Raw genomic sequence first — 72,089 nt, forward strand, 5'->3', positions numbered from 1 at the left:
ATCGCAGGCTGGACAGCGGCATTCTGGGCTGGCTGGGCGACAGACAGCAACATGTGCATTGGCGGAGTGGCGGTGGTGGGATCAGGCATTCTGTCATCCTGAGATAGGACAGTGGGCTCCTGCTCCACTGACCTAGTGCCACTCCCCCAGGGTAGCACCTCAGCATCCCCACCAATCTGCTGCAGCACACTGGGCCCCAGCCAAGTGGCTGCAGAGTTGGCAGCAGCCGTTCCCTTTAAAAAAAGGGGAGGGAAGTTGTGGCGAATCAGCGGTGCTTCCACCCTGCAAATGCCGGGCTACCACCCCGCGAAAGTTAATCGTGCCTCCCATACCACCCCTCACATTTTTTTCAGACAAAGACCCCAATTCAGTGACATTTATTGGCCCATCTCGCTGGGCGCTAAATATTCATTTCATTTAAATTGTGCGCCCCAAACGGGGCATGGGGAAATTTTGCCCCCTAAGCCTATATTCCCTGGAGTTTAGAAGAATGAGAGGAGATCTAATTGAAACATATAAAATTCTTAAGGGGCTTGACTGGATCAATGCTGAGAAAATGTTTCTCCTGGCTGGGGAATCGAGAACACACAGTCACAGACTCAGCAAAAGGGGTCGGCCATTCAGGACTGAGATGAGGAACAATTTCTTCACTCAAAGAGTTGTGAATCTTTTGAATTCTCTACCCCAGAGAGCTGTGGATGCTCAGTCATGAGTATATTCAAGACAAGGGGCGATACATTTTTGGGAACTAATGGAATTAGGGGATATTGGAATGGTGCAGGAAGGTAGAGTTGAGGTAGAAGATCGATCTTGTTAAATGGTGGAGCAGACTCGAAGGGCCAAATGACCGACAACAGCTTCTATTTCTTAAATGGAAATTTTTCAATGAAAGTTATATCTCAAGGATATTATGTCATGGGCTGAACAACACAACCCTTAAAAAGTGAAAAATTACAGAAATCAACAATATAGCCAAAGATCTACACACTATTGTCAACTTTGGAGTCCCACAAGAACACAAGAACATAAAAAATAGGAGCAGGTGTAGGCCATTTGACCCCTCGGGCCTGCTCCACCATTTAATAAGATCATGGCTGATCTGATCATTGATTCAGTTCCACTTTCCTGCCCGCTCTCTATAACCCTTTATTCCCTTATCACTTAAAAATCTGTATATCTCCGCCTTAAATATATTCAATGACCCAGCCTGCACAGCTCTCTGGGGCAGAGAATGCCACAGATTTACAACCCTCTGAGAGAAGAAATTCCTCCTCATCTCAGTTTTATTCTGAGACTAGGCCCCCTAGTTTTAGTTTCCCCTATGAGTGGAAATATCCTCTCTGCATCCAACTTGTCGAGCCCTCTCATTATCTTATACATTTTGAAAGGATCACCTCGCATTCTTCTGAATTCCAATGAGTATAGTCCCAACCTACTTAACCTATCTTCATAAGACAACCCCCTCATCTTCGGAATCAACCTAGTGAACCTTCTCTGAACAGCCTCCAATGAAAGTATATCCTTCCTTAAATACGGAGACCAAAACTTCACACAGTACTCCAGGTGTGGCCTCACCAATACCCTGTACAGATGTAGCAGGACTTCTCTGCTTTTATACTCTATCCCCTTTGCAATAAAGGCCAATATTCCATTTGCCTTCCTGATTACTTGCTTTACCTGCATACTAACTTTTTGTGTTTCATGCACAAGGACTCCCAGCTCCCACTTTACTGAAGCACTTTGCAATTTTTTTCCATTTAAATTATAATTTGCTTTTCTATTTTTTCTGCCAAAGTGGATAACCTCACATTTTTCTACATTATACTCCATCTGCCAAATTTTTGCCCACTTACTCAGCCTGTCTATATCCCTTTCCAGATTTTTTGTGTCCTCCTCACTATTTGCTTTCCCACCCATCTTTGTATCATCAGCAAACTTTGCTACATTACACTCAGTCCCTTCATCCAAGTCATTAATATAGATTGTAAATAGTTGAGGCCCCAGCAACGATCCCTACGGCACCCCACTAGTTACCCTTTGCCAACCGGAAAATGACCCGTTTATCCCGACTCTCTGTGTTCTGTCAGTTAGCCAATCCTCTATCCATGCTAATATATTACTCCAACCCCTTGAACATTTATCTTGTGCAGTAACCTTTTATGTGGCACTTTATTGAATGCCTTCTGAAAATCCAAATACACCACATCCACTAGTTCCCCCTTATCCACCCTGCTTGTTACATCCTCAAAGAACTCCAGCAAATTTGTCAAACATGATTTCCCTTTCATAAAACCATGCTGACTCTGCTTGATTGAATTATGCTTTTCCAAATGTCCTGCTACTGCTTCCTTAATAATAGACTCCAGCATTTTCCCAACGACAGATGTTCACTAACCGGGCTATAGTTTCCTGCTTTCTATCTGCCTCCTTTTTTAAATAGGGGCGATACATTTGCGGTTTTCCAATCCGCTGGGTTCTCCCCAGAATCCAGGGAATGTTGGTAGATTATAACCAATGCATCCACTATCTCTGCAGCCACTTCTTTTAGAACCCTAGAATTCATGCCATCGGATCCGACTTTAATCCCAAAGGATATTGCAAACTTGCTTATCAGTGTTGGCAATGGAAATAAAAATCAGGAGAGATGTAAAATAGGCTGCCAATTTTGCTATCATTTTTTTAAAACATACCAAAATAGTGGGGAGCAAAGGGCCTAATGAGGAACTTAAAGTAATTAAAATCAGTAGAGAAAAAGTACTTGAGAAACTAATGGAACTAAAAGCTGACAAAATCCTCTGGACCTGATGGCCAACATCCTAGGGTTCTAAAATAAGTGGCTTCAGAGATAGTGGATGCAATGGTTGTGATCTTCCAAATGTCCCTAGATTGTAGAACGGCTCCAGCAGATTGGAAGGTAGCAACTGTAACCCTGCTAGTTAAGAAAGGAGGAAGAGAGAAAACAGGGAACTACAGACCAATTAACCTGACATCAGTCATTAAGAAAAGGACAGAATCCATTATTAAGGTAGTGGTAAAAGGGCGCTAAGAAAATCATGATATGATTAGGCAGAGTCAACATGGGTTAGATGGAATGGGAGGAGATTTGTGTGGAATATAAACACCAGTACAGATTAGTTGGCCTGAATGGTTCATTTCTATGCGGTACATTCTATGTAATACTTTCTGTCATGTTCGTAACTACAATGTAACACCACTGTATTACTGGATACACTCAATCTAGATGCACACCTTCACAGGGGGTGAACTTGTGAGAGACACTCCTTACCTGATCACACAGGTATATAAAGGGAGGTCCCACGCAAGGTCATCACTTCTGGAGTCCTGTAATAAAGAGTTAAGGTCACAGAGTGGCCTTGTCCCTGGAATGTGCCTCATGTGGTTTCATGCTGTAGAGTAAGGACTTTACATTGGCGACAAGAAACGGGAATTCACGACCCACGAGAATGGCCACCGGCAGCACAGTGGAACGGTAGTGTGTTGGGGAAGACTGGGACGATTTTGTCGAGAGGCTTCAGCAAAGCTTTGTCATGAAAGACTGGCTGGGGGATGCAGCGGCCGACAAGCGACGGGCTCATCTCCTGACCAGCTGCGGGCCAAAGACTTATGCGCTCATGAAGGACTTACTGGCACCCGAAAAGCCGTCGGACAAAACCTTTGAAGAGCTTAGCAAATTAATCGGGGAGCACCTCAAACCATCGAGCAGCATCCACATGGCTCGACACAGATTCTACACCCACCGACGTCGTGAAGGACAGAGCATACCGGACTTTGTAGCAGACCTCCGGCGTTTGGCCAGCCTCTGTATGTTCACAGGCGCCTGCAGGGGGGAGATGCTAAGGGACTTCTTTATCGAGGGTATCGGTCATGCGGGAATTTTTTGCAAGTTAATTGAGACCAATGACTTGACCTTGGAAGCGGCGGCGTTGTTAGCTCAAACTTTCATGGCGGAGGAGGAAGAGATGAAAATTATTTACGCACGCAATTCTGCCGCTAACGCAGCGATGGATCAGGGAGTCAACATCATCAATGCTGCTCAGAGCACTGCAGGCAGGCAGGGACAGTCCAACATTTACCAGGCAGCAATAGACCACAGAGCAGGACCTCAGCAGGGACAATGGCAGGCTGAACAGACGTTCACGCCATCACAGTGGACAATGCAGCCCGGGATGGGGCCACTGACACCCACTAATAGGGTACTTAAGAGCAGTCAAAGGGACAGTCAGCACGGAATTCCTGGCCATAGTCCCTTTGTCCACAACCATGGAAACTTTAACTCATGCTGGAGGTGTGGGGGAAAACACTCAGTCAGATCCTGCAGATTCCAAAAGTTTGTCTGCAGAAACTGCAATCTCAGTGGCCATTTAGCTCGAATGTGCAGAAAACCTGCAACCAGACTAATCTATGAGGCAGATGGACCAGAAGAGGGTTCTTTGAGGCAGGATGACTTTTGGGGCAAATCGATGGATGCCGAGGTTCAGCAGGTCCATGTGGCGAATATTCACAGTTCATACACAAAAACGCCACCAATGATGATGAGGGTTTTGTTGAACGGCATCCCAGTACGCATGGAGCTGGGCAGTGGGGCCAGCCAGTCACTCATGGGCGTTCAGCAATTTGAAAAGCTATGGCCACTCAAAGCCAGTGGACCCAAATTAGAAAGTATTGAGACCACGGACTTACATCAAATAAATCATTCCGGTGTTAGGCAGTGCAATGATGGCTGTCACACACAATGGATTAGTGAACCGGCTGCCACTCTGGATTTTCCCGGGCAATGGTCCCGCACTGTTGGGGAGGAGCTGGTTAGCCGAGATGGGGGGATGTTCACGCAATGTCCTCGGTGGAGCGAAGATCGTGCTCAGAAGTCCTACAACAATTCGAGTCACTATTCCAACCAGATGTCGGGACTTTCAAAGGCACTAAAGTAGTGATACGCATCACCCCGGAAGCCAGGCCAGTGCACCACAAAGCCAGAGCGGTGCCGTATGTGATGAAGGAAAAACTCAAAAGCGAATTGGACCGGCTGTTGCAAGAGGGCATCATCTCGCTTGTTGAATTCAGCGACTGGGCGAGCCCCATCGTTTCCGTTCTAAAAGCGGATGGACCTGTCAGGATCTGTGGCGACTACAAGGCCACCATCAATCGGGTGTCCCTACAAGACCAATACCCGCTCCCAAGAGCAGAGGACCTCTTCGCCACGCTGGCAGGTGGCAAGCTGTTCATCAAGTTGCACCTCACTTCAGCCTATATGACCCAGGAACTTGCCGACAAATTTAAAATACTGACCACCATCACCACGCACAAGGGACTGTTTGCGTATAACAGGTGCCCGTTTGGCATTCGACCAACGTAACATGGAAAGCCTGCTTAAATCCATTCCGGGAACGATCGTATTCCAGGATGACATCCTCATCACGGGTCGAGACACCGACGAACACCTCCACAACCTGGAGGAGGTGCTACGCTGACTGGACCGGGTAGGCCTGTGACTCAAGAAGTCTAAATGCATGTTTTTAACTCCTGAGGTTGAGTTTCTGGGCAGGAGGGTTGCTGCAGATGGGATTCGGCCCACCGAATCCAAAACAGAGACGATTCGACGAGCACCCAGGCCCTGCAACACATCGGAGCTGCGTTCATTCCTGGGACTGTTGAACTATTTCGGGAACTTTCTGCCAAACTTGAGCACGTTGTTGGAGCTGCTACACGTGCTGCTGCGTAAGGGTTGTGATTGGTTTTGGGGGGATTGTCAGGAACGGGCTTTTGATCGGGTTCAAACAACTTGTTGACCCTGTACGACCCCTGTAAATGTTTAGTTCTGACATGTGATGCATCGCCCTATGGGGTTGGGTGTGTGTTGCAGCAGGGTAATGCTGAGGGTCAGCTACAACCTGTGACTTATGCCTCCAGGTCGCTCTCTCAAGCAGAACGGGGATATGGGATGGTCGAGAAGGAAGCGCTTGCATGTGTCTATGATGTAAAAAGAATGCATCAGTACCTCTTTGGTAGGAAGTTTGAATTAGAGACGGACCACAAGCCACTCACATACAGCGGTGGGCTCTCACGCTAGCTGCTTATGACTTCTCCATTCGGCACCGGCCCGACACTGAAAACTGTGCTGACGCGCTCAGCAGGCTTCCACTGGCCACCACCGAGGGGGCAGCTGAGCAAAGCGCTGAGATGGTCATGGCTGTCGATGCCTTTGACAGTGCAGGCTCCTCCATCACTGCCCGCCAGATCAAAATCTGGACAAACAGAGATCCCCTCCTATCCCTGATTAAGAAATGTGTCCTGACTGGGGATTGGGCGCCCACAGACGGAGCATGCCCTGAGGAGGTCAGACCGTTCCACAGGTGGATGGATGAGCTCTCCATCCAAGCCGACTGCCTACTATGGGGCAGCCGGGTAGTCATGCCCCAGAAGGGCAGGGAGGCATTCATCAGGGAACTCCACAGCAAGCACCAAGACATTGCGATGATGAAGGCCATTGCCCGGTCACACGTTTGGTGGCCTGGAATTGACTCAGACCTGGAACACTGTGTTCGCAGGTGCACGACCTGTGCCCAGCTGGGTAATGCCCCCAGGGAGGCCCCGCTCAGCCCATGGCCCTGGCCCACCAAGCCATGGTCACACATTCATGTCGACTATGCGGGCCCGTTCATGGGGAAGATGTTCCTCATTGTAGAAGATGCTTACTCGAAATGGATCGAGTGCATCATCCTAAATTCGTGCACGTCATCCACCACCGTGGAAAGCCTACATGCGATCTTTGCAACCCATGGCTTGTCAGACATCCTGGTTAGTGATAATGGCCCGTGTTTCACGAGCTATGAATTCCGGGAGTTTATGTCAGGCAATGGCATCAACCACGGCAGGACTGCGCCGTTCAAACCGACTTCCTATGACCAGGCGGAACGGGCAGTCCAAATCATTAAGCAAGGTATGCTCAGAATTCAAGGACCCTCCCTACAATGCCGCCTATCGCGCCTCCTGCTGGCTTATAGATCCCACCCGCACTTGCTCACGGGAGTTCCGCCCGCAGAGCTACTAGTGAAACGGACACTCAAAACTCGGTTGTCCCTCATCCACTCAGTCCTGACGGACATAGTTGAGGGCAAGTGCAAGTCACAAAACGAGTACCATGACCGTAACTCAAAGGGGAGATGTATAGAAATAAATGATCCTGTATTCGTCCTCAATCACGCCATGGGGCCCAAATGGCTTGAGGGTACTGTAATTGACAAAGAGGGGAATAGGGTCATCGTGGTAAAACTCAACAATGGCCAGATATGCCGTAAGCCTCTGGACCAAGTAAAAAAAAGGTTCAGCATGGACACGGAGGAACCTGGAGAAGACCATGAGATGGAGCTCACACTACTGCCAGCGAATGTGCAATAAGAGCAATCAAAAGAATGCACAGTCCCTGAGGTCAGCCCAGGCAGGCCGGAATCACCACAGGTGACAGACACTCACGTCAGTGTCCAACACCAGAGCCCCAACTGCGGTGCTCCACGAGGGAGCGTAGACCACCTGAAAGACTAAACCTATGATCCCAGTAAGACTTTGGGGGGGGGGGGGGAAGGTGATGTCATGTATGTAACTACAATGTAACACCACTGTATTACTGTATACACTTAACTTAGATGCACACCTTGACCACAGGGGGTGAACTTGTGGGAGACACTCCTTACCTGACCACACAGGTATATAAAGGGAGGTCCCATGCAGGGTCATCACTTCTGGAGTCCTGTAATAAAGAGTTAAGGTCACAGAGTGGCCTTGTTACTGGAATGTGCCTCGTGTGGTTTCATGCTGGAGAGTAAGGACTTTACACTTTCTGCTCAAAGTTACACCTCAGTTTTTGAAATTTTGGCAGCTAAAGGGAAATACTGAAAGGGAATTCCTGTTTAACAATGTTATTAGAGTTTTTTAAGTATGTAACAAGCAGGTTAGATAAAAGGGAAATAGTGGATATAGTATATTTGGATTTCCAAAAGGCCTTTGATAAGGTACCACACATAAAAGGTTGTTACTCAAGATAAGGTCTCATGGGATTGGGGATAATATATTAGCTGGATAGAGGATTGGTTAACAGAAGAAAACAGAGAGTAGGGATAAACGGATCATTTTCAGTTTGGCAGACTGTGAGTAGTGGGGTGCCACATGGACCAATACTTGGGCCTCAGCTATTTACAACCTATATTAATGACTTAGATGAAGGGACTGTGTGTAATGCATTCAAGTTTGTTGACGATACAAAGGTAAATGGAAAAGTAAGCTGCGAGGAAAACACAAAGGGGGCGAAATTGGGTAGTGCCCCATTTAGGGCATTAACATTTAGGGACAGAAATTCCCTTAATAACACCATCTGTTAACACCGGCGATGGGCGGCTAACAGGCAGCAAAGGCCTATCGGCGGCGGTGAGCGGTGACCACGCCTCCCTGGATATTGAGTTTGTCGTTGGTGGAGGCACCAAAATGTAACGTTGCGCCCTCTAACACCACCCACGTGGTGACATCATCCAGCATACAACGCCCCCTTGGTGCCGCTCCCACAATATTTAGTTTGTACGGAGGCCTAATGGCCATGCGTCCGTACAGCCAAGAATAAGTGGTGTCGAAATAGCGGATGCCGGGTGAAATCAGCCAGAGATCAAGGTAAGTTTTTTTCCTTATTTATTTAGGCTTTTATTTACCAGTTGTATCAGTGGGAAGTGTATGTGTGGGTTGGAGAAGTTTTAGTTATTTTTTTTCTCCCCCTTTTTCCAGCTCGTATGCCAGCAGCCTCCCGTCACGAAATTCATTCGGCCTCCTGAGCTCCCGGCCTATTGGAGCCCGAGGATGAGTGTGCAATGTCACTCTGAGTGCTGCTCTCTCACCTTTGGCCGTAAAAGCTGAATTTGGCCTTTTGATGCTGCACCTAACGCCCGGCGCTAAAATCAACACTCAGGTGGTGACAACGCCTCAAAAACGACAATACCGAATTTCGGCCCTTTAAAATTTTCAAAAGTTAGCGGCAGGCGCAAATGAATCCTAACTTCTTCTAACTTTGGGCTTTCGTGCCTGAGGAAGGAAGGGGGTGGTAAATCAAGTGTTAATGACCTCAGTGGGGTGCTGCAGGAGGGCTAACAGCAGAGCGCTACCCAATTTCAGGTGATTTGTATTCAGCAATCATCCTTCAATCCTTCACACTGACTCACTCCAGCTCTTAAAGGGAAGGTTATATCAAGCAGCAGCTGCTCATTTTCATCAGTATTGCATTCGAAGGAGAGCTGAGAGTAAGTGGAAGACGTTTCTGGGATGGCTGCTGCAAATCCAGCTGGAAGGGTGAGGCTGGCATTGGAGGCATCGGTGGGGGCAGATGAGAGAAGGAGGGATGACCTCTTCCTGACAACTGGAAGGAGGCCATTGCCATAGTTCTTCAGGGCCATGTTGAGGGAAGTGACAGAGGAGATATATGTCAGCACTGTAGTGGATCTAACACTCACACAGTGCCGGAAGAAGTTTAATTACCTCAACCAGGTGGTGAAGATGAGTACATGCTTTCACACCTCCTACAGACCAGCCTCTGAACCTCTGTCTGTGCACACTGTGCAAGCCATCACTTCCCCATCACTCACAGACTAAACATGTGCAGCTACTCAAACTCACATCTTCATCTCATGCCTTGCCTACATTTCCAACAACTTGTATTTATATAACGTCTTTAATGTAACAAAATATCCCAAGGTGCTTCACAGAAGTATTATGGGTCAAAATATTTGACACCGAGCCACATAAGGAGAAATTAGGGAAATTGACCAAAAGCTTAGTCAAAGAGGTATGTTTTAAGAAGCATCTTGAAGGAGCAAAGAGAGGTAGGGAAACAGAGAGTTTTAGACAGTGAATTCCAGAGCTTAAGGTCTAGGCAACAGAAGGCACGGCCACCAATGGTTGAGCAATTATAGTCGTGGATGCTCAAGAGGGCAAAATTAGAGGAGCACAGACATCTCAGGGGGTTGTGGGACTTAAGGAGATTACAGAGATAGGGAGGGGTGAGGCCATGGAGGCATTTGAAAACAAGGATGAGAATTTTGAAATTGAGGCGTTACTTACCAGGAGCCAATGTAGGTCAGTGAGCATAGGAGTGATGGATGAGCGGGACTTGGTGCAAGTTAGGAAATGGGCAGCTGAGTTTTGGACTATCTCTAGTTATTTATTATTCGTTCACGGGATGTGGGCATCACTTTCAAGTCCAGCATTTATTGCCCATCCCTAATTGCCCTTGAGAAGATGGTGGTGAGCCGCCTTCTTGAACCGTTGCAGTCTGTGTGGTGAAGGTGCTCCTACAGTGCTGTTAAGGAGGAGTTGCAGGATTTTGACCCAGCGACGATGAAGGAACGGTGATATACTTCCAAGTCAGGATGATGTGTGACTTGGAGGGGAAAGTGAAGGTGGTGGTGTTCCCATGCGCCTGCTGCCCTTGTCCTTCTAGGTGGTAGAGGTTGCAGGTTTGTGGGGTGCTGCCGAAGAAGACTTAGCAAGTTGCTGTAGTGCATCTTGTAGATGGTATACATTGCAGCCACGGTGCGCTAGTGGTGGAGAGAGTGAATGTTTAAGCTGGTGGATGGGGTGCCAATCAAATAGGCACCTTTGTCCTGGATGGTGCCGAGCTTCTTGAGTGTTGTTGGAGCTGCACTCATCCAATGGAGAGTATTCCATCACATTCCTGACTTATGCCTTGTAGATGGTGTAAAGGCTTTGGGGAGTCAGGAAGTGAGACACTCACTGCAGAATACCCAGCCTCTGACCAGCTCTTCTTGCAACACTTTTTATGTGGCTGGTCCAGTTAAGTTTCTGGTCAATGGTGACCCCAGGATGTTGATGTTGGGGGATTCGGCTTTGGTAATACCGTTGAATGTCAAGGGATGGTGGTTAGAAGCTTGCTTGTTGGAGATAGTCATTGCCTGACATTTGTGAGGTGCGAATGTTACTTGCCACTTATCAGCCCAAGCCTGAATATCGTCCAGATCTTGCTGCTTGTGGGCATGGACTGCACCATTATCTGAGGAGTTGCAAATGGCACTGAACACTGTGCAGTCATCAGTGAACATCCCCACTTCTGACCTTATGATGGAGGGAAGGTCATTGATGAAGCAGCTGAAGATGGTTTAACCTAGCACACTGCCCTGAGGAACTCCTGCAGCAATGTCCTGGGGCTGTGATGATTGATCTCCAACCACCACAAACATCTTCCTTTGTGCTAGGTATGATTCCAACCAGTGGAGAGTTTTCCACCTGATTCCCATTGACTTCAGTTTTACTAAGGCTCCTTGATGCCAACTCGGTCTAATGCTGTCTTGACGTCAAGGGCAGTCACACTCAACTCACCTCTGGAATTCAGTTCTTTTGTCCATGTTTGGACCAATGCTGTAATAAGGTCTGGGTCCTGGCGGAACCCAAACTGGGCATCGGTGAGCAGGTTATTGGTGTGTAAGTGTCGTTTGATAGCACTGATGACGACACCTTCCATCGCTTTACTGATGATTGAGAATAGACTGATGGGATGGTAATTGGTCGGATTGGACTTGTCCTGCTTGTTGTGGAAAGGACCTACCTGGGCAGTTCTCCACATTGTCAGATAGATGCTAGTGTTGCAGTTGTACTGGAACAGCTTGGCTAGAGGTGTGACTAGTTCTGGAACACAAGTCTTCAGCGTGACAGCCAGGATGTTGTCGGGGCCTATAGCCTTTGCTGTATCCAGTGCGCTCAGCCATTTCTTAATATCACGTGGAGTGAATCGAATGGCTGAAGACTGGCTTCTGTGATGATGGGAACCTCAGGAGGAGGGTAGAATGTAGGGTAGAATGTGGGAGATCAGCCATGAGAGTGTTGGAACAATCAAGTCGACAGGTAACAAAGACATGGATGAGAGCTTCAGCAACAGATGAGCTGAGGCAAGGGCGGAGATAGGGGATGTTACGGAGGTGGAAATAGGCTGTCTTAGTTATGCTGCGGTTATCCAGCAGGCACCCGGTGAGAGACCGGCACTAAGCGGTCATTAGAGGTTAGCTTAGTAGAGAGGTCTGCACTGGGGCCTAGTGGGCTGCAGCAATGCCAAGGGGAAAGGGTAGCTCGGGAATCAGCTCTCCAGATGGAGAGTTCGTGTGCGAGTTCAGCTGCAAAGGACTCAGATGAAGACCTCGATGGGGAGGCATTCACAAGGAGGGCGATGGCCATGCACTCTGATATGGTAGGTGCAATGGCATGGGTGCCCGAGAGCCTCTCGGCAGTGGTAAGGAGTGTGGAGAAGTCCACCTCAAGCATTGCACAGAGCTCTGCGCACACCACAGAGCCTATCATTTCCAGTCTGTAGACGACGCTGAACTCCCAGATAGACCGTGTGAATCCAGACCTCATGACATGTGTCCTGGGCGAAATGGCAGCTTCCTTTGCAGCACAGATGGGAGCAACACAATGTCTTGGTGCTGTAATGCAGACAATGTTTAGTGGCATGGAAGCTCAGACTGCTCTCATGCAGTCTCAGCTGGATGCCACTTGAGCTCTGACTGCTGCCATCGCCGTTGGGTCCAGCACAGACGACCGGGGATCTCACGGAGTCGCATCAGGCCACCAATCTGTGCTTAAGCAGATTGGTGGGGATGCTGAGATGCTGCTCCAGAGGAGTGGCAGTGGGTCAGTGGAACAAGAACCTGCAGGATTGCAGCATTCCTGAGCCCACCACTGCCAATCTGTCATTGCACTTGTCACTGCCTGTCATCCAGCCAGCACTGCCACTGGCCAACCTGAGGTGGTGCAGTCTACAGCTGGGACTTCCAGGCCCAAAGCTGGTCGAGGGTGTCCTGCAAGGCCATCTGTAGTCTCTGGCCTTGGCACTCAGCAGTCTTCCACCAGGTGTGCTGCAGCCACAGGTGACATACTACAAAGGAGCGTTAGAATAGATGCACCGAGTCTTAAAAGGGGATATAAGGTATTGCACAAGGGTGATTCTTAAATATAACTGTGGTTTACGACAGTGCTAAACTTTAATTGGATTGTTGCATATTTGGTGGTGTCTCTCATTTCAGTTTTGGGGCTGTGGAATGGAAGGTGAAGTTGATGTGCTGATGGGGACGTGCAGAACAACCGGGAAGTAGGCTGAAATTTACTGGAATTGAAGTCTAATGAGGTGGTCGCAGACCGCCCTTGCAGAATGGCAATTGCATGGCTGCCTCCTCCGTCACTAGTGTTGCTGCTCCTTGTCCTCCTCCTCATCCTGCTCCTGCTCCTCCTCCTCTTTTTCCTGTCATGGTGGAGCTATGCCTGGTGGCAATGGCTGTGCCCTCATGATGGCCAAGTTGTGCAGCATGCAGCAGACGATAACGAAAATGGACACCTGCTCAACCGAGAGCTGGAGGACTCCTCCCGAGTGGTCAAGGCAGCGCAACGGGTGCTTGAGCACTCCGATGATCTGCTCAATGATGTTCCTGCTAGCAGCAGGCTCTCATTGTATGAGGCATGTTGAGGTTGTGGAGGGGAGTCATGAGCCAGGTGGAGAATGGATGGCCCTCGTCTCCAACCAACCAGCTGCGAGCTTGATGTGGTGGCTGGAAGAGAGCTGGCACACCGGTCTGACGCAGGATGAATGCATCGCAGTTGCTACCAGGATAGCGGGCATTAACGGTGAGGATTTGGCATGTGTGGTCGCACACCAACTGCACATTCAGTGAGTGGTAGCCTTTGCGGTTAGACAAACCTTAGGGTTGTTATGCGGTGCCCGCAAAGCAATGTAGCTGCAGTCAATGGCACCCTGCACCATGGGGAAGCCCACTCTCCTGGCAAAGCCACATGCACACTCATGCTGATTCTCTCTGGTGATGGGGAAGGAAATGTATTCCCTTCTCCTGCTGTATAGAGGATCTATGACCTGGCGGATGCAGCAATGGATGGCAAAGTGGGGGATGTTAGATATGTCTCCTGTTGCACATTGGAAGGATCCATTGGTGTAGAAATTAAGCACGATGGTGACCCTCGTCTGAGGCTGAGGTCTGGTTGCAGTAGGTGACAGAGCTCTGTGAGCACCTCGTTGCTGAAGCACACCCTTCGAACACACTATTCCTCAGTGAAATTGATGTAGAAGAACTGCCGGCGGAAAACCCTGCCTGTTGGGCCTGTTGAGGTCTCCTGTTGTTCCTCTGGCCACATTTTGCTAACTTTCTGTGTTTCCTGTACGAGGATACCTAAACCTCTCTCAACAACAGCATTTAATAGTTTCTCGCCATTTAAAAATATTCTGTTTTTCTATTTTTCCTTCCAAATTGAAAAACCTCACATTTCCCCACATTATACTCCATCTGCTGCTTTATTGCCCACTCACTTAACCTGTCTAAATCCCTTTGCAATCACGTTGTGTCCTCCTCACAGCTTATGTTGCCATCTAGCTTTGTATTATCAGCAAATTTGGATACATTACACTCAGTCCCTTCATCTAAGTCATTAATATAGATTGTAAGTAACTGAGCCCCAAGCACCGATCCTTGCGCACTCCACTAGTTACAATCTGTTTTCTGTCCTTTCACCAATCTTCTATCCATGCTATTATATTACGACCAACCCCTTGAGGCCTTAACCTGAGTAACAACCTTTTATGTGGCACCATATCCAATGCCTTTTGGAAATCCAAATATACTATATCCACTGTTTCCCGTTTATCTACCATACTCATTACATGCTCAATAAACACTAATAACATTGTTAAACATGATTTCCCTTTCATAAAACCATGTTGACTCTGCCTTATCATATTTTGATTTTCTAAGTGCCCTGATACCACTTCCTTAATAATGGATTCCAGCATTTTCCCGATGGCTGATGTCAGGCTAATTGGCCTGTCGTTCCCTGTTTTCTCTTTCTCTCCTTTCTTTAATAGCGGGGATACATTTGCTAGCCTCCAATCCGATGGGACCGTTCTACAATCTAAGAAATTTTGAAAGATCACAATCAATGCATCCACTGTCTCTGTATCCACCTAGTTTAGTACCGTAGGATGTAGGCATCAGGTCCAGGTGATTTGTCGACTTTTAGTTCCATTAGTTTCTCAAATATTTTTTTTCTACTGATCTTAATTGCTTTAAGTTCCTCATTGTCATTAGCCCCTTGGTTTCCCGCTATTTTTGGTATGCTTTATATGTCTTCTACTGTGAAAATATATGTTTATATAGTCTGCCATTTCCTTGTTCCCCATTATAATTTCTCCTCTATCAGCCTTAAAGTGACCAACACATTCATTTGATACTCTATTCTTTTGTACATACTTGTAAAAGCTCTCACAATCTGTTTTTATATTTCTTGCAAGTTTAATCTCATATTCTATTGTCTCCCTTTTTATCAATTTTTTGCTCTTACTTTGCTGGTTTCTAAGGCTCTCCAAATCCTTAGGCTTACTACTATTCTTCACAACATCATAAATCTCTTCTTTTAATCTAATACTATCCTTAAGCTCTTTAGTTAGCCACAGATGAATTACTTTTCCCATGGAGTTTATATTTCCCAATGGAATGTATATTTGTTGAGAATTTGGGACTATTTCTTTAAATGTTTGCCACTGCTTATCTACCCTCATACCTTTTAGTCTAATTTCCCAACTCACCCCTCAAAATTGAGTTTATTTATGTGTAAAACTTTAGTTTCAGACAAGTATTTCACTCTCAAAATAAATGTGAAATTCTACCATATTATGATCACTCTTCCCCAGAGGATTCTTTACTTTGAGATTACAAATTAACTTTGTCTCATTACACAATACAAGTTCTAAAATAGCCTGTTCCCTGGTTGGTTCCACAATATATTGTTCTAGGAAATTGTTTGAAATACATTTCATGAACTCATCCTCCAGACTACCTTTACCAATTTGATTTGCCCAGTCTATATGAAGATTAAAATCCCCACAGTTATTGCATTATCTTTGTTATAAATTCCTATTATTTACTAATTAATATTCTGTCCAATGGTATAACTACTGTTTGGCAGTCTATAAACTAATCCCACCAGTGTTTCCTGGCCTTGTTATTTCTTATCTCCACCCACACTGATTCTACTTCCTGATCTCTGAACAAATATCCTTTCTCACTACTGTCCTTATACCATCCTTTATTATCAGGGGTATCCCCCTCCTTTTCCATTCTTCGTGGCTTTTCAAAACATCAAGCACCCTGGAATATTTAGTTCCCAACCTTGGTCACCTTGCCACTCTCTGTAATGGCTGTTAGATCAAAGCCATTTATCTCTTTTCCCTCATCCACACAGGCAGCAAGAACTTCATACCTGTTGGATAAGGGCAAATAACAAAGCTCCTCCAGCACTTCACCTGGATCCCCTTTACCTGCCTGATTTGCTGTCACACTCCTGTCCCTGACAACTTACCAGAACTGTACCACTACCTAAATTAAGGGGTGTGACAGCAAATCAGGCAGGAGGGGGAGAGTTACCTGGATCAAAGTATCCAGGTAACTCTCCCCCTCCCTAATGCCTCACAATGTCTGCACCTCAGACCCCAGCTCAACAACTCTAAGCTGAAGTTTCTCCAGATACAGACACTTAGTACTGATGTGGTTGTCTAGGATCACGATGCTCTCTACAAACTTTCACATGCTGCAGTTGTGGTACGCCAACTGCACTGCCATCCCTGTATAACCTTGTTTTAATTATTTAATTAGTTAAAGTTTAGGTACATAATTAACTTCGTTTATATTTTAGTTTTTAAATAATTACTAGATCTAATTTAAGTTTTAGGTAGATGGGATTAAATATTTGCCTGTAACACAAAGCACTCAAAGTATTGGAGGCAAAAAGCAGCACCTTCTTCCCCTCAGCTCTAAATTCCCACTCTCTCCAAATTCCCACTCTCTCCAAATTCACAACTTCAACAATCTGTTTAAAACCACTATGTGCATCAGCAGATAGTATTTACTTTTATACCCTTGGAGCCACACCAAGTTACAAGTACTGACTCAGCTCCCTGCTCACAGTAATTAGCACCTATTCAAGACAAACACTTACAGCTAACTAACAGTTAACTGCCACTGACAAGCAGGTTCTGTTAACTACAGGTTTTAAATTTCTAAGTTCAATTCAAAATGTTAAACTAAATTTCACTTTTTACAGCTAGTACTCACCCAAACTCACCCAGTACTTACCGGAGACTTCCACTCTCTCCAAGTTCCCAACTTTAGCCCTCTGTTTAAAAGCGCTCCATTTAAGACCACTCTGTGCAGACCACCACAATTTATCCTTCAAGAAGATCGAGTGAATGAGGGTAAAGCCAGCAGTTGAGATGAGTGTGCCAAGTGGGAAAGAGAGAAACCGATGTGAAGTTATGAGACTGTTAAAATGGAGCAAGGGGTATCAGTGTTTTTTATGTCAGTAATTGCTGTGAGGGGAACTGGGTAGCTACAGTGAAAGTAGCAGAGTTAAAGCCCCTCAAGAAACATTGTGAAGGGCTAATTGTACAAGTTTTGTTTCATGAGGGTGAAGACTGTGCTGACATCAAAGGTGGGCAAGGCTGCAACGGAAGCGTTGTGTAATGTGTTACCTTGCCTGCCCTGTTGAGGATGTGGAAATCTTAAGCCACCTTGTCCTGCAGGCCTGGGCTGACAGAGTTGGCACTCAGTGAGTTGCATCTTCCTCCAGGTAACACGAGTAATATTTATGTGTGACTTGGTGGCTTTCACACCCAAATAGCTGTTTGTCCGGCCTTCAGTGCCCTCCAGAAGGGCTTGGAAGTCCAAATGAATGAAGTTGAACATTCTTCTTCCTTGATTTGGTGCCATGTCTTGCTGTCCCCGGGTCCAGATGGGCATTGAGTAGTAATAATTCTGTGTAAGTATAATTAAATTATTATTAAGGCATGCAGTGATGTTAATAAAGAGTGAAGTGGAAGAGCCAAGCCATGTTCTTCTCTTTGTCCCCCACTCTGCTGCGTAAAGGATACAGGCTGAACTGCCTTTTTAAAGGTGGGCGGCTAAGCAGAGCGAGGACGGCAACAATCAGGGGTCGGAGGATCAGATTGGCAACCAGAGGACCAGGGGCGGGTGGTGTGGTTATGGAATTATTGGCAGTCGATCGGAGAAGCAGATCGGGGCCCAAAGGACCAGGGGTGGGGCAAGGGCTCGCGGGCGGGAACTGGTGACCTGGGGTGAGGAACGGCAGTTTAGGGGAGGGATTGTAGGCCTCATGGGGGTCTTCGATCGTGGGAGGTGGGTTAGGCAGGAACGCTGCGTTTAGGAGGTAAGTGTAAATGCACTTAATTTCTTGATCCAGCAGTCCTCGCCTTGCATTAGCTGGCGGTTTTCACAAGGCTTGCAAAATCCACCCAGCTAAAGTTAAATTCAAAATGGAGGTTAAAGCAGAGGTTTTCAGCCTCATTATAATATTTGAATAATCGACCAGCCTCCTGGGAGTTGGTTGGCAGCCCTTCCCCTCTTCCCGCCTCCTTTAAAACCGGAAGTGGGCGGGTTGGAAGCAGATTCAGGTCGGGATTCAGATTTTTAACACTTTAACTTCCCACACAACTCCAATCAACCCGTTATTGTAGGTTAAAATCCCCCCTCACCCTCCCCCTCGTGTGTAAAATGAAGAACTTTTGGATACGAATATTGGCTATTGTGTTCAGGCCTGTGTGATCAGGAAAGGTGAGTTATGTGATCACACAAAGGAAATAGCTCGGTGTGATGCAAGACGGCAAATGCATTTCTAACTACTGTATTTGGTTTCATGGTGTCAATTGTGCTATAAAAATATGGATTGGTAAAGTGGAACAAGGAGATTGTAATTAGTAAGCAACAAAAGCAGGCTTACTTTGCCTCAGGAGACCATGCACATCTATTTTATGCCACTAATGCACTTGTTAATGACTACAAAGCCACTAATGTAATTGTTGTAAGTCAACTGATTTCATGCATTTTCAACCGGACAAATTAATTCTTTACAAGAATCAAACTCACAGACCTTTACCTCAACATCATTCTATCTCCCTATCAGTTTACACTTCTTTACAAAAATGTTCAAAGAAATAGATCTGTAATTTTGTGTCAAATTCCAATAACTCATAGATAATTATCTTGATAGATAGATTAAAAGTTATATCTGTGGGGAAGATTTTCCCTGTTCGCTATTTGTAGCAAAATCGGAGATAACAAATAGCAAACATGGAAAGTGCTCTATATTACTACTGTATAACAAAGTTAATTTGTTGGTTAATGACAGCCAGTTCATTAGAAATCTTCATTTATTACATGGAATGCCTCACTACTGTTAATTTAAATTTAGTTTGAGAATACCATCAGAAAGAAATTGTGGTCTATGTGAAACATCTCTCAGGCTTCTTGCACTGATCTGTGTTACTAGGAAAGCTACAACACGAAACTTGAAAGTAATTATTATTCATTTAAAAAACTTCTTTACCCAGCGAGTGATTAGAATGTGGAACTTGTTACCAGAAGGAGTAGTTGAGGCGAATAGCATAGACGCATTTAAGGGGGAGCTGGATAAGTACATGAGGGAGAAAGGAATAGAAGATTATGCTGATAGAGTTAGATGAAGAAGAATAAGAAGAGGCTTATGTGGATCATAAACACTGGCATGGACCAGTTTGGCAGAATGGCCTGTTTCTTTGCTGTACACTCTGTGTAATTCTATGTAAAAACTGTCTATATATATCCTATATGAACTTTTGCTATCATTGTAATATTACGCCTATAGTACAAAATTAACGGGGCAAAATTGCATACCGCCCCAACTTATAATGCACAAGGGTATGCATTTGGATGTTTTATCCAATGTTCATGTAAAGTTTCTGTTAATGTGCCTTCAAACATTGAAACCTTTATTTTCAACACTTTTCATTCTTGGACAGATTTGTGTGCACCTTTGGAAGCAGCTTAGTGAGTTGCAGTGAATGGTGAGACATAATGGTACCTCCTGCAATGGTGGTGAGTGTGAACGGAATGGCTTGGACATTGTGGGATGCTTTATGGTGTTGGCGTGAGGTGGTGCCAACCTGGCACATCATGTGGCAGCCAGGATGTACAGCTTCAAGTGAAGTAAATCTGGCCTTGCAGAGGCCATCCCTGGCCTCCCAGGCAACAATGTCCTCTGTCCTGTGCAGCATCAAGTGATTGTAGAGAAAGTTGGGGTTGTTGTTGGTGCTGCTGGTTTGCCTGGTGCTGCTGGTGTTGGGGCTGATCGTGGTCGGATACTGAGGACCAAGGTGAGACAGTATAAAGGGCAACCGTGTTGATGGAATAGATGGCAGCTGAAGTAGAGATGACAGAAGCATTATGTCAATGGTGAGAGAGTTCTTCCAATGAGGTGGTACTGGATGGAGAGTGGAAAGTGGAAAGCCTGTAGAATCTTTGCTGGAAATGGACTGAGAAACAGCTTGTGGCTGAGGAAAGTGATGATCTGTCAGGTGAGAGCTTTGACCGTACATTTAAAGCTGTCAAGGAATCGGCTGGAGCAATGGCCACTGAACACCCACCTCAGGTTGACAGACGTGGTTCCCGAACAGCATGGTTCCCATGGCCATGAAGTTCAAGTGAAAAAGTAATTTTAAAAAGCCTGTTAACAATCTGTCCACTAGATGTTAATGAGATTAATTGGGTCCCCTGCTCAGCACTGACAGACCCTTCATTGGGAAAGGTGCATGGCGGTGGGTTGACAGCGGGGTCCCGACCCACTGTCTAAAGAAGACACTTTCGCACTCGACCCACCACCGATCCCCCCTGCTGAACCCCCAGAAAATTCCGGCCAGAGAGTAGAGAAACCATATTCTTCAATTTATTATGTGCAATGCCATGGCAGTTGACTAGTATTAAAATAACATTCATATTGAAGTGAGTTACAAGGCATAACATAATGCAAGTAAACACATATTAACATAATGTAAGGCAATTGAAAGCCAACATCTTATAAAATAGAACAACCACTTTATCATACAAACCAGAAGTTTATTAAAAAGACATGAAAGCAAATTGAGTGAGCATTTTTTTTTGGAAACCTCAGCTTTCATCAAACTGGTAATAAAAGCTCAGATCAAGATTGCCGAAGGATGGTTGATATTTCTTGCTTTGTGATTATTAATACCTTCCCAATATTTGTAATAAATCTGAAGTTTCAAAAGATGAGGAAGATTCAGATTCCTTAGGCAGTCTGTCTCCTTGCACTTGGGTTGTTTTGCAGCAGTAAGACATGCTGCAGCAATGGAAATAAAAAAAATTTTTTCAGGTATCCCCTCGACATGAGGATTTCAGGGTCATTAAAAATGACAGATTCAAGAAGGAATTCCCAGAAATCTGACAGTCTGATCAAGTTTGAGCGAGCCAAACTTTATCCTGAAAATATCAGTACCTCAAATCCAAAATCACCAAAAATGACAATAACAATTGTTAAATTAAAAGTAACAACAAAAACTCTTTAATGTGCTTCCTATGTAGTATGTCACAGAGCATCTGCAGTTGCATATGGCAGCAGGTGGCTGTGGTTGTGAGTGGTACCTCAGTCAATCCAAGGACCCCCTTACTGTGTTGGAAGAAATTTAATAATTGCAAAGGCAAGAGTGTTTTCAAGTGAATAATGGGACAGATAACTGCATCATAGAGAAGCACATGGATATTCCCCAGAACAATAATGAATTATTGGGCTTTAGGGTATCACATGGCACCATGTCTCTCAACCCAAAAGAAAAGTCACCTGGCAGAGCTCATGTTCAACGTTTCACGTCCTGTATTGCCAGCTCACCAAATTCTCACACATTAAGTCCTTGCTCCTTGACACCTAACATTACTACCATTCTGATTGGTTGTGACTGTAGGACTACAGCCTCCTGCTGCTCCTCTTCTTCCTCCAGCATATACATGTAAAGTGGGATTCCCATCAGGAAGCTCGTTGTAAATCCCTTATATCTTAGCTCAGAAACTCTCTTGATAAATTGGATAAGGCCCGAAAATGGATGCGGGTATGGCGATGCCGGATCTGCCCACGCCCACTGAAAGTAGTGCAGGCAAAAATTTGTGCTGCCTGCTCATTAACATGATTGCAGTGCTGAGTCCCACACCAAATGTGCTGCTGGTTGCCTCAGTATTTGCACTTCCACCACTGCCACTCCACCAGTGCATTGCAGTTTCCTGTCAGCCAGTCAGCCCAGCCTGCTGTCACCCATGCCAAGGTGGTGCAGTCTACAGACAGGCCTTCTAGGGCCAGAGCTGCTCAAGGTCATCCTGCAAGGGCATCTGAAGTGTTGCCCACTGAAGGTCTGCCACCATCCTTGCTGCAACCACTGGGGTAGCACTTCGTAGGAGCACTAAAATAGGCAAAGGCACACGAAAGACAGACACTAAGGGAATGCACAAGAGTGGTTAGTTGACTTTGCCATGCAATATTGGAATTAATCATTTATAAAATAAGTTTGGAATATGTGTTTTGTTGTGCCTTTCATTTCAGCATTAACATAAAGACATAGAAACATAGAAAATAGGTGCAGGAGTAGGCCATTCGGCCCTTCGAGTCTGCACCGCCATTCAATGAGTTCATGGCTGAACATGCAACTTCAGTACCCCATTCCTGCTTTTTTGCCATACCCATTGTTCCCCCTAGCAGTAAGGACTACATCTAACTCCTTTTTGAATATATTTAGTGAATTGGCCTCAACAACTTTCTGTGGTAGAGAATTCCACAGGTTCACCACTCTCTGGGTGAAGAAGTTTCTCCTCATCTCAATCCTAAATGGCTTACACCTTATCCTTAAACTGTGTCCCCTGGTTCTGGACTTCCCCAACATTGGGAACATTCTTCCTGCATCTAACCTGTCTAAACCCATCAGAATTTTAAACGTTTCTATGAGATCCCCTCTCATTTTTCTGAACTCCAGTGAATACAAGCCCAGTTGATCCAGTCTTTCTTGATATGTCAGTCCCACCATCCCGGGAATCAGTCTGGTGAATCTTCGCTGTACTCCCTCAATAGCAAGAATGTCCTTCCTCAAGTTAGGAGGCCAAAACTGTACACAATACTCCAGGTGTGGCCTGACCAAGGCCCTGTACAACTGTAGTAACACCTCCCTGCCCCTGTACTCAAATCCCCTCGCTATGAAGGCCAACATGCCATTTTCTTTCTTAACCGCCTGCTGTACCTGCATGCCAACCTTCATTGTGTCCAAGAGGATGCTGTGATGTTCCGTGACAGAGGGATGGTAAGGTATAGAGGTGTTGAGCAACGGGGATCTGGGTTTTCATTCAGGGGAACCGGAGTCTAATGATGCACTCAAGGACAGTCCGTCGGAACGGTGTTTGCAGGCTACTTCCTCCCTTCCTCCTCCTCATCTTCCTCCTCCTCCACCTCTTCCTCCTCCTCCTCCTGAAGTGGTCACGGAACCCGTGGTGCCAAGGGCTGCGCCCTCATAATGACCAAGTTGTGGAAGATGCAGCAGACCACCCCGAATTGAGACACCCACTCTGGAGAGATCCTCCCAAGCAGTCAACACAAAGGAACCATTGCTTGAGCATCCTGATGGTCTGCTCAATTAATTTTTTGGTGGAAGCACGGAAGTTATAAATGAGAGCTGGCCATGAGTGCTGGGTTGCGGAGGGGAATCATCAGCCAGGTGTAGAACGGATAGCCCTTGTCTCCGAGCAGCCATCCTCGGGTTCGACGTGGTGGCTGGAAGATTGCTGGCAGAGCAGACTGGGTCAGGATGGAGGCATCATGCCTGCTGCCAGGATAGCATGCAGTCACCATCGTGATGTACTGGGCATGGTCGCACACCAACTGCATATTAATAGAGTGGTGACCATTGCAGTTACGGTACGTCTCAGCATTGATATGCAGTACCCGCAAAGCTACATTTGTGCCGTCGATGGCATCCTGCACCATGAGGAAGCCTGTTATCCTGGCACAGCCACATGCATGTCCTCCTGCTTCTCTCTGTATGGAGAAGACAATGAAGTCCCCTCTCCAAGCGTACAGAGCCTCTGTGACCTCCTGGATGTAGTGATGGACAATGAACTGCAAGATGTTTGCTCTGTCGCCTGTCTTAGCCTAGAAGGGTCCGGTGGTGAAAATATTTAGTGCCGCGGTCACCTTAAGGAGCACTGACATCGCCGTCGCCTCCCTGCTCTGAGGCTGCAGTTCTGGTTCCAAGCGGTGGCAGAGTTCTGTGACCAACCTTGGTGAAGCGAAGCTGCCAAATACACTGCTCCTGGCTTAGCTGTAGGTAGAAGTGCTCCCTGAAGACCCGAGGTGGGTAAGTCCTCCTGCTAAGAGCCCTGCTCCCCCTCTTCCTCCTCACTGCGAGCAGCATGTATTTTCTGCCTCTGCTCCATTTCCCTGTCATGCTGCAGCGTGAGGGAATCTGCAAATAGAGCGGGCAAAAACGGGTCGCTGTACGTGGTAATGACGTCGTCATCGCCGGCGCAGTGGCCCAGTGCCGCGACCGGCAGAAGCGGGTGCTAACAGTTAGCGGCGCGCTAAACTCCCGCGGAATTTCATGGGAGTCAGTAGCAGCGCCATACCCAGGTGCAAACAACACAAATATTTTCCCCTTAATATGCTCTATCAAATTCCCTTCCCATCATTTTAGTGGAAGCATTAACATTTATTTTAAATGGGTTAATGTTTCTGTCAAAATAGCAGAACGAATAATGTGATATGAATATGGTAAGCATCCATAACATATCACAATCATTTCCCCACAAATCTTTAATGTGTATGTAATTTGTCATCAGTTGACCTTAACACTGATTTAATGTCCCCTTTTTATGGTCCAAGTATATTTTCTCATACTGATTTTATCCAGGCAGTGCGAGGCATTTCAAAGTAGCTCATAATATTTCCTACAGAACAACAATGACAGCTTGTATTTATATAGCGCCTTTAATGTAGTGAAACATCCCAAGGCACTTCACTGGGGTATTATGAGACAAAAAGAACATCAGTCACTGCACTTCATCGTAAGGCATTACATTTTTCTGAAAATAGCTATATAAATGTAAGTCCCCACTGTGTTTTTTATACCAATAATTCTCTTTCAAAGAAGGATTTCTCTTTCTTTGAAAGAGAATTATTGGTACAAAAAACACAGTGGGCTAGATCTTTGTGTCCATAAGGCTCTGTAAACTCATGAAGCGGGGCATTCTGGACCATAAAGAGGGGCTGAGACCCATTACATAAGGTCTATACTCCTTTTGCAGATGACATTATTTCCAGTGGGACAGGCAACAAGCAGAGAAACCTCTCACTTGAAGCAGCAAAGAGTTTTATTATAATATTCAAATGATGCAGAAGTGAGCTTTTGCAGCCTCTATGTACATGCTGATCATAATTGAAGCCCAAATAAAGGAGCATCCAGGGTCACTAGGCATTGAGTTCTATGGGGAAGTAAGTTTAAAAGACCAGTAAAAACAATCATTCAACAGTATATAGACCATTTCTTGACCATTTTTCTTCGTGCTTTTTTTCTGCTGGCACATAGGTTCACATTTGTGCCAACTGGTGTAAATTTATGTTTTATCCGAAACACCAAGGATTCTCCCAATGGGATTCAGACCATCTGACATATTGGAAGAAGATGAACAGGACCAATGGATCAATGCCAGGCTCGCAAGATGACGCAAGAGGTGCTCTGTACTCACCTGTTGGTATCTACACACCTGCATTTGCGGACAGAAGTGCACATACCTCACGTTGGGTCAGGATTAGTGCTTTCAGAAGCTCAACTCAAGGTTAGTTGTGACAGTAGGTGAGATTCGAAGACCTAACTAACCCCGGTCACTGAGTATCATGCTTTTATTCGGGAGAAACTTCTTTATCCAGAGAGTGGTTAGAATGTGGAACTCGCGATCACAAGGAAGAGTTGAGACAAATAGTATAGATGCACTTAAGGGGAAGCTAGAAAAAGGACAATATAACAACAACAACAACAACAACTTGTATTTATATAGCGGGAGGGAGAAAAGGGGGAGAAAAGAATAGGTTACGCTGATAGGGTTAGGTGAAGAGGGGTGGAGGAGGCTCATGTGGAGTGTATACATGGCATGGACCAGTTGGGCCGAATGGCCTGTTACTTTTCTGTAAATTATATAGCGCCTTTAACATAGTAAAATGTCCCAAGGCGCTTCACAGGAGTATATTATAAGACAACAAAAATAAATTTGACACTGAGCCACATAAGAAGAAATTACTGCAGATGACCAAAAACTTGATCAAAGAGATAGGTTTCAAGGAGCATCAAGGAAAGAAAGGTAGAGAGGCGGCTATTACCACCTCCGTAACATTGCCCATCTCCGCCACTGCCTCAGCTCATCAGCTCATCTGCTAAAACCCTCACCTATGCCTTTGTTACCTCTAGACTTGATTACTCCAAAGCACTTCTGGCTGGCCTCCACATTCTACTCTACGTAAACTTAGGTCATCCAAAACTCGGCAGCCCGTGTCCTAACTCGCACCAAATCCCGTTCACCCATCATCCCTGTGCTCGCTGACCTACATTGGCTCTCGGTTAAGCAGTACCTCGATTTCAAAATTTTCATCCTTGTTTACAAATCCCTCCATGGTCTCACCCCTCCCTATCTCTGTAATCTCCTTCAGCCTCACAACCCCCCCGAAATATCTGCGCTGCTCAAATTCTGCCATCTTGAGCATCCCTAATTATAAGTGCTCAACCATCGGTGGACATACCTTCAGCTGCCTAGGCCCTAATCCTTGCCACCTCTCTAACTCGCTTTCCTCCTTTAAGACGCTCCTTGAGAAAGGCTCAGAAAATCAAGATGTAGAATGAAAAAAGATATTGGCTCAGAAAATCAAGATGCAGAATCAGTCTGGGTGGAGCTAAGGAGCACCAAGGGGCAGAAAACATTGGTGGGAGTTGTCTATAGTCCTCCAAACAGTAGTGGTAATGTAGGGGATGGTATCAAACAGGAAATTAGAGATGCATGTAGCAAGGGTAGTACAGTAATCATAGGTGACTTTAATCTACATATAGACTAGCCAAACCAAATTAGTAAAAATATTGTGGAAGATGAATTCCTGGAGTGTGTATGAGATGGTTTTTTAGACCAATACATTGAGGAGCTGACTCGGGAACAGGCTATCCTAGATTGGGTATTGTGCACTGAGAAAGGGTTAATTAACAGTCTTGTTGTGCGGTGTCCTTTAGGGAAGAGTGACCATAACATGATTGAATTCTTTATTAAGATGGAAAGTGAAGTAGTCCAATCCGAAACTAGGGTCCTAAATCTAAACAAAGAAAACTACGGAGGTATGAGGAATGAATTGGCTATGATAGATTGGGACGATTCATTAAAAGACATGACGATGGATAGGCAATGGCTAACATTTATGGAATGAATGTATGAATTGCAACAGTTATACATTCCTTTCTGGAGCAAAAACACAAAAAGAAAAGTGGCCCAACCATGGCGAACAAAGGAAATTAAGGATAGTATTAGATCCAAAAAGGAGTCATACAACTTTGCCAGAAAAAGTAGCAAGCCTGAGGATTGGGAGCAGTTTAGACTACAGCAAAAAAGGACCAAGAGATTGATTAAGAGGGCAAAAATAGAGTATGGGAGTAAACTTGCAAGGAACATAAAAACCAACTGCAAAAGTTTCTACAAGTATGTAAAAAGAAAAAGATTAGTGAAGACAAACGTAGCTCCTCTACAATCAGAAACGGGAGAATTTATAATGGGAAACAAGGAAATGGCAGAACAATTAAATAAATACTTTGGTTCTGTCTTCACGGAAGAGGATACAAATAATGTCCCAGAAATACTATTGAACCAAGAGTCTAGTGAGCAAGTGGAATTAAAGGAAATGATTATTAGTAAGAAAATACTGCTGGAGAAACTAATGGGACTGAAAGCTGATAAATCCCGAGGGCCTGATAATCTGCATCACAGAATACTAAAAGAGGTAGCCATGAAAAGAGTGAATGCATTGGTTGTCATCTTCCAAAATTCTATAGATTATGGAACAGTTCCTGCAGATTGGAGGGTGGCAAATGTAACCACACTATTTAAAAAAGGATGGGGAGAGAAAACAGGAAACTACAAACCGGTTAGTCTAACATCAGTAGTAGGGAAAATGCTAGAGTCTATTATAAAGGATGTGATAACAGGACACTTAGATAATACCAACGGGATTAGACAAAGTCAACATGGAGTTATGAAAGGAAAATCATGTTTGACAAACCTACTGGAGTTTTTTGAGGGTGTAACTGATAGAGTAGATAAGGAAGAACCAGTGGATGTAGTGTATTTGGATTTTCAGAGGGCCTTTGATAAAGTCCAACATAAGAGGTTAGTGTGCAAAATTAAAGCACATAGAATTGGCGGTAATATACTGGCATGGATTGAAAATTGGTTAACTGACAGGAAACAGAGAGTAGGAATATATGGGTCTTTTTCGGGGTGGCGGGCACTGACTATTGGGGTATCACAGAGATTAGTGCTTGGGTCCCACCTAGTCACAATATAAATGATTTGGATAAGGGAACCAAATGTAATATTTCCAAGTTTGCTGATGACACAAAACTAGGTGGGATTGTGAGTTGTGAGGAGAATGCAAAGACGCTGCAAGGCGATTTAGATAGGTTGAGTGAGTGAGCAAACACATGGCAGGTGCAGTTTAACATGAATGAATGTGAAGTTATCCACTTTGGTAGGAAAAACATAAAGACAAAGTATTATTTAAATGGTGATAGCTTAGGAAATGTTGATGTACAAAGCAATCTGGGTGTCCTTGTACACCAGTCATTGAAAGCAAACATGCAGGTGCAGCAAGCAGTTAGGAAGGCAAATGGTCTTCATTGCAAGAGGATTTGAGTACAGGAGCAAAGATGTCTTACTACAATTATACAGGGCCTTGGTGAGACCACACCTGGAGTATTGTGTGCAGTTTTGGTCTCCTTACCTAAGAAAGAGTATACTTGCCATAGAGGGAGTGCAGCGAAGGTTCATCAGACTAATTCCTGGGATGTCAGGACTGTCGTATGAGGAGAGGTTGGGTCGACTAAGCCTGTATTCACTAGAGTTTAGAAGAATGAGAGGGCATCTCATTGAAAAGTGCAACATACTGACGGGGTTGGACAGACTGGATGCAGGGAGGATGTTTCCCCTGGCTGGGAAGTCTGGAACAAGGGGTCTCGAGATACGGGGTAGGAAATTTAGAACTGAGATGAGAAGAAATTTCTTCACTCAAAGGGTGGTGAACCTGTGGAATTCTCTACCACAGAAGGCTGTGGAGGCCAAGTCACTGAATATATTTAACAAGGAGATAGATAGATTTCCAGACACAAAAGGCATCAAGGGGTATGGGGAGAAAGCAGGAATATGGTGTTGAGATAGAGAATCATATTGAATGGCGGTGCAGACTCAAAGGGCTGAATGGCCTACTGCTGCTCCTATTTTCTATGTTTGTATGTTAAAACCTATTTCTTTGACCAAGCTTTTGGTCACCTGCTGTAATTTCTTCTTATGTGGCTCGGTAACAATATTTTTTGTCATATAATATACACCTGTGAAGCGCCTTGGGACATTTTACTACGTTAAAGGCGCTATATAAATACAAGTTGTTGTTGTTGGATGTTCTATGTAATTCTATTTCATTTACACGATTGGTTACACCTGTTTAATGATCCCTCTTGAAAAAGTTTTTGCAATGAGCAGAGTAGGTACCAGGCTTGCCCCACTCAGAATTCTTCAGTAACCCCTCTGGCTGCCAACGAAAGATATGTTTTTATTAATAAAATGTTTTTTAAACATTCCTGTGGAGCCAGGAGCAACAGGAGTGCTCCCCCGGCTCCACAGTCATCTCGATTCTTCCCCTCTTCTGTTGCCCGCTTCAACTCTCTGGGACTTACCTTCAGGCCACTGACAGTGAGACAAGCTGTTCAAATCCATGAGCTGCCTGTGGAGGTGTGACAGGTATCGGAAGCTTGCGCATAAACTGTTAATGAGACCCGAGACCCAATTTTGGACCGGCCTTGGGCCTCTTGGCTGCCTGTACAGCATCAAGCCTGGGCCCAAAAACTGGCCCAGATAAATTTCCACCCCTGTGCGTCAAGTGCTGGCCGGCTTTGTTACTTGCCTGCAGACTCATACCTGCACCTTGGGTTTCATTTTGCTTCATTTTTACCTGTCACTTCTTACTATCCTCCCAAACTTGGCAAAGTCTGCTAATGGATTGAAATGTTTTTGAACTCTTCTATCACCTGTGACACTCCTTTTAATTGTTCCTTTCCATTTAACTTCACTTCTTTCCACTCCCACCACCAGTGTGCTCGCATACCCATTTAAATCTGCACTGGTTTATGAATAGTTATGCATATGGACGAGGACGTGAAAGTTGACTGCTATTAATACATTAGTATGATCAACACCAGTCCTCACCTATTTAGAACTGATTTACACTGGTAGCGGAAAGTTGACCCCTATATCTGGTAATTTTAGTGTTATGTGAAAATGTATCCAGTTTCAAATGACAGCCTCACATCTTTTCCACTAGGTTTCAATGAAGCAATGGCAAACTCAAGGTAAGGAGTCATTTTGGGGAAGATTTTCTTGTTCCTGCACCTATGTACATTGGATCACCTGGGTGCAATCAATAGAGGAAAGCCAGGCCATGATGGATCGTATGGAAAATCATGTGAGCTCCCTTAAGGGCATGATTATTGCCCGCCTAATTTTCCTGTATTCACTGCGCCCAGACAACCCAATACATCAATGCACAGGAACAGTGATATCTGCCCTTTGTCTCAGAAGAATTTCCACAGGCACTTAAGAACGAGCAACATTGTGCATTTCTGAAAGTTATTACTGACAGGAATTAGCAATTTAAAATTCTTTCTATTTAGGTTCTTTCTGTTGCTTCATCTGATGCTATAATTTCCCTAAATCATTACAATTTTTCTCACGTTATACTGTCTTCAGCCTGTGGAGACTGGAGATAATAGATGTGCAACAAATCAAATACTTATTGTTGCACATCAACATTTTTCACAATGAAATCAGTGCACTTCGAGTTTTTTGTCACAACGACATTTCCTTTTCTTCCCCTCTGATTTTTTGTTAATTTTTTTCATGTTCATCCACATGACCTATGTCTGTGCTTGAGAATGGCGCTTTTTGAGCAAAGTTTCCACATCAAAGATTCTTATTAACTATGTCTACTTTAAACATGGCAACATGCTTTAATGACAGTTACAAAAAATTGTTCCTTATTGAGCCAGTGGGACCTATTCTTTTCCTACACCAGTCATCATTATTATCTCTCTGAGCCCAGCTGACAATTTTAATCAAATTATTAGCTGGTTTGCTTTTGTGGACTCATGCTTACAAAGATGTGAGTTGAGATTGCGCAAACTTAATTCATTTAGGATGCTTGTAAGCACCACAACAATAAAAGTGCTAATTTTCCTGGTCCGTGCCCTGGGATATTTGAAACTTTCCTCAGTGATGGGGAGAGCAGAACTCGGCCTGTGACTGTAGTAAGCCCAGGCTCGACAATGCTATTTAACTAAGGTGGGCTTGCTCAGCCTGCCACCTCATTCTCTAATTTCTCTGCTTGCTGGATGTCCTGGTGCAGAAACATCCAGAAAAAAAAGTGCGGTGGCCTTCCCTCGAACCCGACTGATCGGAGGATCCACAGGGGTTCCAGGGCAAACCAAAGGCTTACAGGTGGGAACTTGTTTTACAATTTTTATTCCCCCTTCCCAGAAATGTAAAGTTCAACCCGGACCTTCTGGCTACTGATCTCCATCAGAAGCCAGAAAATCCCGATCACCAAGGCCACAGAAGCAGCTGCAGCCAGTCCTGATTTTCCTGCTCCAACTGCTGGCCGTAGGCTGTGCCAAGGGTCAGGCCTGCACTGGAGTTGCCACATAGCCATTAAAATGGCCAGGGGCAGGAAATCCCAATGATCCCAGTGTTGGATCCTTCAGGTGTGCTGCTTCAGTTTAGCACCAGGGCAGGAAAATCTGCTCTACCATTTCCAGCTTCTCAGTTTGACCAGACTGCAAACATAATTCCCAGAACTGAACTGTCTCTGTCCCTGCTCAGACTCACACTTCATATTTGGAAATGAGATTTTCCAGAAACTTGTAGTTGCCTTTGATAAGGTGGAACAAAAATTGGAACCACCTTATCTCCATGTTTTTATGCTTTGCTGGAAATTGTGAATATTTCTCTGTGCATTTTCCTCAACATTTAGTGAAGATGTTTGAGTGGTAATATGTTTCTGCAGTCATTTTATGTTTTAACCTTAGTTAGTACTACAGCTTTCTTTAAGAATATATTTGTACAGGTTGTCTCAATTGTCCTTACTTCTACCCCAAATTATTTTATTTAAATATGGGTACTAAGCATCATTGTTATCATTCCCCACTAACTTTACGAACAACTCCATGCAAGACTAAGTGTGAAATATGGGCACCTTTTGTCTCTGCCAATATTAAATATTTGTTTCAGCATTGATAAAATAGTTTCAAATTCCTCAGTTTGTCAGACACTCCTTAGTTCGGACAGTCGAAGCAGCAATCAGGAGCAGCGGGAGGGCGAGGATCGAGGCCTATAAAAGGCCAGGCGTTCGGACAGTCGGAGCAGCAGTCGGGAGCAGCGTGAGGTCGAGGATCGAGGCCTATAAAAGGCCAGGAGTTCAGGCAGTCGGAGCAGCAGTCAGGAGCAGCAGGAGGTCGATGATCGAGGCCTATAAAAGGCCAGGAGTTCGGGTAGTCAGGAGCGGCAATCGGGAGGCCAGCTGGTGCAGGGACAAGAGTAAACAAAGAAGTAATAAGAAATCGAAGTGTGCCGTCACAGTCAAGCAGATAAATGATGGGCTGGTGGATTGATGAGTATTTAATCTTTTTTGTTTTCTTTTCATTTTCTTATCAGTAGGCAATCATTGGCATTGTTGCGAAATTAAGTTAATTTAAGGGTTGATTCATGGCAGGAGAGCCCAGACCCATGTCATGCTTCTCCTGTGCTATGTGGGAAGTCAGGGATGCTTCCAGTGTCCCTGACTACTATGTATGCAGGAAGTGTGTACAGCTGCAGCTCGTGACAGACCACATTGCGGCACTGAAGCTGCGCATGGACTCACTTTGGATGTCGTGAATAGCACGTTTAGTGAATTGGTCACACTGCAGGTACAGGTTACACAGGCAGATAGGGAATGGGCCATTGCGATAGCACAGGCATTTATGTCCACCAGTTATAACACCAAACAAATCTCTCAGCACACAAGTGCTAGCAATGTTCATAAATTAACTGGAACTGTTAATGGCCTTACTGAGGGTCGATGTCTCTACAGTCAAAAGTTTTCGTAGGATGGTCTCATGGCCAATGCCCAGTACAAAAAATTCACTGAGCATCTGCTCCAGGTAGCCATCAAACTCACATTGTCCTTCAAGTTGCCTTAGCTCGGCGACATAGCTCGCCACTTCCTGATCTTCAGATTGCTGGCACGTGTAGAACCGATACCTTGCCATCAGCACGCTCTCCTCGGGTTAAGATGCTCCAGAACCAGTGTACACAGCTCTCATATGACTTATCTGTGGATTTCACTGGAGCCAGAAGATTCTTCATGAGGCTGTAGGTCGGTGCCCCGCAGACCGTGAGGAGGACCGCTCTCCTTTTTGCAGCGTTTTCTTCTCCATCCAGCTTGTTGGCTACAAAGTACTGGTCTAGCTGTTTGACATTGGCTTCCCAGTCCTCACCCTCCGAGAACTTCTCTAGGATGCCCACAGTTTGCTGCATCTTTGCGAGTAGAAATGTACAGGGCAGAAACCACGAGTCTGCAACTGCCAGCTGGCCTCAGGTGAACCAGATGATTCAGAGTCCGCAACAAAGGATGAATGCAAGGCAATTCACACCTTGTTGATGTTGTGGAAGCTTCCATTCAGCCTATTCATGCTGCTTCAAAGGGTATGTTTGCAAGAGCTGTGGAACAATGGGGCACCTCCAACGAGCTTGCAGACGAGCTGCAAGCTCTGCAAAACCTGCTAACCACCACGTGGCAGAGGAAGATCGGTCCATGGTGGATCAAAGCAATTTTGAGCCTGAGAGAGAGGAGGCAGATGCTGAAGTACATGGGGTGCACACATTTTCAATGAAATGTCCACATGTAATGCTAAATGTAAAATTGAATGGCTTACCAGTAGCCATGGAACTGGACAGTGGAGCTAGCCAATCCATCATGAGTAAAAAGCTGTTTGAGAGACTGTGGTGCAACAAGGCACTCAGACCAGTCCTGAGCCCCATCCACACGAAACTGAGAATGTATACCAAAGAGCTTATCACTGTCCTGGGCAGCGCCAAGGCCAAGGTCACCTACGAGGGCACGGTGCACAAACTGCCACTCTGGATTGTCCCGGGCGATGGCTCCACACTGCTTGGAAGGAGCTGGCTGGGAAAAATCCACTGGAACTGGGATGACAGCCGAGTGCTATCACATGTCGATGAGGCCTCATGTACCTAGGTTCTTAACCAATTTCTTTCCCTTTTTGAGCCAGGCATTGGAAACTTTTCCAGGTCGCATGTGTGGATTCACTTGGTCCCAGAGGCACGATCCATTCACCACAAGGCGCGAGCGGTACCTCACATGATGAGGGAGAGAGTGGAAATCGAGCTGGACAGGCTGCAACCGGGGGCATCATCTTCCCAGTGGAATTCAGTGAGTGGGCCAGCTTGATTGTTCCAGTACTCAAAAGTGATGTCACGGTCAGGATTTGCGGCGATTATAAAGTAACTATTAATCGTTTCTCGCTACAGGACCAATACCCGCTACCTAAGGCAGACGACATATTTGCGACGCCGGCAGGAGGCAAGACGTTCACCAAGCTCGACCTGACTTTGGCCTACATGACGCAGGAGCTGGAGGAGTCTTCGAAGGGCCTCACCTGCATCAACACGCACAAGGGACTGTTCATCTACAACAGATGCCCGTTTGGAATTCGGTCAGCTGCAGCGATCTTCCAGAGAACATGGAGAGCCTACTCAAATCGGTACCATGCACGGTGGTTTTTCAGGACGACATATTGGTCATGGGTCGGGACACTGTCGAGCGCCTACAAAACCTGGAGGTGGTCCTCCAGCGACTGGATCGTGTAGGGCTGCGGCTGAAGAGGTCGAAATGCATCTTCATGGTAACAGAAGTGGTGTTTTTGGGGAGAAAGATTGCGACGGACGGCATTCGGCCCACAGATGCCAAGACAGAGGCTATCAGGAACGCGCCTAGGCCACAGAACATCACGGAGCTGCGGTCGTTCCTGGGAATCCTCAACTATTTTAGTAACTTCCTACCGGGGTTAAGCACCCTCTTAGAGCCCCTACATGTGTTATTGCATAAAGGTGAGAACTGGGTATGGGGAAAAAAAAAGTAATTGCTTTTGAGAAAGCCAGAAATATTTTATGCTCCAACAAGCTGCTTGTATTGTATAACCCGTATAAAAGACTTGTGCTAGCATGTGATGCATCATCGTACGGAGACAGGTGTGTATCACAACAAGCTAACATTGCGGGGAAGTTGCAACCTGTCGCCTATGCCTCCAGGAGCTTGTCTAAGGCCGAGAGGGCCTACAGCATGATTGACAAAGAGGCATTAGCGTGTGTGTTCGGGGTAAAGAAAATGCATCAGTACCTGTTTGGCCTCAAATTTGAGCTGGAAACCGATCACAAGCCCCTCATACCCCTGTTCGCTGAAAACAAGGGGATAAATACAAATGCCTCAGCCCGCATACAAAGGTGGGCACTCGCGCTATCAGCGTATAGCTATACCATCTGCCACAGTCCAGGCACCGAGAACTGTGCGGATGCTCTCAGTCGGCTACCATTGCCCACCACGTGGATGGAAATGGCTCAGCTTGCAAAATTGTTGATGGTGGCGCAGCCCACAGACTTGTTGATGGCCATGGAAGCGTTTGAAAATGATAAATCACCTGTCACGGCCCACCAGTTTAGGACTTGGACCAGCCAAGATCTTCTGCTGTCCCTAGTAAAAAACTGTGTACTGCAAGGGAGCTGGGCCAGCATCCCCATTGAAATGCAAGAGCTAATCAAGCCATTCCCGTGGCGAAAGGACAAGCTGTCCATTCAGGCAGACTGTCTGTTGTGGAGTAACCATGTCGTGCTACCCAAAAAGGGCAGGGAGATGTTCATCTCGGATCTCCACAGAACACACCCAGGTATAGTAATGATGAAAGCGATAGCCAGATCCCACGTGTGATGGCCCGGTATTGACTCTGACTTCGAGTCCTGTGTACGGCAATGCAGTGTGAGTGCTCAGTTGAGCAATGTGCCCAGAGAGGCACCACTACGTTTGTGGCCCTGGCCCTCCAGACCATGGTTGAGGATCCATGTCGATTATGCGGGCCCGTTTCTCGGTAAAATGTTCCTGGTGGTGGTGGATGCTTTTTTAAAATGGATTAAATGTAAAATAATGTCGGAAAGCACCGCCACCACCACCATTGAAAGCCTGAGGGCCATGTTTGCCACCCACGGCCTGCCTGACATACTGGTCAATGACAACGGGCCATGTTTCACCAGTGCCGAATTTAAAGAATTCATGACCCACAATGGGATAAAACATGTCACCTCGGCCCCGTTTAAACCAGCCTTCAATGGGCAGGCAGAGCAGGCAGTACAAACAATCAAACAGAGCCTTAAACGAGTCACAGAAGGTTCACACCAAACCCGCCTGTCCTGAGTACTGCTCAGTTACCGTACGAGACCCCACTCGCTCAGCCCCCGGCTGAGCTACTCATGAAAAGGACACTTAAAACCAGACTCTCGCTGGTTCACCCCAACCTGCATGATCAGGTCGAGAGCAGACGGCAGCAACAAAATGTAAACGATGGTCGCGCCACTGTGTCACGGGAACTTGATCTGAATGACCCCGTGTATGTGCTAAACTATGGACATGGTCCCAAGTGGATCGCGGGCATGGTGATAGCTAAAGAAGGGAGTAGGGTGTTTGTATTCAAACTCGACAATGGACAAATTTGCAGAAAGCATCTGGACCAAACGAGGCTGCGGTTCACAGACTGCCCTGAACAACCCACAGCAGACACCACCTTTTTCGAGCCCACCACACACACCCAAAGGACCGACACCACCCCGGACCAGGAAATCGAACCCATCACGCCCAACAGCTCAGCAAGGCCAGGCTCACCCAGCAGCCCTGCAGGGCCAACGACACGCCAGCCCAGCAAGGGCACAGCCAACACACCAGAACAGACATTTGTACCGAGGCGGTCCACCAGGGAAAGAAAGGCTCCTGACCGCCTCCCCTTGTAAATAGTTTTCACCTTGACTGGTGGAGTGATGTTGTGTATCTGTAAAGCATACACTCCCATGTTCCGCCACCAGTGAGCGCATCCCCTGAAGTCCCAAGGGATCCCAGCATCCCTTGGGAGCACTCTTTCTAAGCCGGCCCCTAAGGCCTGTTCCTCACTCTGGAGTGTCTTAATAAAGACAGAGGTCACTGTTACCTTAACCTCCCTGTGTGCAGTCTCATCTGTGTTTGAAACACAATAGTAACATTCTACCTAGCCATGTGAACATGTAACAAAGATATTTTAATGCCTTTTTGCTTGAATCATAATATACTAGAACAGAGATGTGCCATGATGAATAAGGCAAGAGAGAATGAAAAAATGTATGTACATTGCAGCAAAATGTATTTGTATCATGGAATATGCCATGAACATATTTTCAGCACACCACAAATGCAACAGAATTAAACCCAATGAGAAGGTTAAGCTTACAATCCAGTTTCTACAGGGTGAATTTAATGGAATTAGATTTCACCAAAATGCTCCAGTTTTTTTGCAACACTATCCCAGCATCAGTAAACTTGATACTTCATTCCTGGTCCTATGCTGTGTATGTGTTTCTCCTATAAATATTATGGTCTCTCACTCAATGAAAAATGCAACTTTGAAATAATATGTTTGCATGAAAAATACATAATGACATCCTTTTCACACTGAGGACTGTCCAAGAGTTCAACATAATTCCTGCTTTCAGTGATGTTGGATTATGGATCACTTCAGGAACTTTCGGTCTGCTCTCAGGACCTTCATCAACTGTAGAACCACTCAAAGTCCCCTGTATGATGAGCATTCTTACCTTTCCCACAACATAATTGCATTCCTGAGAGAAGTGAGCTAATCTCTTGATTGACAGGTGGAGCTCTTTAATCTGTTCGTTGATGGTTTGCCTTTGTCATGGGGTGCACAATTCATCTCCACAGTTCTGATTGTAATCTTGGGTGGAATTTCCCTTATTCATAATTCATGGAAGAAATGGCTACTTTATGTATCAAATTTTTCTTGTGTAGACTTTCCTCTTTGTTATGTCTATTTGTGTCTCTGAATTCATTATACACATTGCCTAAGTTGTTTATAATTCTGAACTCTGTGGAGGAGTGGATTCAGGATTGTGAAGGAGCTCTTGCTCGATGAAACATAGGGGGAGAAATTTGGGAGTGCCCCGTTTGGGGCGCTAACTTTTGAAAGTTGAAAAAATTAGCGGCAAGCGCTAAAGATTTTCAGCTTTCTGTAAATACTGTGCTTTCTGCCCCAGGAAGTGGAGTGCTAAATCAAGACGCTACTTCCTTCCTGGAGCACTAAAGGATCTAGGCGGGATGGTCATGGTGCAGTGCTGCCGAGATCCGAGGCTCCTTCCCTGTCTTAGAGGGAAGGGCCATCGTAGCAGGTTCTTCATTAGTTGGTCCCTGATGGCAGCCGCGATCCGGCCAGATCGGTCCCATGCACTCCAATAGAGTGCCGGCCTGATCGATCGTGGCAGAAGAGGAAGCGAAAAAATGGAAAATAATCATTGCAATAATTTTTGCACTTACCTCAGCCACCTCCCCTTTATCCAGCACTCGCGAAGCGCCCAGCCTCCCAAACAACATCTCCTGCAGCTGTCAGTGTTTTTTGCCGGTGATGCTGCAGGGGGTGGAACTGAAGTTCATGTCCGAGGCGCTACCGGGGCGATGCACATGGCAATGATGTCACAATCTCCAGGCGTAAGAGATCATGGCACAATATTTTACTGCCACCGCAAACCTCCTGGCTAAGTTAGCGGGAGTCGTTCATCTCGGCGCGCCCAGCCGGTAAGTTATCGTTACCAACCCCTAGATAACGGGAAACGCTTAAGAGGCCAATTTCTAGGCCATAGACTTTGTTATCATCATTCACAAGATGTGGGTGTCACTGGCATCCCCAATTGCCCTTCAAAGGTGGGGGTGAGCCACCTTTTTGAACCGCTGCAGTCCGTGAGGTAAAGGTACTCCCATAGTGCTGTTAGGTAGGTAGTTCAAGGATTTTGACCTCGTGACAATGAAGGAATGGCGATATATTTCCAAGTCACAATAGTGTGTGACTTGGAAGGAAACTTAGAAGTAGTAGTGTTCCTATGTGCCTGCTGCCCTTGTCCTTCTAGGTGGTAGAGGTCGCGGGTTTGGGAGATGCTGTCCAAAAAACCTTGGTGAGTTTCTGCAATGCATCTTCTAGATGATGCACACTGCATCCATGTTACGCTGATAGTGGAGGAAGTGAATGTATAAGGTGGTGGATGGTGTGCCGATAAAGTGGGCTGCTTTGTCCTGGATGATGTCAAGCTTCTTGAGTGTTGGAACTTTACTCATCCAGGCAAATGGAGAGTTTTCCATTACACTTCTGACTTGTGCCTTGTTGGTGGTGGAAAGGAGGTGAGTCACTTGCCGCAGAATACCCAGTGTCTAACCTGCTTTTGTAGCCAAAATCTTTATGTGGCTAATCCAGTTAAGTTTCTGGACAATGGTGATGCCCAGAATGTAGGTGATTCGGCAATGGTAATGGCATTGAATGTCAAGGGGAGGTGGTTATAAACTCTCTTGTTGGGGATGGTCATTGCCTCGCACTTGTGGCGCAAATGTTACTTGCCACTTATCAGCATAAGCCTGATCTGCTTCATTATCTGAGGAATTGTGACTGGAACTGAATACTGTGCAATCATTAGTGAACATCCTCACTTCTACCTTATGATGGAGGGAAGGTCATTGATGAAGCAGTTGAAGATGGTTGGGTCTGGGACACTCTCCTGAGGTATCCTGGGTAATAACATGAGAGCTAGAGTTAGGCGATTTTGTCTGCACCATTGTATATTGGGCCAGGTTTTGCTGGTCTGGGGCTTGTCGCAGTGTGCCCTATTAGTTAGGCTTGTGTGTGCATGTTTAGGTTTTCAAAAACAATTGCTCATAAAGTTGCTGGAAGTGCAAGTTGATAACGGCGCAAGGAAGACATCAGGGCATCTGGGACCTTGGTGACCAGGGCAACCAACAGAGTATTTTCTGATCCAACATGATTTAAGGATTGAGAAATAAACAGAGGAAGGATTGAAAAGGAGTGTGTGAATTCAATGTGAAATCAGGTACAGAAAGAGAAATAAACAGATGGATAGAAAGATTGGATTAAGAGAGAGAGGAAAAATAACAAAAGAATTATATTTAAAATTTAACAGTTTTAAATCTCCTAAAATAACTGAAACCTGAAGGCATGACATACCACACTTATAATTGTTCAGTTTCTGGGCAAGATAGGTTGTTTGGCAGAAATTAACAATTATCATGTCATTAAAGGGTACTTACCCTGTTAATTACTAGACTTAACTTTCTGTGGCTAGTTTAACAGTCATCAGTGCGTACACCCCAACACTTGATGCAACAGATTAGGCCAAAGAAGGTTTTTATTCCAATCTCGAAAAATTGCTGTCCTGCGTCCCCGCGGTGACAAACTGATCCTCTTTGGTGACATCAACGCCAGGGTTGGCAAGGACACAGACCTCTGGGGAGGCGTGATTGGCAGAGAGGGGGTAGGGAAAGCCAACTCCAGCAGTACCCTACTCCTAACAAAATGTCTAGAAAATGAAATTGTCATCACCAACACCTTGTTCCGCCAGAGGGACAAATGCAAGGCATCATAGCAACATCCTCGCTCCAAACACTGGCATCTGCTCGACGATGCCATCAGCCGAGCCAGGGATCGCAAGGCTGTACGCATCACCCGCACCATGGCAGGAGCTGACGACTGCTGGATGGACCACCGCCTAATCCAATCCATCATTGACATCAACATAGCCCCAAAGCGGAGGAACCAGCAGAAGCAGTACCACAAAAAAGTCAGTGCCGGGGCACTTAAGGACCCAGCTATGAGAGCCCTATACAATCAGTGCGTCACAGCTAACCTGGCGTGCCTTGATGACCCTGAGATGCCAAATGCCCACAGTGCTTGGTCTGCCTTCCAGGCCTCCATAACCAGTGCCTACAAAGAGACGTTCGGTCAATCAACCAGGAAACACCAGGACTGGTTTGATGAGAATGATCAGGGGATTCAAGAACTAATAGATCGCAAGCACAGGGCATTTTTGAGCCTTAAACAAAAACCCAACTCGGGAGCAGCAAAGCAGCATTACAGACAGCTCAAGGCTGAGGTCCACCAAAAAACCCGGGACCGAAAGAACAGGTGGTGGATGGAGAAAGCACAGGAGATACAGCAGCTGGCCGACAGCCATAATATGCGAGGATTTTTCATCGCAGTCAAGGTCACCTATGGTCCAAACACCCAAGGCCCCACCTCACTGCTGGCCAAGAACGGGGAAACACTCATCAAGGAGACCGAGGTAGTCAGGGCCCGCTGGACGGAGCACTTCAAAAATCTCCTCAATCGAGACTCTGCCTTTGACTCGAGTGTTCTCAACTCCATTCTGCAATATGCTACTCGCCACCACCTCAGTAAGTCCCCAACACTGCACAAGGTAGAAAAAGCAATAAGACAGCTTAAGAACAACAAGGCTACAGGAGCGGATGGAATCCCTGCTGAGGCACTGAAGTATGGCGGAGAAGCGCTGTTGGCATGAATACATGACCTCATCTCTCTCATCTGGATGGAGGAGAGCATGCCGGGAGATCTCAGAGATGCAGTGATCGTGACCATCGTTAAAAAAGGGGACAAGTCCGACTGCGGCAACTACAGAGGAATCTTCCTACTATCAGCCACTTGGAAAGTTGTCGCTAGTGTCCTCCTTGTGGCCGAGGTGCTCCTCTCAGAGTCACAGTGTGGATTTCGTCCCCTACGGGGCACAACGGACATGATTTTTGCACCTGCAGGAAAAATGCAGGGAACAGCACCAGCCCTTATACATGGCCTTCTTCGACCTTACAAAGGCCTTTGACACTATCAACCGCGAGGGTCTATGGAGCATCCTCCTCCAATTCCGATGCCCCTAAAAGTACGTCAGCATCCTCCGCCTACTTCACGACGACATGCTGGCCGTGATTCTTACCAATGGATCCATCACAGACCCAATCCACGTCCGGACTGGGGGTCAAGCAGGGCTGCGTCATCGCCCCAACCCTCTTCTCAATCTTCCTCGCTGCCATGCTCCACCTCACAGTTGACAAGCTCCCCGCAGGAGGGGAACTAAACTACAGAACCAGTGGGAACCTGTTCAACCTTCACTGTCTCCAGGCCAGGTCCAAGACCACCCCAACCTCTGTCGTCGAGCTACAGTACGCAGACGATGCTTGTGTCTGCGCACATACAGAAGATGAATTCCAGGACATACTCAACTTATTTACTGAGGCGAACGAAAGCATGGGCCTTACGCTAAACATCAGTAAGACGAAAGTCCTCCACCAGCCTGTCCTCGCCGCACAGCACTGCCCCCCCAGTCATCAAAATCCACGGCGCGGCCCTGGACAACGTGGACCACTTCCCTTATCTTGGGAGCCTCCTATCAGCAAGAGCAGGCATTGAGGAAGAGATCCAACACCGACTCCAGTGCGCCAGTGCAGCCTTCGGCTGCCTGAGAAAAAGAGTGTTTGAAGACCAGACCATCAAAACTGCCACCAAGCTCATGGTCTACAGGGTTGGAGTAATACCCCCCATCCTGTATGGCTCAGAAACATGGGCCATGTAGAGTCGACACCTCAAGTCGCTGGAGAAATACCACCAACAATGTCTCCGCAGGATCCTACAAATCCACTGGGAGGATGAGCGCTGAAAAAGGTACTGCAGTATTGCTTTGCAATTGTTTATCTTTCATTATTCTTAATAAACCTGTTACATAGTTTATAGGCTATGTCTTGGCCTGATAGTGTTTCTTCCACCATTTACCAAGATGCCGTGAAGGAGTTCCGGCATGGCTCGGATCTCCTTCATGGCAAACAAGCCAAAGGTGGGCAGAGGAAACGTTACAAGGACACCCTCAAAACATCCCTGATAAAGTGCAACATCTCCACTGACACCTGGGAGTCCTTGGCCAGAGACTGCCCTAAGTGGAGGAAGTGCATCCGGGAGGGCGCTGAGCACCTCGAGTCTCATCACTGAGAGCATGCAGAAATCAAGCCCAGGCAGCGGAAAGAGCATGCGACAAACCTGTCCCACCCTTCTTACCCTCAACAACTATCTGTCCCACCTGTGACAGGGACTGTGGTTCTTGTATTGGACTGTTCAGCCACCTAAGGACTCATTTTAAGAGTGGAAGTAAGTCTTCCTCGATTCCGAGGGACTGCCTCTGATGATGATGATAATGATGATGATTACCAAGATCTAGTCAATCATGGGAGGGCTTGTAACATTTCTAGTAAGCTAAGTACAATAACAAGCATTTCTGATTGTCCCCTGGGCCCACTACAATAAAGCCACAGTGTTTCATAGGTACTGGGAGTGATCATTGGTGCCCAACATGAGAAATATTTGAGTAAATTATCAAAAATATAATAGGGGGCTCTTCAACAATCTAAGGATTTCAATGATACAAATGTCCTTGAGATACAAAAATAAAATCTAAGCTAAGTGGGATAATGTTTAGGAAGGTGCACAAATAATCTGATGATCAATTATGATGATCAGTTATTCTTATTTTGTACAAATCCAATTTTTAAAAAATAAATTAAATTTGAATCTATCACGAAATCACAAAATCAACCTTGGAGCAAGACAGGTTTTCACTTGCACTGTCATTTTTGATATCTGCATTAGTCGTTTAGATTTAGCTCAGAGTTTGACAGACTTTGGTGAACTTGAATTATACAAGCCAAATAACTAAACTGAGGCTACTTCAAACAGTTCCATTTAAAATGCTTATTTCCTGTGAATCATAATAATTTAGGGTTAATTTATATTCTGCACTGAAGTTAACAGAGAAACCACATGCAAAACAGAATTGTTTATAGCTCAAAAAAGTTGACAAATATGTCTAATATTGCAAGAATTGAGGTTTATAATCCCCAGGAGCAGAATATCTTTAATCAACTCACGTTAAAAACTTACGCAATAAATTGGCAGACACTTAATAATTCCTGTGAAATGCAGTACAACAATGAATTCACTGGAATTTATTAAACAGTGATATGAATAGAAAATATGCAATCATTTCTGACATTGCAGACAGAATCCGTGAACCCTTTGACCCGGTTCTCAATTTATTTTTAAAATTTTGTACGGAAAGTGTTGACTTCAAGCCTGTAGGCTACACCTACAGCCTGTGTCAGGACCCACTGATGAGCAGCTAATTAAGAGATGCCTTGTATGTCTCCCTCAACTGTGTTTAGGCACTTCTTCAGTTACAACGCTTGACAGGATGCATGGCCATTGGCCTCTGCAGATCGGAATAAAGTCTGCAGATGCTGGAACAGCCACAGGGCATTTGCTTCCGACATTAGTAGATAAATGCACAACAGAATGTGCAGAAACCCGAGACATCTCTGATGGCTATTAAGGGTGCTTGAGAACATGTTGTTCCTAGCACCCAAACAGGCTTTTAGCATTTGATCCTAGTAATTTTTTAGACAAGTACTTTGTGTGATCTAAAGATCTTTTTCATAAATATTCCTGTACATTTCCTATGCAAGTTTAAATGTAACAGCATTGCAGATCAAATATCCAGAAATAAGACCAGGCATTTTAATTTCAAGCCTGCCTCAAATTCAGACTTGTAAAACAAACTCATTTTTATAAAACCATCCCAACAAATCCCTATAATTACAAATAAGTTTGTTAAAATATAATCACTTTCAGACCTTTTAATAAGAACCCCTCGGAATATGGGGTGGACCATTTAAGACAAAATGAGGAGAAATTTCTTCATTCAGAAAGTGCTGAATCTTTGGAATTCTCTACCCCAGAGGTCTGTGGATGCTCCGTTGTTAAATATATTCAAGACAGAGATCAATAGATTTTTGTATATTATGGGAATCAAGGAATATAGGGATAGTGAAGGAAAGTGGAGTTGAGATAGAAGTTCAGCCATGATATTGAATGGCGGAGCAGGCTCGAAGGGCCGAACGGCCTACTCCTGCTCCTATTTCTTATGTTCTTATGTTTTTTTAGGATGTTAATGGTTTTCCAACTCCCATTAATTGGCTACATATCTATTAAAATATTTTTTTCAAATTGCATGTCTCAATTGGATTTGCAAAATGTATTTCTTTTTAATATTTTTTTATGAAGAAACATTGATGTTTCAATATTACATCACATTTTTAGTAATTGGTATGGATTTGGAAACAAAAGGAAATTGCAATGTTTTATGTTTAATCTGGTAAATATTGGATTTATTTCTGTGTTGTAGTGATTTTTTTGAAAGATACATTTTGATTGAGTAAATTTTTTTTGTTTGCTCGCTTCCACCAGCTTAAGGGCTGGATTTTGGGCTTTTTGGATTTCGGGGCGTTAATTGCGGCGGTGTGCCTGAAAATAGTTTGCGCCTCCGACTGCAAATTTCAGTGAAAAGGTAAGTTGGAGGGGCGTTGACATTAAGTCAAGCATTGCACAACGGGTTTTGTGCACCTGAGCTGAAACTTGTGCCATTAAAGGAGGCGGCTATTTTGCACTTGCGCAATTTTTTTTCCCGGTCGCAAAAGCTAATGCAGGGCACGGCAGCTTCCTGCGCACATGCATATATAAACCGCCCCACTTCAGCCACTTCTGCAGTGATGGAGGAGCAGGAGGGAAGGCAGCGTGTAAGGCGCTTCACCAATGAGGTGAGTGAGCCTTAGTAAAGAGTGGAGAGGAGGTGGTCTTCACTCCATCTTGCTGGGGGAGCCAGACCACACCCATCTATTTTTAAGAGACTGTGGAGGGACATTGCACAGGAGGTGTCTGCTGCAGAACTGTGCCCACAACTGCCACACACTGTCATAAAAAGTTCAACAACTTTACTAGATTTGTTAGGGTGAGTACCATTTGCATTTATGTATGCCTCCATGACTTCTAGGATGAATCTCACATACTATGTGAACTTTTTCATGCATGTGGTCCCTCTCAAAAGTCCTCTGTCTGCGAGGTGGCTTTCACAATGCATCAGAAAGATGAAGGCTTACTTCTGCACCCATTGGCTTCTAATGATCGATTCCAATAAACTCAATCATTTACATTCTTCCCCACAATACACTCCCACTGCTGCTATGCCTTTCAGAAACATTACATACATGTTACCTCCCTCTAACCTCCTAACAATTCCTCACGAAGCACATGCAACATCTAAACAGATTGAACGGAAGCCAGTAGAACATTCACACAGTCTCACCTATTGTACTATGGTAGACATATGTGCCACAACAGGAGTGAAACCCTTTCTGAACCCGACCTTTGCAGTCGAAGCACTCCCACAACAGGAAGGAGCAGCTGCACACAGGTGGGGTCCGCCTCAAATACTGGAACTTAGTGCTGTCGAGGAATGGGTCTCGGCCCTCATTGGTGTACCAGCTCGACAGTTGTCGGAGGTGATGCTGAGCCCCCTTCGGGTAGTGAGGGTGTGTAAATGGATAGGGCGCCTGAAGAGAATGCAATTTGATATATATTGAAGTGGCGGCGGTCCTTCAAATTAACATGTGCAATGCCAATTTCGTCATGTCACCCTGCCCACTCCCCTGCTGCTAACCACACCTCTATTGTTTTCTGCTTGCAGATGACCAGCCACAAGAGCAGCATCCTTCAAGGGAGCCCTCTACATCTTGCCATGGAGGAAACAATGAGGGAGGGGAAGAGAGTGTTTTGCCGGAGCCACAGAGCCCACCGGTTGCCCCGTTTGGCCTCACTACATCTGGGGATGAGGCGGATTTCCCGGGGTTCGAGGAGTCAGAGGCTCCTGGCCCCAGTCGCGTACAGCAACGCAGTGTGAGAGGGGAATCTCGCAGGCCAGCTGTCTGAAGGTGAGTCAGCAAAGTTGCTCTGCTCAACGTGAGACAGACATGGAACAGGACTTGGTAGAAATGTCCAGGGAAACCACAGGAATGCACCGTGAGCTTCTGGATGCATTGGGATGGATCCCAGAGAGAATTGACAAGCTCACTGTGAATGATGCGGAGGCAGCTTCACAGATTATCGTTGTGACTAAGGAGTCCAGCGAGGCCACCATTGCCCACACACAGAGGCTGGTGGCCTCGAGCAGTGACAGTGGTATTCCAGAGTGTGTGGCGGTGCCCTTGATCACGTCACCGACTTGGCGCATCGCAGGCACAAGCTATACTTCAGCTTGGTCAAGTGATGCAGTCGATGTCTGCTACTGTGTTCTCTGTGTTCCTTACTGTCCAATGGGGAAGGGACAGTGCCGAAGCAGACCAGCAAGTTGTGGAGACGCATCCTGCTCCATATGCTGAGGCCCAGCCCCGTCGGAGAGTCAGTGGCTCCCAGGACTTGGAAGGTGCTGTCCTTCCTCAGGATGACAGCATTCCAGCTCCCACCACTGAATCACCAACCATGCACTATACACAGTTGACAACCCAGGCACCAGTGACTGCTCCCATCAATGATGAAGCGCAGCAATCCACAGCCGGGCCTTCCAGGACAAGAGCTGGACCAAGGCATCCTCAGACGCTGTCTGCATTTTCTGGCTCCCCAACACAGCTGCCCACTAGCATCCTTGCTGTAGGAACTAAGGCCTCACTGAGGAGGAGCAGCAGGCATGGGAGCTGGTCGAAGGGAAGGGTCGGGTGGAAAGTGTGAATAAGAGCCATTAAGGCCTGGCACAAGTTGGTGCTCATGGATATATGTAACATTGTAAAAATTGTGCATAGTTGTGTGATAACAACTGACACATCTTGAATTTTCTTGCTGCAGGAAGCAGTTTACTCTTTATTTACATCTTGTTTACTGCAGGAACCAGTTTTGTGTTTATTAATATTTTGTTTACTGCAGGAAACAGTTTACTGTGTATTTACAATTTGTTCACTGCAGGAAGCAGTTTTGTGCTTATTTACTATTAGTTTAACCATTGTATAGTTTTTTTATGGGCAACATTGTTAATTATTCATGTCTATAAATATGTTTGACCTTTGCCATTGGTGTCTTGTGCCTCATTGCAGAATTAAGTGTATACTAGCCGGCTTGATGGCCAACCATCTTTTCCCTGTGGCTGAGGAGCCTCTCTCAGAGTCACAGTGTAGATTTCGTCACCTACGGGCATAACGGACCCGATAGAAACATAGAAACATAGAAAATAGGTGCAGGAGTAGGCCATTTGGCACTTCGAGCCTGCACCACCATTCAATATGATCATGGCTGATCATGCAACTTCAGTACCCCATTCCTGCTTTCTCGCCAAAGCCCTTGATCCCTTTAGCCATCAGGGCCATATCTAACTTCGTCTTGAATATACCTAATGAACTGGCATCAACAACTCTCTGCGGGAGAGAATTCCACAGGTTAACAACTCTCTGGTGAAGAAGTTTCTCCTCATCTCGGTCCTAAATGGCTTACCCCTTATCCTTAGACAGAGACCCCTGGTTCTGGACTTCCCCAACATCGGGAACATTCTTCCTGCATATAACCTGTCCAGGCCCATCAGAATTGTATCTGTTTCTATGAGATTCACTCTCATTCTTCTGAACTCCAGTGAATGCAGGCCCAGTCAATCCAGTCTCTCCTCATATGTCAGTCCTGCCATCCCAGAAATTAGTCTGGTGAACCTTCGCTGCACTCACTCAATTGCAACAACATCCTTTCTCAGATAGGAGACCGGAACTGAACACAATATTCCAGGTGAGGCCTCACCAAGGCCCTGTACAATTGCATTAAGACCTCCCTGCTCCTATACTCAAATTCCCTCGCTATGAAGGCCAACATGCCATTTGCCTTCTTCACCGCCTGCTGTACCTGCATGCCAACTTTCAATGACTGATGTACCATGACACCCAGGTCTCATTGCACCTCCCCTTTTCCTAATCTGCCGCCATTCAGAAAATATTCTGCCTCCCTGTTTTTGCTACCAAACCTCACATTTATCCACATTATACTGCATCTGCCATGCATTTGCTCACTCACCTAACCTGTCCAAGTTACCCTGCAGCCGCTTAGCATCCTCCTCACAGCTCACACCACCACCCAGCTGAGTGTCATCTGCAAACTTGGAGGTATTGCACCCAATTCCTTCATCTAAATCATTGATGTATATTGTAAAGAGCTGGGGTCCCAGCACTGAGCACTGCAGCACCCCACTAGTCACTGCCTGCCATTCAGAGAAGAACCCATTTATTCCTACTCTCTGCTTCCTGTCTGCCAACCAGTTCTCTATCCACGTCAATACATTACCCGCAATACCATGTGCTTTAATTTTGCACACCAATCTTTTGTGTGGTACCTTGTCAAAAGCCTTTTGAAATCCAAATACACCACATCCACTGGTTCTCCCTTGACCTAGTTACATCCACTAGTTACATCCTCAAAAAATTCTAGAAGATCTGTCAAGCATGATTTCCCTTTCATAAATCCATGCTGACTTGGACCGATCCTGTCACTGCTTTCCAAATGCGCTGCTATTTCATCCTTAATAATTGATTCCAACATTTTCCCCACTACTGATGTCAGACTAACCAGTCTATAATTCCCCATTTTCTCTCTCCCTCCTTTTTTAAAAAGTGATGTTACATTCGCTACCCTCCAGTCCATAGGAACTGATCCAGAGTTGATAGACTGTTGGAAAATGATTACCAATGCATCCATTATTTCTAGGGCCACTTCCTCAAATACTCTGGGATGCAGACTATGAGGCCCTGGGGATTTATCAGCCTTCAATCCCATCAATTTCCCAAACACAATTTCCTGACTAATAAGGATTTCCTTCAGTTCCCCCTTCTCGCTAGAACCTCGGACCCTAGTATTTCCGGAAGATTATATGTGTCTTCGTGAAGACAGAGCCAAAGTATTCAATTGGTCTGCCATTTCTTTGTTCCCCATTATAAATTCACCTGATTCTGACTGCAAGGGACCTACATTTGTCTTCACTAATCTTTTTCTCTTCACATATCTATAGAAGCTTTTGCGGTCAGTTTTTATGTTCCCAGCAAGCTTCCTCTCATATTCTATTTTCCCCCCTCTTAATTAAAACCTTTGTCCTCCTCTGCTGAATTCTAAACTTCTCCCAGTCCTCAGGTTTGCTGCCTTTTCTGGCCAATTTATATGCCTCTTCCTTGGATTTAACACTAACCTTAATTTCCCTTGTTAGCCACGGTTGAGCCACCTTCCCCGTTTTATTTTTACTCCAGACAGGGATGTACAATTGCTGAAGTTCATCCATGTGATCTTTAAATGTTTGCCATTTCCTATCCAATGTCAACCCTTTAAGTATCATTCGCCAATTTATTCTAGCCAATTCACGTCTTATACCATCAAAGTTATCTTTCCTTAAGTTCAGGACCCTAGTCTCTGAATTAAATGTGTCACTCTCCATCTTAATAAAGAATTCTACCATATTATGGTCACTCTTCCCCAAGGGGCCTCGCACAACAAGATTGCTAATTAGTCCTTTCTCATTACACATCACCCAGTCTAGGATGGGCAGCCCTCTAGTTAATTCCTAGAAATATTGGTCTAGAAAACCATCCCTAATACACTCCAGGAAATCCTCCTCCACCATATTGCTACAGGTTGGTTAGCCCAATCAATATGTAGATTAAAGTCGCCCATGATAACTGCTGTACCTTTATTGCAAGTTCCCCTAATTTCTTGTTTGATGCTGGCCCCAACGTCACTACTACTGTTTGGTGGTCTGTACAGAACTTCCACTAGTGTTTTCTACCCGTTGGTATTCCGCAGCTCTACGCATACAGATTCCACATCATCCAAGCTAATATCCTTCCTTACTATTGTGTTAATTTCCTCTGTAACCAGCAACACTACCCCACCTCCTTTTCCTTTCAGTCTAGCCTTCCTGAATGTTGAATAGCCCTGGATGTTGAGTTCCCAGCCTTGGTCACCCTGGAGCCATGTCTCCATAATCCCAATTACATCATATTCGTTAATAGCAGTTAATTCGTCCACCTTATTACAAATACTCCTTGCATTGATGCACAGAGTCTTCAGGCTTGTCTTTTTAGCACATTTTGTCCCTTTAGAATTTTGCTGTAATGTGGCACTTTTTGATTTTTGCCTTGAGCTTCTTAGTCCTCCACTTTTACTTTTCTTCTTTCCATCTTTTGCTTCTGCCCCCATTTTACTTACCTCTATCTCCCTGCATAGGTTCCCATCCCCCTGCCATAGTAGTTTAACCCCTACCTGACAGCACTAGCAAACACTCCCCCTAGGACATTGGTTCCGGTCCTGACCAGATGCAGACTGTCCGGTTTGTATTGGTCCCGCCTCCCCCAGAACCAGTTCCAATAACCCAGGAATTTTAATCATTCCCTCCTGCACCACTCCTCAAGCCACGTCTTCATCTCAGCTATCCTGCCATTCCTACTCTGATTAGCACATGGCACTGGTAGCAATCATGAGATTACTATCTTTGAGGTCCTACTTTTAAATTTAGCTCCGAGCTTCCTAAACCCAGCTTGTAGGACCTCATCCCATTTTTCTTCCTATATCATTGGTACCTATATGTACCACGACAGTTGGCTGTTCACCCTACCCCTCCAGAATGCGTTGCAGCCGCTCTGAGATATCCTTGACCCTTGCATCAGGGAGGCAACATACCATCCTGGAGTCTCGATTGCGGCCGCAGATATACCTATCTATTCCCCTTACAATAGAATCCCCTATCACTATAGTTCTCCTACTCTTTTTCCTGCTCTCCTGTGCAACAGAGCCACCCATGGTGCCATGAACTTGGCTGCTGCTACCTTCCCCTGATGAGTCATCTCCCCCAACAGTACCCAAAATGGTGTATCTGTTTTGGAGGGAGGTGACCGCACGGGACCCATGCACTACCTTCCTTCCTCTGCTCTTCCTGATGGTCACCCTTTTCCTAACTGCCGTGTACCCTTTACCTGTGTGTGACCAACTCACTAAATGTGCTATTCACGACATCCTCGGCATCGCGAATGCTTCACAGTGAGTCCATGCGCAGCTCCAATGCCGCAATGCGGCCTGTCAGGAGCTGCAACTGGATACACTTCTTGCACTGGAAGCATCCCTGGCTTCCCACATAGCACAGGAGGAGCATGACATGGGTCTGGGCTCTCCTGCCATGACTTAACCCTTAAATTACTTAATTTGGCAACAATGCCAAAGGTTTCTTATTGCTAAGAACAAAAAAAAAGATAAACAAAAAGAATACTACTCACCACTCAACCAGCCAATCGCTTACCCTCTTGGCTGTGACGTCACACTCCAATTACTTTTTATTTCTCTCTTACTTTTAACCCTGCTGCCGCTGCTTCCCTCACAGGTCCACCCGCTCCCGCTGCTGCTCCCAATTTTTGCAGCGCATCAGCTGCAGGAAAAATGCAGGGAACAGTGCCAGACCTTACACATAGCCATCTTCGCCTTTACAAAGGCCTTTGACACTGTCAACTGCGAGGGTCTATGGAGTGTCCCCCATTTTGGATGCCCCCAAAACTACGTTACCATCCTCCGCCTGCTCCACGATGACATGCAGGGCGTGATCCTTACCAATGGATCCATCACAGACCCAATCCACGTCCGGACCTGGGTCAAGCACGGCTGCGTCATTGCCCCAACCCTCTTCTCAATCTTCCTCGCTGCCATGCTCCACCTCACAGTCGACAAGCTCCCTTCTGCAGTCGAACTAAACTACAGAACCAGTGGGAACCTGTTTAACCTTCGCCGTCTCCAGGCTAGGTACAAGGCCACCCCAACCTTTGTCGGTGAGCTACAGTATGCGGACGACACCTGCGTCTGCGCACATACAGAGGCTGAAATCCAGGATCTACTCAACTTATTTATTAAGGCGTACGAAAGCATGGGCCTTACGCTAAACATCAGTAAAACGAAGGTCCTCCACCAGCCTGTCTTCGCCGCACAGCACTGCCCCCCAGTCATCAAGATCCACGGTGCAGCCCTGGACAACGTGGACCAATTCCCTTATCTTGGGAGCCTCTTATCAACAAGAGCAGACATTGACGACGAGATCCAACACTGCCTTCAGTGTGCCAGTGCAGCCTTTGGCCGCCTCAGGAAAAGAGTGTTTGAAGACCAGGCCCTCAAAACTGCCACCAAGCTCATGGTCTATAGGGCTGTTGTAATACCCGCCCTCCTGTATGGCTCAGAAACATGTACAGTAGACACCCCAAGTCGCTGGAGAAATACCACCGATGTCTCTGCAAGATCCTACAAATCCCCTGGGAGGACAGATGCACCAACGTTAGAGTCCTCGACCAGGCCAACATCCCCAGCATTGAAGCACTGACCACACTTGATCAGTTCGGCTGGGCAGGCCACATAGTTTGCATGCCAGACACAAGACTTCCAAAGCAAGCGCTCTACTCGGAACTCCTTCACGGCAAACGAGCCAATGGTGGGCAGCAGAAACGTTGCAAGGACACCCTCAAAGCCTCCCTGATAAAGTGCAACATCCCCACTGACACCTGGGAGTCCCGGGCCAAAGATCGCCCTAAGTGGAGGAAGTGCATCCGGGAGGGCACTGAACACCTCGAGTCTCATCACCGAGAGCATGCAGAAATCAAGCACAGGCAGCGGAAAGAGCGTGCGACAAACCAGTCCCACCCGTACAGTGACCTAAGAACTCATGTTAAGAGTGAATGCAAGTCTTCCTCGATTCCGAATGACTGCCTATAATGATGATGATGATTATGGCATAGAGTAGTGAATCAATGCTGCAACCCCCCCTTCCCCATTCAAGTAAACCCGTCAATTATGAGCTACCAATGTAAGGCTCTTGCTGCGGCCACATCTCCATGCTGCCTCCCCTGTGGTTGTGGTCTTAACGCAATGGGTTCCTCGACAGGCTCCTCTTCCTCTTCTCCCTCCTCCTGAGGTGGTCCTGCAATCCCCACTGGCAATGCCTGACCCCTCATGATGGCTAAGTTGTGTAGCATGCAGCACAAGAAAATGCATTTGGTGACCTGTTGAGGGGCGTAATGAAGGCTGCCTCCAGAGTGTCCAGGCATCAGAAGTGCTGCTTGAGCATGCCAATTGTCTGTTCGATGATGTTGTGCGTGGCTGCATGGCTCTCATTGTCTCACTGCTTGGCTTCTGTGGCGGGGTTCCAGAGCGGGGTCATGAGCCAGGTGGCCAGGCCGTAAACTTTGTCCCTGATCAGCCAGCTGAAACATTTGTGAGACACTGCTCTCACGAAAGATGAAAGCATCATGTGAGCTCTTTGGATAGTCGTCATTCACTGTAAGGATGCACTGTGTTTGGTCAGACCAGCTGTATGTTAAGGGAGTGGTGTCCCTTTTGGTTTCTGAAGACCTCTGCATTGTGTAATGGTGCTCACAAGGCGATGCGTGTGCACTCAAAGGCACCTTGAACTTTGGGGAAGCCTACAAATCATCCAAACCCTAAAGCTCTCTCATTCTGGATATCCCTGCTCATTGGGAACTTTATGAAGTCCATTCTGTATAAGTACAGTGCCCTTGTCACCTGACGAATGCAGTAATGTGCAGCGTGCTGAGAGATGCTGCATATGTCCCCTGCTGCTGCCTGAAAGGAGCTAGAGGCATTGAAGGCCATCATCACAGTCACTTTCACCTCGACGGGCAGCGCAGTCCTGTTGACGCTGTGAGGATGTAGGTCTGCCTATATGAGCTGGCATATCTCTGTCAGCACTTCTTTTTGGGAGTGCAGCCTTCTAACGCACTGTGCCTCAGACATGTGGAGGTATGAGTGATGTTCCCTGTAAACACATGGGGGGGTAAGGCCTCCTCTCCATATGTCTGCGACCTCTTCGAATCCGTGGCCCAACATGGCCAAAAACACTTCTTCGAGCTTGAAGCCGCCTGCCAATAGCAACCAGCATGATACATTGGTGAACTAGTATTGCCCCCATTGAAATCTCCCACTGACCTTGTAAGCAAAAAGTCATGGCAACATAAAAGTGCCACTTGCAACTCGCGGCCTCACGCAACATTCTGCGTGCAACCGTAGCAGTCACTGACAACTGCGATATAAGATACTCCAGCCTCCATTTAAATATGCCGTCAGTAACGCCTGCTGCACCCTCGGACCACCTGATTTTTTCAGGCATTTCCTGAGGCGGTCGTTAAATGAGGAGTTAAGGCCGAAAATTCCACCCGGGGTGCTAGCCCAGCCTTACACGATGATTAACATCAAAATCATACTGAAAATGGAGGGCGGGGTGGTAAGTTTTTGCACCAGCGCAAACCAATAGCCGAATCTTCTGGCTGGATGCAAAATCCCGAACACCCAGCATGCCCGTAAATAGCATTTAACGCCGTGCCAGTGCGCTCAACGGGGCACAAAATAGCAGAAAATCCAGCCTTAAATATCCAAATTCTCCAACAAAGAAACAGTGTTGTCTACATTTTGATGGCAGCTGTAATGGTCCCCCCATGAACCTGACCACAGATATCATCAATGGCACTTCTAGTTTGGGCTGGCGGGAGACGTCGTGAGCCATGTGAGAAGAGGTCCGATTTTTTTGGAATGGGCGACAGTGGCAAATGAAATTTAACACAGATAAGTGCGAAGTGATACATTTTGGTAGAAAGAATGAGGAAAGGAAATATAAACTAAAGGGTACAGTCCTAAAGCGGGTGCATGAACCGAGAGACCTAGTGGTATATATGTACAAATCGTTGAAGGTGGCAGGGCAGGTTGAGAAAGCAGTTAAGAAGCTTCATGCACAGAGGCAGAGAGTACAAAAGCGTGGAAATTATGATGAACCTGTATAAAACACTGGTTTGGCCTCACCTGGAGTATTGTGTCCAATTCTGGACACCGCACTTTAGGACGAGTGTGAAGGCCTTGGAGAGGGTGCAGAAAAGAGTTACAAGAATGATTCCAGGGATGAGGGACTTCAGTTATGTGGATAGCCTGGAGAAGCTGGGGTTGTTCTCCTGAGAGCAGAGAAGGTTGAGAAGAGATTTGATAGAGGTATTCAAAATCATGAGGGATCTGGGCAAAGTAGATAGAGAGAAACTGTTGCCATTGGCAGAAGGGTTGAGTACCAGAGGACATAGATTTAAGGTGATTGGCAGAATAACCAAAGGTGACATAAGAAAAAAATGTTTTTATGCAGCAAGTGGTTAGGATCTGGAATGCACTGACTGAAAGGGTGATGGAGGCAGATTCAAAAAGGAGTTGGATAAGTACCTGAAAGAAAAGTACCTGAAAGAAAGGGCTACAGTGAAAGGGCGGGACAGTGGGACTGGCTGAGGTGCCCTTGCAGAGAGCCGGCATGGGCGCGACAGGCCGAATGGCCTTCTTCCGTGCTATATAACTGCAGGAACCAACCCTGCAGGAGAAGCACAAATGCAAGTTTTGTTTGTTTGAATTTAAGCATGCTATGTGATAATAGGAAGGTGTAGGATTGTAGTTAAGGCTACCCATATGGTATTTTTCTTTCACTATGACAATATGTCAGATTCATATTTTTTGAAATATGCAGAGTAATATTAAGACAGCCCCATTCTCAAAATTAAAAAAATTAAAATACTCTGTGTAACGAATAAGCAATCATTGTGGACAGCCTCCTTAACACACCAGAGAAGTGATCATCACAAATTAACGATTTTACCAATTCCCGAGGGAATGGATGCCTTGGGAGCATCTCCAAACCAGCATGAAAATGGACGCCTCATGTGTATACCCTCTCTAAATCACCAAGAAATTGGATGTAAAAGCTGTGTAACTTCCATAAGCAACAGAAAATGGATTCCTCAAAGTATAGCCTTTTTAATGACTTGGGAAGCAAGGCATCTCGAACTGATTCTACTCCATCCCCACTACATCCAATGCTGCCAGTACCATGGGCTAGATTTTAAACTTTTGTGCAGATCGCCCAAAAACGGGTGTTATTTCCGGCGTGGGCGGTAAAAATGGATTTTCAGATTGCTCATTTTCAAAGCCTCTAGTCTCCATTTTAAAAATTGGGCATTACCGCGAGCGATATGAAATGGACATTAGCGTTAAATCTCTCTGACCTTCTGCCGTAAATTGTCGCCGTCCTTAGCAACGGCATGGCAACGCTCAATTCCCGCGATTCAGGAGGTCAAGAGCCATCATGACAAGCGCATAAGAGGAGAGAGAGGGAGCTGAGAGGGAGTGAAGGCGTGTGTGGGTGTGATGTGGCTGCTTTGGGAGGAGGGAGGAAGAGTTTCGAGCTTAATAGCAAATTGAGCAAAACAAACTTAGCTGTTGCCAGCCAGATATTTTCCCGAATTTGTTGCCTATAATGGAGGCAGAGCAGGAGGCGACACTGCACGCTGTGGATACTGACACTGGCGAGAGCAGTGAGCTGGGAGAGTAACACATTGGAGGGCACAAAAGAGACAGAAGGTTCTTGGATGAGGGAAATGCCTCCCTCCTGCAGGAGGTCGATTTACGCTGGAGTGATTTGACACAGGGTGGGGGTGGGAAGCCCATCCCAAAGGCTTACCAGAAGATATGGGCCAAGATTGCAGAGGTGGTCTCGTCGGTGACCAACAAGGTGCGTGAGGGCAACCAATGCTGCAAGCGATGGAACGACCTTGTCGGATCCGCAAGAGTAAGTATTACATTTATTTTCATGTACTTATATATTTATAAAACTTGATTTGTAAGAGTCAAGAGTGACTATCATCAGATGTGAGGTCTTTCACTTTTACCGGGAATGTTGTACTCAAAGCCTGCGATCACGGTGCACGTAATTAGGTAAAGAATGGTAATTATTATAATAAGCATGATTACATCTGTCAGTTATGTGTTGTATCAGTGTCTGTGATAGTACCTAGAAATTATATCATGCAATGATCTCATGCCATGTTGTCCTGTTATCTTTTACAGAAGAAGCTATCGACGATTAAGTCCGAGCAGAGGCGAACAGGTGGGGGGGCCACCAATCACCAGCGACATCACTGGGATGGAGGAGCGGGTGCTCACACCCATGGGGAGGCACCCCCGGACGGCCATGCCGGCAGCTGCAGACCCTGAAGTGATGCCACATGAGTAAAGTATACACCATTGCATGATGTAAAGTCAATTGATGCCACACCCACTTATATCCGAACAATAATATATGATAGATGGTTTCTAAAATTGTCCGATAAATAATGCTGGCCTTATGAGAATCATTGCAATGCACAATGTGTTGATGGTCATGAAATGTGATGCCTGTAACGATTTTGATTGCGGTGGTGCTTTTGTCGTGCATATGATGTGTGTAGCACTGGACTCACCTTGTCACCCTAGCACCCCTTCTCCTCTAATAACCTCACTTGTGTTTTGCAGCTCAGCCAGCAGCGCGTCCCAAGGCAAGACCACAGAGGCCAGAAGGTGGGGGCGCGGGGCCGGACTCGCCGGGCGATCTTACATCTGCTGCTGAGGAGGTTCGATCCTCGCCCGTCAATCTGCTGGGTCTGTTCTCTACAGATGAGAGCGCGGACTTGAGGAATCTGCATCGCCAGGCTCCAGAAGGCATTCCACCCCAAGGCCATCTAGTGCTCCTCTGGCCATTCCCACCTTCACTCTGGAGGTACCGGGCCCAAACACTTCACCATGGGGCACCCCATTTTTCCCCAGGATGGCGCCGACCCCACAGAGGTTTCGTGGATGCGGCAGGTCCGGTCCATGAGCGCCAGATGAGAACAGAGAGATGGTAAAGTTGTCCAAGAGAACTATAGACATAGGTGACCAGATCCTAAATGCATTGGGGGGCATATCCTGACAGCTGGCCAGCATCTCCGGCACCATGACAGAGTACGTTCCGCGGATGGCGGAGGCCCTGGAGTCGATAGCCAGGAACACTGCTGGCACAGGCCTCCCAGTGGTTATGGAGCGCGGCACTCCATCCCTAGGTTCCGCACCCCCAGTGCCAATGATCTATGAGAGGCAGGAGAAAGATCCTGCTTCTGGATCCGAGAATGTTTCCACCTCGATACCCCCCCGCTCCCGTACTCGTGCAACCAGGGGCTCTGCCTTCATCCCCCTCCAATGAGGCACCATCTAAGGAGCTCCTCGGCCAGGCGGCATGGAGTGAGGAGGGGAAGGGGCAGAGGTGGGGAGAGGAAGGAGAGTGGGGGGGAAGGAAATTGGGGTGCATGTCCGCAAGTGATGGCTGTGTTGTATCTCCATCTTGGTGTATGCAATTTGTTGTAATGTATAGGGGGAGGGGGCCACCCTCCTGGTTTGCATTTGTATTCTGTGTTGCTGGACATGTTGACCAGTTGATTGATGTCAATGTCGAAAAAGTGGGGTGGGGGTGGGGTGTTTTTGCCCGTGAAACTTCAGACCAATGGTAGTATAAAATATTTTTTATTCAACATAACCTTGTTACGCATTGTCTCATATAGCTGGACCGTTACACACTGATGAATCCTTAACATGAAAGGGTAGAATTAAACTTAACTTGAATCACCTTAAACTTTAACTGGCACCAAGGTGATGCCCACCATTGATGTCTGAGTTGCACACACACAACAGTGTGTCAGCTTTGTCAATAACAGCAACGTTCTTTCAGGCAAATCGCTCATTTATGAGCTCCTGACATAAGAGTCTTGCAGCTATGTAGCCACCACGGGCTCTTTCCTGCAGTCGATAGGGGACGCGAGCATGGTTGCATAGTCAGCCTGATTGTCTGGCCCGAGGTCAGCGTCCAGCCCCTCGCCCTCCTCTTCTTCTCTCTCCTGAGGTGGACCATCAGTCCCTTCTGGCAATTCTTGTCCCCTCCTGATAGCCAGGTTGTGCAGCATGGAGCACACGACCATGAATTGAGCTACTTGCTCAGGGTTGGATTGTAGCTCCCCTCCCGAGTGCTCCAGGCATCTAAAGCGCTGCTTAAGCAAACTAATTGTTTTCTGGACCACATTGCATGTGTCTCTGTGGCTCTCATTGTATCGCTTCTCGGCCTCGGTGTGGATGTCACGCAGGGGGGTCATCAGCCAGTTGGCTAGGCCATATCGTTTGTCACCAAGCATGCAGCATTGTCCTTGTGGCTGACTGTTAAACATGTCAGAGACAGCGCTCACGCAGGATGTGAGCCTCATCGAAGTTGCCCAGACATTTGGCATTCACTGCTATTATTACCTGATTGTGGTCGACAACTAGTTGGACCTTCAGGGAGTGAAATCCTTTTCTGTTTCAAATAACCTCTGGGTCCTGAGAAGGTGCCCGCATGGCGATGTGAGTACACTGTATTGCTCCCTGTACCTTGGGGAACTTAGCAATGCAGTAGAATGCTCTAACCCTGTCAGGCTGAGCCTCCATCATCATGGGGAAGCTGATAAAGTCCATCCTATGCGTGTACAGGGCCTCCGTGACCTGTCTAATACAACGATGTGTGGCATGATGAGACAGAGGGGAAATGTCGACCGCGGAGGCCTGAAAGGAATCGGACACATAGAACGGCAGTGCCATGGTGACCTTGACCTCGATGGACAGTGATGTCCTGAAAGTGCTGGCAGGCTGCAGATCTTCACTGATGAGCTGGCATATTTCAGTGATCACCACTTTGTGGAAGCGCAGTCTCCGAAGGCAGGTGTTCTCGGATATGTCGAGGTAAGACCGCTTCTCCCTGTAAGTGCGTGATGTGTATGGTCTGGACCGCCTCCTCAGTCTGGCACGTCTTAGATTGGGCAAATAATGCTGTGCATTAGACGTTGTACCATTTGCACTCTGCAGCATCTGCGTAGCAATTGATGCAGGCTGGGAAATGGCTGGCCCCAATAAAGGTTTAATGCCGATTGTTCACCGGTGATAAATTTCAACACTAAAAGACACCTACAGTAAAACTCAATGATCCACAGTCTGAAAAGATGTCTGTTCAGATGTTCACTGTTATGCTCATAATAAGGTAATGCAACTGAGTACTGTAGACAATGAGTAAGTGTGACCTTAGCTCCTTTATTTAAACACCAGAGTGCCAGTTCAGCATGGGAGGCCTGCTTATATACAGTGCTCCCAAGGGTGCTGAGATCCCTTGAGACTCCAACAGGTAGGCCCTCTGGTGGCGGTATGATACAGGTTGCCTAGGGTTACATACATAACATCACTCCCTCTCAGTCAATAGTACACTTATTTACAGGGTGAGACGATCTGGGGCTTTTCGCTCCCTTGTCGATCGTCTCGGTACAAATGCAGGTGTGGGTGAGTTGGTTGGTTCTTCGCTGGGCTGCTGGGCAGCTGGCCTTGCCGGGCTGCTGAGGATGATGAGCTCAGTGATGTCGGTTGCCACTGTGTGTGTGTTGGAGGGTCGAAGTTGGTGGTGTCCTCTTCGGGTTGCTCGTGGCTGTTTGTGAATCACAGTTTGGTTTGGTCCAAATGCTTTCTGCAAGTTAGTCCATTGGCAAGTTTGACCTGAAACACCCTACTCCCTTCTTTGTCTATGACAGTGCCAGCAAGCCATTTGGGACCATGTCCATAGTTGAGTACAATTACAGGGTCATTGACTTCAATATCGCATGACAAGTTTGCGCGATCATGGTACATGCTTTGTTGATGCCGCCTGCCCTCGACGTGATCATGGAGATCAGGGTGGACAAGAGAGAGCCTTGTTTTGAGCGTGTTTTCCTGAGCAGCTCGGCTGGGGGATCCCCGGTGAGCGAGTGGGGTCTGGTGCGGTAGCTGAGCAGGACTCGGGACAATTTGGACAGCCCGTTCTGCCTGGCCGTTGGATGCGGGCTTGAACAGGGCAGATGTGACGTGCTTGATCCCATTGCGGGTCATGAATTCCTTGAATTCAGCACTGGTGGAGCACGGCCCATTGTCGCTGACAAGGACATCAGGCAGGCTATGCGTGGCAAACATTGGCTCGTAGGCTTTTGATGATGGCGGTGGACGTGTTTACAGATATTATTACACATTCAATCCATTTTGAATAAGCATCCACAACAACCAAAAACATTTTGCCTAGAAATGGGCCCACAAAGTCAACATTGATCCTAGACCACAGTTTGGAGGGCCATGACCACAAACTTAGCGGTGTCACTCTGGATGCATTGCTCAGTTGAGAGCAAGTGTTGCATTGGCGCATGCATGACTCTAAGTCTGAGTCAATGCCAGGCCACCACACATGGGATCTAGCTATAGCTTTCATCATTACTATGCCTGGGCACTGTGTAGGTCGCGAATGAACACTTCCCTGCCTTTCTTAGGCAAAACCACAAGATTACCCCACAAAAGACAGTCCGCCTGTATGGACATTTCATCTTTGCGCCACTGGAATGGCTGGACCAGCTCCCATGGAGGACACAGTTTTTTAGCAGGGACAGTAAAGGATCCTGGCCGGTCCAGGTTCTGATCTCGCAGGCCGTAATGGGTGACTTTTTGTTTTCGAATGCAACCATTACCAAGAGCAAGTCTGCAGGCTGTACCATATCCACCCTGGTGGTGGGCAATGATAGCCGACTGAGAGCATCAGTGCAGTTCTCTGTGCCTGGTCTGTGGTGGATTACATAGTTGTATGCAGACAGCGTGAGCGCCCATCTTTGGATGCGGGCAGAGGCATTGGTGTTAATCCCTTTGCTCTCTGAGAATAGCGATATGAGCAGCTTATGGTCAGTTTCTAGCTCGAACTTGTGACCAAACAGATACTGGTGCATTTATTTCACCCGTAAATATTGCCAGAGCTTCTTTTTCAATCATGCTGCAAGCCCTTTCGGCCTTGGACAAACTCCTGAATGCATGGGCGACCAGTTGCAATGTTCCCGATTCGTTAGCTTGTTATAACACACACCCGACCCCATATGAAGACGCATCGCAAGCTAGCACTAATTGTTTACATTGGTTGCACAGAACAAGTAGTTTGTTGGAACATAACAGATTTCTGGCTTTCTCAAAAGCAGTCTCTTGTGATTTCCCCCATACCTAGTCGTCTCTCTTGCGTAGTAGCACATGTAGGGGTTCTAGCAAAGTGCTTAACCCGGGTAGGAAATTACCGAAATAGTTAAGGAGTCCCAGGAACGACCGCAGCTCCGTCATGTTCTGTGGTCTCGCCGCATTCTTGATGCCCATCGTCTTGGCGTCGATGGGTTTGCTGCAGTCTGCCGCGATTCTTCTCCCTAAGAACTCGACCCTGGTACCAGGAAAACACACTTCGAGTGTTTCAACCTGAATCCTACGCGATCTAGCTGACTTAGAACCTCTTCCAGGCTCTGCAACTGTTCGATGGTGTCCCGACCTGTGACCAGTATGTCGTCCTGGGAAACCACGGTGCGCGAAACCGACTTTAGCAGGCTTTCCATGTTCCTTTGGAAAATTGCTGCGGCCGATCGAATCCAAAACGGGATGAACAGACCTTTGTGCGTGTTGATGTAGGTGAGGCCTTTCGAAGTTTCCTTCAGCTCCTGCGTCATGTAGGCCGAGGTCCGGTCCAACTTGATGAACGTCTTTCCTCCAGCCATGGTCGCAAATAGGTCGTCTGCCTTCAGTAGCGGGTACTGGTCCTGTAGCGAAAAATGGTTAATCGTTACTTTATAGTCCCACAAATTCTGACCATGCCATCGCCTTTGAGAACCGGAGCAATCGGACTGGCCCACACGTTGAACTCCACTATGATGCGTAATGATGCCTTCTTGCTGCAGCCTGTCCAGCTCAATTTCTACTTTCTTTCGCATCATGTATGGCACCGCCCGTGCCTTGTGGTGAATGAGTCATGTACCGGGAACCAAATGGATTTGCACCTTCGCCCCCGAGAAACTTCCAATGCCTGGCTCAAACAACGATGGGAACTTGCTCAGAACCTGGGCACATGAGGCGGCGTCGACGGACGAGAGCGCTCGGATGTCGTCCCAGTTCCAGTGGATTTTTCCCAGCCAGCTTCTGCTGAACATTATGGGGCCATCTCCTGGTACAATCCGTAGTGGGAGTTCGTGCACTGCTCCATCATAGGAGACTTTTACTTCTGCGCTGCCATTAACAGGAATCAGCTCTTTGGTGTAAGTTCTTAGCTTGGTATGAATGGGGCTAAGCTTGGGCCTGTGTGCCTTGTTGAACCACAGCCTGTCTGTGGTGTTTGCAGGCACTTTAGTAATGACTCCACGAGGCAAGGTATTGCACTTGAACTGTTGTGACTTTAGTCCATTTATTGCAGCTCCTGAATGAGGTTACAGTAAGGTTGGCTCCCTTTTATAACTGGTTACCTGCGGTGTGTAGGTGACCTCTAGGTCTCCACCAGTTGCACCCTCTGGTGGTAAAGGCATATTGTATAAGGTGTAAAGATACATTCATTGGTCTTATGTAACTGTACATTGAGTGTACAGGGTATATACATCACAACATCACTCCCCCCTAAGTCTTATGCCACTAGCCTTTGCATTGAGTGCTCTGGCCCTTGACTTGAGTGCCCAAAGCCCTTGCACTTTGTCTTTGCTTGGGAATGGCTCTCTCCCTGTGGACCCCCAAGTTCTTATTGCCACAACATTGGGAAATGGTCAGCAGTGGACGGTTGGAGATTGAAGTAGGGGTTTGTGTGGGTTCTGGGTCTGATCCATGTGTCCATGGCTAGATAACCCCATTCCCCCCCTCCCATACAGAGACCATGTGTGTGGCTCGACAGTTGCATTTACATACATGTACAAAAAAAATATAGGATTGGTTACATGTTTGGGTTTAGCAGTGGTGGAACAAGTACATTTTACAGGTAAGGTACAGACATGGTATTGCAGTCTTGCCTCTGGGGTGTAGGTGTAGGTGGGTGATGATGCTAGTTCCAGAGTAACCGGACTGTGTCCAGATTGTCTGATGGCGACGCTGCACTCCCTGCCAACTGGGTGAGCTCGAGTCGCTCCCTTGGCTGGGTCTCAGGGCCTTTGCCGTTGCCTAGTGGTGGGCAGAGCCACAGGAATGTATGGCCTCCCTGTCCGCCTTTGAAGGCTGCAGGATCTCCCTGTTGCCCTTCAGCGGTAGTGGGAGCTTGGTCATCCCAGGTCCCCTCGGGAGGATTGGAGGTTGCTGGCCTCTTGCTCCCGGTGCTGGCCCTGGTGGCCAGAGGGGTAGGGCCGATTTGGGGCAGGGTGCCAGTAGTGCTGCCTGTGCCATCCGCTGACGGCTGGCCCTGCAGTGGGCAAGCTCCCATTGTGTGTGGCCACACTCCCTGGGGCATCACGGTCCCGGAGGCTACATGATTGGGTAGCCCGCTGGACCAAACGGGAAATTACCCTTGATTTTGTCGGCGAGCATCTTGAACCCGGCATCACATATTATTCCATTGTTTACATTCATGATACATTGGCTCTGATTGCTTTCAGGTACGAGTTCACATTTGTCATTTACTTCTAAACGTTCAATTACATTTTTTTTCTGTATATTACCAGCATCGCTGCACAATGTTACATTTAAATACTTGTGTTCATCAATTACACCTTTTCCACGTATCCTACCAGCATTGCTGTTCAACGGTACAGTTAAATACTTGCATTTGTTCATTTGTTAATTACACGTCTCACATTAGTATCACTGGCATCTCTGTAAAAAAATTGGAACTTTCCCTTTAATTGTTCTGGGTTGCCAGTCTCCTTTAAGGGGGCTTTGCAATCTTTACCCCAATCCGGTCTGCTGCTCGGCATCATGTGTTGCTCCCTCAACGCTGGCCCTCGTGGTCTGGTTGTGGCCATCTTGATTTCAGGCACTTCATCTCGTGGTGCGCACGCCATCTTTTCAGTCTCCTCGAGGTAGGCTGCTGTGATCCTTCTCTCCCCAGGGTCTGCCACTGAAGCTGGAGAAATACCTTCTGCGTCGATCTGCTACCTTCTGAGTCCTGCCACAGCCCGGAAGGTGTGTTCTGTCCGTTCGGGTTGAATCATCTTTTCGCTCTCCTTGATGTAGGCTGTGGTGATCCTTCTCTCCCCGGGGTCTGCCACTGAAGCTGAGGAAATACCTTCTGCATCGATCTTTTCCCTTCTGAGTCCTGCCACTTGAGCCCGGAAGGTGTGCTCTGTCCGTTCGGGTTGGATCATCTCGCCGTTGGGTAGTGCAGTCTGTGTCGTCGCCACGCAGTCAAGCTGGACGGTAGGATCTTCAGGTGCTGCGATGGATACAAATTTGGGGCCACCTAGGACGTCGATCGCTGGGGCCTGGAGGCTTTCCCAGCTCCAACAGATTTGGATTTGCTTTATCCAATTTCTTCCTAGCAGCGTTGGACCATCACCAGCAATGATCCACAAAGGTAGCCAATGCATCGCGCTGCCGTAGGACACCTGGACATCCACGCTGCCAACGACTGGGATGGTATCGTTTGTGTAAGTGAGCAACTTCGCCTGGATTGGTAGCATTTTAGGTTGTTTGATAGGGTTGTCCCAGAGTTTCTCGAAGGCCGCCTGGTTCATCAGCGATTGGCTTGCTCCTGTGTCGACCTCCATCGAGACTGGAACACCGTTGATTTCGACTTCCAACTTCAACGGGGAACTCTCAGTGGAGCATGTAAGCACTCCGTACACCTCTTCCTGGGGCTGAGCTGCCTCCTGGACTCTGTCGCCATCTTCATCAGCGCTGGAGCCCGGGTGATCGGCCAACTCTTCAGTGACTTGGTGAGTAAAATTTCTTTTACACATTCGCTGTAGATGGCCTTTAGTGTTATAGCCTTTGCAAGTATAGTCTCTGTATCTGCATTGGTGGGCTCTGTGATTTCCTCCACAGTGCCAGGGGTTGGCCCCCTGCGGTGTACTCAGGGTTGCGGGGCTCAGGGTCACAGTCCTGCCTCTGAATGGCGCCATTCGGTTCACTGTACTTGCCGTGTTAGAGTCCTGGGGTTGAGTCATTATCCTTCTGGAATCGCAGGCCGAGACCATGAACGCTTGGCTCACGCTAATTGCTTTCTGCAGGGTGACGGTGGTGTCCGCAGAGAGCAGCCTGTGGAGGAGGCCTTCGTGGCCGATTCCGATAACAAAGATGTCCCTCAGTGCATCGGTGAGGTGGTCGCCAAAATCACACAGTGCAGCCAATCACCTCCGGTCTGCAGTGTATTTTGCGATTTCTTGGCCATCGGGCCGCCGGTGTGTATAGAACCGATATCTGACTGTTAGGATGCTCTCTTTTGGCTTAAGCTGTTCCTGTATCAGGGTTACAAGCTCCGCAAACGTTTTCGTTGTCGTCTTCTCTGGGGCTAGCAAGCCCCTGACAAGGCCACGAACGGTGGGCCCACAACTGCTGAGCAGGATGGCTCAGCGCTTATCAGCCAGCGAGGTCGGCATGTTTCCAGCCAGGTCGTTCGCGGTGAAGTCGTGTTATAGCCTTTCTACAAAGGCATCCCAATCTTCTCCATCAGCGAATTGTTAAAAGTTGCTAAGGTTGGCCATTTTTCGCGTGGAATTCGTATTCTCGTCGCCAATTGTGATGTTTGCAGGCACTTTAGTAATGAGTTCACGAGGCAAGATGTTGCACTTGAACTGTTGTGACTTTAGTCCATTTATTGCAGCTCCTGAATGAGGTTACAGTAAGGTTGGCTCCCTTTTATACCTGGTTACCTGCAGTGTACAGGTGACCTCTAGGTCTCCACCTGTTGCACCCTCTGGTGGCACAGGCATATTGTATAAGGTGTAAAGATACATTCATTGGTCTTATGTAACTGTACATACACAACACTGTCGAAGGACTTTTTGCTCATGATAGACTGACTCGCACTCGTGTCCAGTTCCACGAATACTGGAATTCCGTTCAGTTCAACTTTTAACATGATCGGTGGACATTTCGTGGTGTACCCCGTACATTTCAGCATCCTCGGTTCGAGTCTCTAGTTCAGCCTGATCCACCATGGATCAATCTTCCTCTGCAACGTGGTGGTTTGCAGGGTTTGCAGCTCGTCTGCACATTCACTGGAGATGTCCCATTGTTCCACAGCCTTTGCACGCATAGTGTTTGAAGCGGCACTGATGGGCTCAATGATCACCTCCGCAACGCCGACAAGGTGTTAACTGCCTCGCATTAACGATTGATGGCAGACTCTGGGTCAGCTGCCGGCGTGTACGTTCTGCCATATGCATTCCTGCCTGAAAACGATGTTACTTTGTGTACAGTACTAGACGAAACCTCTTTATGCTGTGAAATTTGTTTGGTGTTATCGCTGGTGGACATAAATGCCTAGGCTATCGTTATGGCTTCGCTCAGATTCGGTGTTCCAACAGTCAATAGCTTGCGAAGGTTAATCTCATGGCCAATGCCAAGCACAAAAATGTCTCTTAGCATTTGCTCCTGGAATCCATCGAATTCGCAATGTCCTGCAAGGCGCCTCAGTTCGGCGACGTAGCTCGCCACTTCCTGGCCTTCAGACCGTTGACACGTGTAGAATCGATACCTTGCCATCAAAATGCTTTCCTTCGGATTTAGGTGCTCCTGGAACAGTGTACACAGTTCTTCAAAGGATTTGGTTGTTGGTTTCACCTGGGCTAGAAGATTCTTCACGAGGCCATAGGTTGTTGCCCCACAGACGGTGAGGAGGATCGCCCTTCGTTTGGTAGCATTCTCGTCCCCTTCCAGCTCATTGGCCACGAAGTATTGGCCGAGTCGCTCCACGAAGGCCTCCCAATCGTCCCCTTCTGAGAACTTCTCCAGGATACCAACAGTTCTTTGCATTTTCGTGTGGTTGTTCATAATCTCGTTGCCAATTGTTATGCTCATAAGATAATGCAACTGAGTACTGCAGACAGTGAGTAGGTGTGACCTTAGCTCCTTTATTTAAACTCCAGAGTGCCAGTACAGTATGGGAAGCCTGCTTATATAGAGTGCTCCCAAGGGATGCTGGGATCCCTTGGGACTCCAACAGGTAGGCCCTCTGGTGGCGGTATGATACAGGTTGCCTAGGGTTTTATACATAACAGTCATTTTACCTAAGAACTCCAGAGTCAATCCAAACTCCCCCGAAGTTGAAGTAGCCTTTTCAATGAGACAACCTGCGATTTGAATAATGGCGTCCACACCACTGTGATTAGTTCAGAACAGTTCCACTTTTTCAGAATGGTGTTTTGGGTGAGCGATATTGTGGGCGAGATGTGTGTGAGGTGGTGAAAGTGACACTGGACGATATACTGGGCGTTAGTTTCGGCAAATGTGATCTTTACGACAAAAGAAAGTGGACGGTCGGTATTATTGAATCTCGGCATTAATTATGTGCCTAAAGTAACCCTGGCCGATATGGGCATTGGTTTTGCCCATTCTGATGATTCCACCCAAAAAAAGTGGGCGGGCGATATTATTTTTTCCCAGCGTTACGTAAATTCCGAAAGTAACGCTCGGCAATAAACGTCCGAAAAATGGGCGTCAGTTTCCATTATGTGGCTAAATGGGCGATATATGGGCGTTACACCTCATTTCAGTGTTAAAATGGATGTTAAGTGGGCATTATGCATGCCAAAATAATAGAACATCTAGCCCCAAAACACCGAAGATACGGAGTTCCCAGGACTGCCAAGGACAGTGATGGTTTAATCATTATCCCACCAACAGAATGGATCCTCCCGTGCAATAGCCTCTAGAAAACCACACAATTAAAGGTGGACAAACATACTGGACAAAAACACACATAGCAAAATTATGTCAGTCTATCTCACAAGACCACAAACTTCAAATGCTTGCTATCCTACAGCAATAGAACATTGAACAATGGAAAATCATGTTGGAAAATCTCTAATATTTCGTAAATGGATAGCTCTAATTGACCTCAAACATTTGAATTGGACTAAATTTAAAATCTTTTAAGTATTTGAAAACTGGCATAATACCAGTCTATTTAAATCTGAGATCAATTCACAGCTCACTCGAGTACTTTAAGTTACATATAGATGTCATTTGTTTTCTATACCGATCTTTCCCAAGAACATTACCATAAAGTGTTCCTCTTGGTTTAACAGTTGGATAATTGAGTGACCATGAACAAAAGTTGCTAAAAGCAGGTTTTGCAACTAAGCACTAATGAAGTGGAAGGTGTGCATTATTTAGGAGTTACGTCATATTCAAGCTTTGAAAAGAACAAAAACATGAGAACTCTGCATAATTGATGAAGTAAAGTTAAGGAAATTATTAGATGCTTCAATGGATGAATGCTTTATTGGTACCTTAGATGTGAAATAAAATGAACTAAAATGTTCACACCATTAATCCTTTCACATAAAATTATGTATAGTGATGGATCCTAATATAAAAAGGGTAAGAAAAGCTGGTGAAATTTACCCTTTCCTATACAGACTAGCATTGATAGGATTTGTATTGGAGATGGAGGAGAAAGGAATAAACTACAAACATGAGAGTTTATATTTGCATATTTCAATTTGCATTTCTATCAACAATTTGCTGAGTTTAATTGGTATTTTTGCTTTCATGATGTATGTTGTTTCAGCTACTTTTAAGTTATAATTCTAGCACCAGGCACTAAAATGACACCAAATACATAGTAGAAAATGGACAAATACACATTGGTGCTCATCTTCACAGTCGTAGTGTAAATACAACTGGCAAGATTGTACGATGATAATAGAACAGCTAATAAATTATTAATTACTCAGCACTGCAACATTCAAGGGAATGGCTTGGTTCTTCATTTAAATCATCATATATGTTCTTCAATTGGCTTCAATGGACATGCATAAGACTATACAACCTACCAACTTCATTTCCCTGACAGAGATGTGTGTGAACAATATAAAAGTACATTAGCTGCTAATACCACGCTGAAATTGGTACTGATATTGGGATTAAGGGGTTATGGGGAGCGGAAAGAGAAGTGGATCTGGGTCCATGATCAGATCAGCCATGATTGTATTAAATGGCGGAGCAGGCTCGAGGGGCCGTATGGCCTACTCCTGTTCCTATTTCTTATGTTCTTATGTTCTTATCAGTCACGGTAGTATAACCACAACATTAATCTGTCATTATCATTGGACTAATATTCACAGTGATTCTCCTAAACTATCTAACATTCAGAGGTCATCCCACATTCAGGCTTGCTGCCTCTCAGTTTCATATTTGTGGTGAGAGGGTCACACTTTAGGGTACCTGCTGTGACTTATCTACTCCGTTCATATTAATAGTGAGCTCATCTCATTAAAGTAAGAAAGAAATTGCATTTATATAGTGCCTTTCATGACCTCAGGATGTCCCAAAGCCAATGAATTACTTTTGAAGTGTGGTCACTATTACATAGTGCAAACATGGCACAGCAAGGTCCCATAACCAGAAATGAGGTGAATGATGTTTTGGTGCCATTAGTTGAGGGATAAATTTTGTAACGGACATTGGGAGAACTCGCCTGCTTTTCTTCAAATAACAAGGGAGCACCCTCACTTGGGCATCTTCTTGAGACCAGCAAATTTCTTCTGCATTTGATGCCCGTTTCAGTGCACAGGTGAGGCAGCATTCCTCTTTTCAGCCATCACTATCTAGGCTACGCTAGCGTTACCTTTGATTGGGGAATAGCCCTCAGCTGCAAAAAGAGCCAGCCTTCTCTGCAGGACTTCATGCAGCATGCTTCCAAGACTGCTTCATTGAATGGACCTGTGCACTTGCTGCAGAGACTTTGGGCCCAAGTTTCGGGCTGCGCCGTTTGGACGCCCGTTTTTCGCGCCACAAAGTGCGCCTAAAAAAAACTTACCTATTCTCCGGTTCCCTGCAGGTCCTCTGGAGCTGGGCGTGGCGCAGCACGAGCTGTGGGGGGTGGAGCCAGGTCCCTGCGCTGAAAACAGTGCCGGGACCTCTGCACATGCGCGCTACAATGGGTGCG

The sequence above is a fragment of the Pristiophorus japonicus genome, chromosome 2, assembly GCF_044704955.1.
Source record: "Pristiophorus japonicus isolate sPriJap1 chromosome 2, sPriJap1.hap1, whole genome shotgun sequence".
NCBI lineage: Eukaryota > Metazoa > Chordata > Chondrichthyes > Pristiophoridae > Pristiophorus > Pristiophorus japonicus.